This window comes from Corvus moneduloides, chromosome 2 (genome assembly GCF_009650955.1).
Source record: "Corvus moneduloides isolate bCorMon1 chromosome 2, bCorMon1.pri, whole genome shotgun sequence".
Taxonomy (NCBI): Eukaryota; Metazoa; Chordata; class Aves; order Passeriformes; family Corvidae; genus Corvus; species Corvus moneduloides.
In genome coordinates this window covers 85,255,985-85,328,073 of record NC_045477.1, presented here as the reverse complement: position 1 = coordinate 85,328,073, position 72,089 = coordinate 85,255,985, and the positions used below count along the sequence as shown (strand labels likewise).

The 72,089-nt window shown below is 35.3% G+C and overlaps 1 long non-coding RNA gene across 1 annotated transcript; it reads left to right on the top strand.

Moving 5' to 3' along the window:
- Positions 1–24,477: 24,477 nt before the first annotated feature.
- Positions 24,478–52,542, top strand: LOC116439974. Its single transcript, XR_004238355.1, has 3 exons — positions 24,478–24,645; positions 34,996–35,093; positions 48,463–52,542. It is a non-coding gene; the product is annotated as an uncharacterized LOC116439974 (long non-coding RNA).
- Positions 52,543–72,089: the final 19,547 nt, after the last annotated feature.

Genomic DNA, 72,089 nt, shown 5'->3' with positions numbered 1-72,089 from the left:
ACAGCTACTGTGTTAGTTACTCAGAAATGGGTAATTTGGGTCATACAAGACACTCTGTAAGTCACTCCTATAAGTGAATTGTATACCTTTAGTCAAAGGATATAAAGTTATATACACTCCTGTACTCTATTAACAATCAAGAAAAACACAGAGCAACAATATGAATATGCAATAACTTGAGTTCCTTTGATGTCAAGTGAATCAGTACAAGCATCTACAAAACTTCATCTTTAAAACAATTCATTAAAATTACCATTTTCTGACTTAAAAAAAATTAAATCCTTAGTCTGACACAGGAGAAGGTTTTGCAAGGGAGATGCAAGACAGATTTGGCCTGAGGGAGATGTAGGCATGGAATCGTGAGCAACATCTAAGAATATGACAGCTGGACATCGAGCAATATAGAGACCAGTCAGACAAAAAAAAACCTTTTCAAGACAGAAAAAAATTACAGGAAACAGACCGAATATACAAAAGTTGTTCCACCTTTCTTTCCACAAAAACACGCAAAATGTTAAGGTTTTCTCTGGGAAACAAACAATTTAAATTACCAAAGTAGAATCTGTACCGTGGAAAAAAATTCTTTTTGGATTGATGAGAAAGTATTGTCTTCATGCTTGTGATTGCCTGTGATTGCCCATTTTCTTTTATTGAAATTGATGTGGTTATTATTAGTTCTACTTAACATAATCAGATAATTGCTTAGTAAATTCTGCATGGTCTTTTCCCCTCATTGCTTAATGTTATTTATTTTTAATGTCAGTGGTAAATATATTAATATTTCTTTTAATTAGAATGATCAAAATTGCCAAATTTTCTAGTTAATTTAGAATGAGAAAATAATTGCTTAAGGTTTTGGAGTCCTGAGGCTACATAATAATCCCATATATTAAAATACATAAAATCATAGAGAAAAAATTAAAATACATCAATAGCAAAAATTAGCTAAATATAAGTATAGCCCTGCTTTTAATTAATTATTTGTTGGATTTTTGTTCTGAGAATATTGGAGTGCTTAGCTATTTCCCACATTCATTGTTAAAATAACAGTAGTGTTGATTATTTTAGTAAGTTTGTAGGTATAAGAGGACATAGATTAATAAAAAAATTAATAACACAAAATTAAAATAAAAGAATCAAAAATGGGTGTCCAAAAACTTGGCATGCTTTTTTCCAGCTTTCTGAATTGATCTAATAAATTTAGAGTTGTAACACTCTAGAAAGTTTTCCATGTTATGATAGTCTGATTTTATTCCAACTAAGGCTATTTATTATAGGTGGATTATTGTACGCTGTGTCCAGAAGTATGTAGTACACCACTTTCTCACTGAAAGAAACTTCACACTGAGAAATTAGAAAACCTTTAAAGATATGGATAACTCAAAGGAAATTTAAAAGATGACACAAATAATACTTTTATAATTAACTTGTCACAAAAATCAAGTTTTACCTTTCGGCTGTTAGAAGTTAATACTATAGATGAGAACACCATTTGTAATTTTAAATTCTGTGAATGATAACATCACTAAAACTTAATTTTTTAATTCTTGTGATATTAGAAATCTGGAAGTTTCTACTCCCTGAAACTTCAGTCAAATTTAGATGAACTCACAAACAAACCAACATATAAACATTAAACTGGAGTAACAAAAGCAACAAAAGAGATTGAGGGCAGGAGGTAAAGAACTAAAACCTGTATGAGGCAGAACTGATGATGCTTTGGTATCAAATTTCCAGCTATGACCCAATTTATTGTAACTGTTGCCTATGGTTTAAATAAGTTATAGTTATCAGCATAAAAGTCTGCCTATTTAAGTTCCACTTCTGCTGTATTTCTCTGCATTAATTTTATTCATCTGCTGCACATATAATTTTATTTTAATGGTTTAAAAAAAAGGATTTTTAAACCAGTGTTTTCTAACATAGAACTCTAGATATGAAAAATATCTATTTTATCTCCCTTTAGTAATTTCAATATTCTTATACGAATTTGGAAAGCACAATGTTACATAAATATTCATAGGTTATACTTAAATTGGAAACACGTAGGAGGAGGGCATACCTTATTTCAGTAATGACAACCTGTCCTGTATATGCAAACTGAACTTGAAAGAGTTCTAAATGGTCATACATGTGATACCATGAAGATTTTTTGCCTTTTCTTTTATACCCCTGTTATACCTTTTTACAGCTTCTGTATTCTTAGTGCTTTTTGCCTACATTCTTGGACTTGTTTGTCAAGCTGAGAGATTAAACATTTTAGAAGCTTCATAGTTAGGGATCAGTGTGCCCCAGACCCCAAGGTCCTCTCCAGAACACATTCTGTAAACCAAGATAGAACCATGCAGGGGAAGGCTCCTTGGGGAGGGGGGCTCACTCGAGCCTCTCATTGGAGAATTTTTGATAGATATGCAAATTAGTAAAACCTATAATGTTATACCAGGTCTTTTGGGGGTGTGCATTGCAGTGTGCATTTCGGTGCATTTGACCTAGACGTGTGCACCTAAGGATCCTTAAAATAAATACCAAGGTAAAATCCCTTTTCCCCTTCTAACCGTATTTGACTCTTGATTTTAAGACCAGGAAAAGCCATCACATGAATTCAACTCCCCCTTTAGCTCAAACACATCTATGGCACAGACTTCACCTCAGCATGTAAAGAAAGCTGTAGAACCTGTAACAGAATATTTTATCCAATTTCAACTTCTCAGTTCCTTTTTCCAAAAAATCCCTTCCTTTTTGAATGTCACTTTGTATTTAGGTAACACAAAACAAATCTCAGTGCTCTTATTTTAAGATTTATTCTTAATATATTGTCCGTGGTAAGTGCAGCATTCTCACTACTACGTATTACAAGAGTTTCTCCAGTATCAGTAGAGTAAATACACAAATATTTGTACTTGATCAGGCAATTCTCAAAGCCAGTGAAGTAGGCAGATGACCTGGTTTTAGAAGTCATTTTTAGAAATGGTTTTAGGACCACATTTTTAAATTTAGCATAGCTGACATAACACTTAGAGAACTTTTCATTGCTATGAAAAAAAGAAAAAAATCCAATATTGTTTAAGCAGACTGCAGCAGGTACAGATAAGAAACTGAAATTCAAAAGTCCCAGCTATTTACACCAAATCACTTAGCTATACTTGAAATTTCTATCAAATGCTTTATGCTGAGTTATACTGAAAAATGCCACCAAATAAAAAGTGGTAGAGATACGTCTCTATGTCAGTTTATTTCAGTGTTGAGGTTTCTATTATTCTTTATGGCCTGTGCTGATTATAACTGTGATAGATCAACATTCGTCCACTAGAGAATCACCAAGACTAACACATTTGGTTCAGAAATACTGGAGAGTTAAAGAAATGCATTCCCCTGATTATATTTGTGTATATCATACATCAAACATGAAATGGAACATTAAGTTAGAAGTTAAAGAGAAAAAAGATGCTGTGACAGAACAATGAAATACAGCATATTAATACTACTGTGTGTAGTTTTTATGCAAAGTGGGCAGCATGAAATGGCTAGATACCTGATCTGGGGGAAGGTGCCCTGGCCATGGCAGATGATCTTTAAGGTCCCTTCCAATCCAGGCCATTCTATGGTATGAAGCGATACATTTTTAATTTAGCATTTACTACATTTTTAATTTAGGATTTCCTGTGGGTTTGTTTTTTATTGGATGGTTTTATTTTCTTCTAAAGCCAAAATTCACAACAGTCTCATGTTTGATGGTGTGGAATGCTCTATTGGGAGTTGAAAAATTGAAAAATTTAAATTCAAAAAACATGAATTATGAACCTGAATTCCTTGTGCAATGAAGATAGCATTCATTGTGCTTCACCTGTGTGGACCTATCTAAGCATTAACAATCTTGCCTTTCTTCCATAAATGTACTATCAGGGATTTATTTCTCCCACCTTGTGCAGCTATTAGAAGCTGGATTCTACACACAGGTATAAGCACTTATCTCTTACTTTCTTCTATAGGAACGCCTCCATATTTGATCCATAAAAGAGATCACCCATAGCACAAAAGACATATCAGATAGATGACACAATAAGTCCAAAAGAATAGTATTTTTAAAATTCTACCTCTCCCTTGAATTTAGTTGTCTAAGGCTGTTAAGTATCATTTTTTAATAAATATGAATAGTTTTTTTCTTTTATTTTAAAATGACCAGCCTGTAACACTTGTGTTGTTACTCCTGCCTACATTTTGTAATACAGCAAGTTACACACTACTTGTCAACAAATTAGATTTGTTCTCAGTGCCCTCTTCTGCCTGAACAAATTCATACCCCTCTGCTGAGTTATAACTTAGGCTTGTAGCCACTACTTCTGCAAAATCTAGCCCATGGTACAGTTGAGGATACAAAACTCATGAACCTTTGGAAAAGCAATAATAAGGAGCATGACCCTTGCATGCTGATGAGGCTATTTTCCTCAGCTCTCTCCCATCACTCTTGAAAATAAAGTCAGTCTTGAATGAAAAATGCTGAAGCACTCTAGAGCAAGGACATAAACTGGACTTGTTTTCCCCAAACAAACTTCCATGAAGAGTATCTATTGTTATGCTCCATAATCATGCTATTTATGTACATTCCCAGTAAAAAAAAAAAAAAATAATTTCATACATAAAGAAAGAGGATTTGGGTGATTGAGAGCTCACCAGGCAGTGCAAGGTTATTTTATAATGCCATAGAAAACGCTGAGTTCAAACACAAGCTCTTAGTGTGTACGACTGATCTCAGTGTCTAAATTAACCTTGGTAATTAAGAAAATCAGAATTACTAATAATGAGTAACTAGGGTGTACGTATGCATTTTATCATTTTTTTGGTTTCTTGCCTCTAGAGGAAACAGGGCAGAAAAAGATGCATTTTCCCCTTTTTTATCTTTGTAGACTGTGCCAAAGAAAGTCAAAAATCTAATGCTGTTATGAAAGTTTAGTCTTTCTGTTTTCTCCTTCATCTAAAAAAAATAATTGCAGACAGGTATGAGAAAAAATGTAAGTCATATACTGTAAGATGAAATGGATTTATAATAGTTTGAACTTTTTGTCATCATTGTATGTTATGTTTCATACAACGAAGTTCAACACCATTTTCACACAGCAGTTTCATTAGAAGCAATTGTACAGGAGCAAGGAATTTTTTGAGTAAAGCATGTTTAAATATCCTTGAAACAGAGGTAAAATAATGTGGGGTTTTTAGCACAGCATTTCCTCTGTTTCTCTCTATATGACCTAGAGTCATGTCAGGCAGCCTGAGAGACCAGTTACAGGATTATGGTACATAGTTAACATGTCTACATGTGTAATGGAAAAGTCTTTTCCATTGGTGTGTTTGTAATTTATGACTGAGATAACAGTACAATATAAAACAAAATAAAATCTTGAATATCAGAAAAACATTCAGAAATCCTTGTGTCAATCCAAGATCTGTGTTTCCAAGTCTAAAAAAAAATCCACAAGATCACACTATCCTCCATATTTTTGGCTAGACACTTGAAGTAGAAAAACATTCAGCTGAGATTTCAGAACCACTAGGAATGGTGTTAGTGTGACAATCATCACACATGAGGAAAAATATCACCTATTTTCTTCTGCTGAATGTTAGCTAAACTGGTTGAAGTATCCTTAAAAAATGATTGTTATATGTATATTAATATTTAAAAAACAATCAGAATGAAACTGGATGTGATCCAGAGATTTATTTTCTCTTTAAACCAGCTAGTCATAGCTAACTGTACGGTTTCATAGGTTAAAAAAAAGGACATTACTTAGCATGTCATTTGGACCAAAAAAAAAAAAAAAGTCAACAAATGAAGGCTTGCATGCAAAAGTTACACTTAAAGAAAAACATAAAGGCATATTAGTAAAGATCTAAAGCTTTTAAATACCCATTTTTACTATTAGAAATCTTACATGTACAAACTAGGTGAATCAAGTCAAGACACTCAGATACAACAATTTTTAATGCTTTCACTAAGGAACTGATAGATTGGTATTGTTAAATTATGTTAATGCTTTAATACTATGCTGTATTATGCATAATTTATAACTCTAGTGCCAAAATGCATGAGTGAAGTTCTCCTGATTAGATATTTTAAGAGCTGAGAAATCTGCAAACTCTCAGGCTGACTTTATTTTATTTAGCAAATCTGCTAATGGAATGTTGTTTTAACATATTCACAATGAGTAGATTTTAGAAGAATGATGGATGTATCAATAAGTTTTGTCGTAAGGAGTGTATGTGGATAATCCATGACAGCGTTAATTACTTCAATGTAAGATGTTAACAAAAATAAATTAGGAATAGATTATCACAGACTACACCTGATTAAGATGTCTCATACTTATTTCTGTAGAATATGTAAAATTCTCTCTGTTCTATGCATTTAAAGATAACAGCATAACTCTGTTAAAATTAACAGAATAAAGTGCGAAGTGTCACTTGATTCTGAATTTTAATGCTGAAACCATGCTATTTTTTATTCAGTGAAGTCCTTCATAAGCATTTCAAGCAGTGACAATTTTTTAGGAATTCTGAATCTCATTTGCAGGTGAAATAACCTACTTTAATGCTGCAGAAGCAATTGAGGAGGTTTGGCAGTAAAGATGACATCAGAAGACAGTTTAAAAAAACTAGGCTTCTCTAAATTTAGGTCATGCATGAGGCTAGATAGCTCATGTATGACCTAAGAAAACTCTGGCTTATCAAATCCAAATGCTCCCATCAATTACCTCACTATTTATTCCTTTAGGTATAACAATCACAATCCATCTTATATCAATACAGTGGCATTGACTCCTCTGTTACCACCGAAAATCCATGTCAGAGTCTCATGTTTCCAACAACTGGAAACTTATTCACAATTAGTCCATTCCTGTCTGTTCCAAACCACCAGTTTTCTTTATTAGAAGATCTGTCCTCAATTGGTTAATACTCTGGCCATTCTTCTACTTAGAATACTCAAACTATGCTCTTTTCCTGTCCAATTTTTAGTGTCTGTATTCAGTAATACTCACCTTTTACCTTTCTGAATGTGACTCAGAACCATGTAAAATTACAGAAGAAATGAATTACCTTATGAACCAAAGGTAATACTTCCTCTCTTTCCTGAGAAAACTTTCTCTGAAAGACCAAATCTGCCTTTTCATTACCTTGTGATCAATATTAATCACCTTGCCATGACTCTTCTGATACCATCACTTGATGATAATATACAGGATTACAGCAACTGTTTGTCAGTCCATTAATTTCTACACATGGCATGTTGTATTTTGAGCTATCAGGTTATATTCAATTCTTATTAATCCAGGTCAATGTTCTTCTTGCTCTCCTTCTTATTTTATATCATCTGAAATCCATTTTCTTCCCAACAAACAGATAGGAAGGAAAAACCACAGAGCTGTAACTAATGGAAAGCTGCAGAATATCAAGGTGCATTGTAGTCAGACTAACACATGCAGTCTGAATTACACTTGAAAATTTTGCTTTAAATGGTGTATATAACTAAACTGGACCAAATCCTGAATCTAACAATTAATTGTTACAAAAAGGAACATTTAATTATTTTTTTCCCTTAGATAATAGCAGGTTCTTATTGTTTACACCTGTACTCATCTTTTTTTAGTGGTACTCCTCTTGTACACATAATTAATTTTTAAATTATAAAAATTTATTAAACAAGTCAAATTTTCAGCAGTCCTTATATTAAAAATATCAGGTATACTTGACTCTTTATCCAGCTATACAGAACTATTTAAGAACTAGAAAAGGAAGTATTGCTTTAATAAATTTTTCATTGACTTTTGATATGACATCTGTCAGAACATGTAAAGGAACGTGGCTTGAAGAGGCAAGGGAGACATGATGTGATATTTGGTGAGACTTTTGTTGTGAAAAATTTATATCTAAAGAGAAACTCTATTATTCATATGGACATAAAATGTTCTAAGAAACGTAAGTATGTAACTATCTCAAACACATGCTCTTCTATGAGCTACAACATACCTGATAGTTTCAGTTGTCAAGAAAACTGAGAGGTTTTTACATCCTTCCAAGGTTTTCACTTTACTGAGAAAGTCACATTGGATTCATTCTCTCAAGAGCATTCACTATGATGATTTTCTGACTTCTAATCCCTCTAAGGAGAAGTTATCTATAAGTACAGTTGTTGAGACACAGCCAGGCAAGTATTTTTTTAATTGGCTTGTTCTTCACTTAGATTTCTATACAGTTAACATATATGGATGAGTCCACTAATCTCAGTAAAATTATATTTTTCAGTACATTCAAGAATCAAAATAAATTTGTATTTAGTTTGTTCAGTTTGTTTGGAAGACCACTTGTAAGTGAAAAAAGGATACTTATCTCTCTACCCTGCTCTTCAGGAATGAGTCTCTTATCTAAAATTTCAGCAGAATGTTTCAAAACATATGAGTGATCTGAGATAATCAGATTTAAAGGACCAAACCAGAATATACCATCAGCAAGAGTGTTTCTGGAGACCACTTCTTTCACCGAGACAGTGAGGCTACATATGCGCCAATTTGTCATCAAAAGAATAGGAGAGAGGTAATGTATTAATCCATGCTGTTAATTAAAGGAGAAAACATGATTCATTAATTATAATGAAAACTGTATAGAAAAAAACCTGCATAGAAAAAAACCTATATATAAGAGGAACTGATGAACTGTTGGATTCTTGCCCAAAGTTCAGGGAATAAAACGGGCGAATATAGATTTTCCATTTAGATTATTGAGAGGAAGTTATCCTTCTTCAGCATCCTGTTACATAGATGATCCTCTGTCTACAGTGGTAAGGAAAGAGAATCCTCTTCATCTTTTCTACTAATCATCATGGAAAGTATGAAAATCTTCTAGTAAATTATATCTGTTAAGATACTTTTTCTTCCTTTGTGTCTTTTTTATTTCATTTCCCTGTAGTTTGATTTCTTACACACAGGAATTACAGAGAGGAGGTACATAATAAAAAGAATTCTTATTCCTCCTGGATGAAATCACTCTTCTACTGAGGTTGATTTTTAGGAGAAAAGCAAATCAAGAGATATTTTGAACAAGTTATGGTTTTCAATAGCAGCAAGTTGAGGGGGCAAGAAATAAAAACCCATCAAAATAATTTGCTTTTTTGGATTGGGATAAGATTTCCTTCATTTAGTCTTGGAAATAAGTGAAATAGAGGAAAGAAAACATTTTTTTTTTTTTTTACTTATCACTCAGTGATTTCTATTTACATTATTAGCCAAAGGGAAAAAACTGAAAAATGAACAAAAAATATCCAAACTATGTGAATACAGTCATGAGCATACATAGTCATTTCCCCAAATTTGACACACACTGAACAGTGGAAATGAAATATGAATAATATCTTTTTAGACTCATAGCATAGAATCATAGACTATTTCAGGTTAGAAAAGATCTTCAAGATCATCAAATCCGACTATTAACCCAAAAGCTCTATCTACACAGTTTTTCAATACCTTCAGGAAAGGCTATTCCACCACTTGCCTTGACAGCTTGTGCCGATGCCTGAAAACCCTTTTGATGAAGAAATTTTTCCAGATATCCAACCTAAACCTCCCCTGGAGCAACTTGAGGCCATTTCCTTTTTTACTGTCTGTTGTGTTATGATCCAGTTTTAAAGTTCTTAGAAATGCCTCTGCCCAAATTAAGGTGCAAACAAGACCATATGCCAGTGACAATAGGAAGGGTTTTATTTGATGGTAAATATGAAGGGGAGAGAGAGAGAGAGAGAGAGAGAAGGAAAGAAGTAGAAAATAGGTGGGAGAGACAGAAAGAGTGACAGAGTCAAAATAAGGAAAATATCACCACTCTGTGGATCCCAACGGTGTTCGTTGATCCTCTCCAGCTGGTCTCTGGGTGGTGAAGGTCCCCCCGGAAGGCACAGAGTCCCATGGGTGTACATGCTCAGGCTGGGTGGGCATGTCTGGCCATGTCCCCCTGGGGTGGGGTCAGTCTCTCACAGCAGACTCTGGGTCTGCTGCACCACGTGCAGCCCTGTGGGGCCAAGCCTCTCACAGGAAAGTCCCGTGGATGTGCCCTGTGGGGTTGGGGGTTCCACAGCTGGGCCAGTTTGTGTAATCGGAGGATGGGTGTTTATTACCTCTCACCAGAGGCTGCACCATGCACCCAAAACCTCCTCCTCCCCTCTTGGTTGGGGGGAGTCTGTGTAAACCTGGCTTCTGTGAGATGTGCTCTCCACCCCCAACCCCAAACTCCGCTGGAGGCTTTGTCCTTTTGTGGATGCACACCTTTCCCTCAGCCTGAGGTGATTGAACAACGGGTTTCCTTTTATCTAATCAGCAGTTTGACTTACAGTCCAAAGTTCTTCAAGGAGGTTTCTGTGGCTGCAGCTTCTTTAAAACTTCATATCAGTGTTTGAGGCATGATCCATTTCAGTCTCTGACATCTTGTTACATTGGAGAAGAGACTGAAATGCACCTTGTTATAATTTTTCAGGTAGTTGCAGAGAGCAAGGAGGATTTTCTCTGAACCTCTTTTTATCCAGGCCAAAAAACTCCACCTCCCTCAGACACTGCTCATAAGACTTGCGCTCCAGATTCTTTCCCAGTTTTGTTGCCCTTCTCTGGACTCATTCCAGCATCTCAATATCGTTCTTGTAGTGAAAGGCCCAAAACTGAACACAGGATTCGAGGTGTGGCCTCACCAATGCAAAGTACGAGGTAAAATCGCTGCCCTGATCCTTCTCGCCACACCACTGATGAGGCAAGCCAGGATGACATTGGCCTTTTTGGCTTCCTGGGCACACTGATAGCTCATGTTCAGCTGCTGTTGACCAGCAACCCCAGGTCCTTTTCCTCCAGGCAGCCTTCCAACCACTCTGCCCCAACTCTATTATACTGCGTGGGAATGTGGTAACCCAAGTACAGGACTTGGCACTTGGCCTTGTTTAACCTCATGCAATTGGCCTCAGTCCCTCATCAATCCAGCCTGTCCAGATCCCTCCCGCCATCCAGCAGATCAACACTCTTGCCCATCTTGTCATTGTCTGCAAACTGACTGAGGTTGCACTCAATCCCCTCATCCAGATTGCCAATGAAGGCTCTAAACAGGACTGATGCCAAAACTGAGCCTTGAGGAGCAACACCATTGACCAGCCACCAACCGGATGGAACTCCAGTCACCACCACTCTGGGATTGGCCATCCAGCCAGTTTTTACCCAGGGAAGAATGCACATTTCCAAGCCATGAACAGCCAGTTTCTTCAGAAGACTGTGGGAAACAGTGTCAAAGGCTTTACTAAAATCCAAGCAGACAACATCCTCAGCATTTCCCTCATCCATTAAGAGGGTCACCTTGTTATAGCAGATAAGGCTGGTGAAGCAGGACCTCTCTTTCATAAACCTGTGTTGGCTGGGCCTGATCCCTGGTTGTCCTGAACATGCTCATGATGGCACCCAAGATGATCTGGTCCATGACCTTTCCCAGCACCAAGATCAGGCTGACAGGCCTATAGTTCCCTTGATCCTCCTTCTAGTCCTTCTTGTAGATGGGCATCACATTGGCTAACCTCCAATCAACTGGAACCTTCCTGGTTTAGTCAGGATGGATGATAAATGATAGGCAGTGTTCTAATTCTGGTTTTGTGTTCTAGTTTGTATATGTTCAAGACAACAAAGACATGCTACAGAATATAATCTCTCCCAATCTCATTTTGGAATGAAGCACCACATAGAGAGATCAATAGGAATTTCATTGCAATAATTTGTCATCTAATATAGTCAACAGAAAAAAAAGGGACAAACAGACACCAATATTTTCACCTTCCAAAACTTTAGTTTCTGTTACGATTGCTTCTGATGGCAAGCAAACTTGGAAGCAGACAAAATGAGAACAGAGAACTTAAGAAACAAATATTTTAAAATCCCCTAAATATAAGAGACAAAGATTCTATATATTCTATATATTAATACAATAAAAGCTACTGGCTCAGGAAGATAATTTTCATCAGATGGACGTACCTAAAACACTTATTGATGTACTTAAAAAAAACCAACAAAAACACACCAATCCTATGGTTATTTCTTAACATCAGGGCTGGAAATGTTATAGTCAATAATAAGAATTAAACATTAAGGAAAATAAGAAAGAAACATTTTTGAGTAGAAAACTTAAAAACAGGCTAGGGCAATATTTGCCTTTATTTATTCCAGTAATGCATTTTACAGACATATTAGGAAAAGTCCCACAAAAAAAAAAAAGAAAAAGAAGAAATACAAATACCCAAACTCCACAAGTTTCCTATTGAACTATTTGCTTATTTTATTACTTCTTGTAAATTCATTTGGAAAATAAGGTACATGATCTCCCACTGTAACAGATACAGCTGATTTCCTAACAGGAAGTTCAACTGAGAAGTAATAATATTCTGACTTGATAAAGTAATTCAAATAATGGTGAGAGATAGTCCTAATCTTTTCTTCACTCAATTACTTTCTCTATTTAATTAAACTAATTTGGAATATTTTTTAAATACAAAAATTAAAACCCAAGATCAACAAAAATCAAGGAGTGGCCAGTAGTAAAAGATTCATAATTTCAAGGATGTTTGGAATAGGTGAATAAATATAATATGATATTGCATTGTCCAAAATACTAATTAATTTCATTTAGCATTCTAGTCAAAAGCGTTTGTTGTTTAGATACTTACAATACTTTTATATGTGGCTAATGAAGAATATTTTCTCCTTATAGTCATCATGTAGAGTGAAAGGCATGCTTGTAAATATATTAGTGTTAGTTGTCTAAAGAACTACTGAAGTTAATCTACTCAATCTACTCAGAATAAGCCACTCCTTTATTTTGTTGAATAATTAATTATGCATTTTTTTTTAACAGATTATTTTTATCATCAAAAATAATCATTCTGCCTCCAACACTTCGAGATTTGTTAGAGAATGTGCAGAGTAAACTATATATACTGGACAAATTTATAATAATAAAAATATGCAACAATACAGCAGAGAGTGAGATACATGAAATGAATCTTGTCTCAAGTTTCAGCTCACTAAAGAGAGTTGATTTTATATGCTGACCTTTGTTCATCTCCATCTTTCACCAGTTGCATTAACTCTGTGCTTTCACAGAAATTAACTTAAGTTTTTAAACTAAAACCACTTTTGAACTTAACTCTGATAATTTCTTCTAGTATGCTAACTAGATTTGTCTTTTCTTGTCGGTGATCACTTAACAGTCCTCCAGTGCCTCTTTGAAGACTCTATCCCTGTCTCTCAGCTTCCATGAGGAACTTTGCACAGGGTCCTTGTGGCGATAGCTGCTCTCATTCAGCCAGACCAAATTTTAGCCAGGCCCAGAGGAGCTTCTCCAGACCAAATCTTCCATCTTTAAAGGTCTTAAATTATTTAAAATATGATGAACTGAGCCTTTCCCAGGTCTCTATCTACTTTCCTTTAGGAGGCATCTGATTTTCAAAATATGTGTTGACTATGAAGACATGAGAAGAAATTTGGAAGGCAGAAGGCACATCACAAGGAAGGAAGCACTATTGGAAACAATTTAATTTACAGGCAGTAAATCACTAGGCACTGAAAGGTGTTGGCATGGCCCGAGAGTTTCAGTAGATCTTGTTTTATGCCTCCCATTCTTGTTTCTTTGGCAGTTATCATTACTAACAGGCATCTTTCCATTCTTTTAGAGTGACCAATGAATTCACGGGACAAAGATTTTTCTTAGGGTAGTTACAATATTGTGCTTACTATTTGTTGGGCACCAGAGCATTGTCAAAGACATCCATGACTATCCTTGACACTTTTTCTGCAACAGGGCTTTGAGGACATCCATATGCTGTTCAGCAGACATCCAGTGGAATCTGTATCTATGTAAAGATGAACTACCTTTCTTTGTAATGCAAAGCTAGGTCAATTTATTGGACAATAAAAAGGATAGGTTGGATGGGGCTTTCAGCAACCTGGTCTTGTGGAACGTGTCACTGCCCATGGCAGAGGATTTAGAACTAGATCACCTTTAAGGCCCCTTTCAACACAAAGAATTGCATGATCAGGATAGTTTAATATATTTTGTCAATGATGTTGTTTAAAAATTCAGAGCTCTTCAGCCAGGACCAGAACACAGTCCATTGCTTGATTTAGAGAGGAGATTTAGTGACTTTTTTCCCCTCAATTGTTTTTTCTAGTGTTTTTACCCAAGCAACTCTACATTTACCAGCTTTAATGTCAGTTCCTCCAGAACATTAGGAAGAAATGCATTCAGATTGCAGTTAGATTTTTTTTTTTTTCTTAATTATCAACTCCTAAATCCAGGTAGTTATCTCTGTGAGGGTGGCAGGGATTCCTTTCATCAAAGAGGGACAAGCAGAGTAAAAAAATCACATAGGCCTGATTCTGGTTTTAAGAGAAAGGAGAAATTTGCAAGATGACACATACCACCTCCATTTTGAAGCACATGAATATTTCTGTTTCCATATTTTCTGAAATAATTTTGTTTCTCTGTCCCCAGATATCAGCATTCCTCTTCTACAGTTATTATCCTCAGCTTTCTCATTTTTACTGTTTTTTCAGTTGTTGAAATCTCCCTTGACTTCCTTCTCATCTTTTCTATTCAGTCAGACTGAGCTGTCTCATAAATCATCCCCCCAATAAGTGTATTCTCTGGTTTTATGGCTTTCAGAGCTAGAGGCTTCCTAATGTGACATAAGTGGTTAAAAAGCATATCATTTACTCAAAAAAAAATAAGACGTGAATGAAGCCAGGGAAGACAGCTCTTCCTTTGCAGCATGCAAAACGTTTCAGTGATAGATACCATGATTCCATGAACTTCAAGGCACTCTACTAGACACACTGGAATTTATAGTATTTAACTCACTTCATATGCCCTGCTTATCCAAGGTTGAATATAGGTTAATTCAGAGAAAAATTGGGCCAAACTTAATCTTCAAAGAGAAATTTTAATAAAGTAAGTCATTAAAAACTCACTTCAAGCTATGGCCAGTTCTTTCACAATATTAACCGTCACCACATATACAAAGGTGGTCATGTTTAACAATCATATTCCAAATTACTTTTGAGTATGCAATACCAAAGAGCTAATACTCTACACTTAGCACTGATGGAGAAGAGCCTTGGTTGTCCTGAGACACCAAGGTTGAGGTGATGAAGCTTAAGACCTTATTGGCAAGAGAAATTGGAACTGAAGTGATCTTGCCTTTTTTCCTTGCTTTTTCTCCAGAAAGAAATGTGGAGTTTGTCTTGTGTATTTGGGAGAATGTCCTGAATATTTACAGTCTGTTGTGCTTATCTTGGCCTTGGTCTGGCATTTTTTTTTTGCCTGGATGCCTCTTATATCCAGGTGGTTTTGGTTTCAGCTGGGATAGAACTAATTTTCTGCTAGTAACTGCTATAATTGCGTGTTTTGGATTTAGGATGAGAGTAATTCTGATAGCACAGGGATATTTTCATTATTTCTGAAGAGTTCTTGTAGTGTCAAGCTCTTTTCTGCCTCTCACCACACCTCACCACAACTGGGACAAATGACCCCAATGGACCAAAGGGATATTCCATACCATATGGCATCATGCTCAGAATAGAAAGCTGAAGGAAACCTGGACAAGGGGCTGCTGTTCAGGAGCATATTGGGCATCAGTTCGTTGGTGGTGAGCAATTGTTTTTCATTTTCATCACTTGTTTTTTCTTCTCTTTTCTCTCTCTGTTTTTGGTTGGTTTGGGGCTTTTCCTCTTATTTTCCTTTTTTTTTTCCCTCATTATTATTACTATTTTTTTTTGTTAATTATTTTATTTATATTATTAAAGTGTTTTTACCTCAACCCATGAGTTCACTTATCTGTACTCTTCTGATTTTTTTCCCAATCTCACCAGGGGTGAGGTCGTAAGCAGCTGTGTGGGTCTTAGTTGCAAACTGAGGATAAAATACAACATAATTATATCCGTCTTTCTTTGCTTCTGTGAGGATAATATTGTCATGTAATAATATGCACATGTAATGTTGTATCTGACTGTACTTTCAGAATGTTACAAAATACTTAAAATACTCTTGTTAGTTACACAATTTCAGTATGCTTCCAGTTGAGTTCAAGGTAAGCTCATTTTAATGATATATTTTCATATGTACACTTATAATTTTTCCCATGTTATAGTATTGTGGCCGGGTTGGGGTCTGTGGCTCAGACCCAGGAAGCCGTGAGCGACCCAGAGAGAGCGTCCCGCAAGGGACAGTCTTCCAGGGGTCTATGGTGATCCCTCGGCCTCTGGGGATGCCTTCACAGGGGGTGCCTGTCTCAGCAGGCTGTCAGCCCTTTAGTGATTCAGCGGGAGTGATTTCAGCTCTTGTTCTGCGAGGCAGACCCAGGCCAGATGAGGAGAGAGATGAGAGGCTCGTTTGGCAGTTCTGCATGGGGCAGCTTTATTAGCCCGCACCGCACGAAGGGTAGGCTAGGGATGATCTCTCTTCTCTAAGGGGGAATAGGGTAGTTCTTATAGGGATACAAGGGTGGGAATGAGAGGATAGAAGCCAATGGGTTACAAAGAATCTACATAGGGTCTCCCAGAGGATCATGGGTCTGTTTTCTCTCACCCTCACCGAGAAGTGCTGCCATTTCCAAGGGGATCTTGCCGGGAGGTTATGCAATCCCTCCAAGGCAGAGGCTGGGCATACCCCACATTACAGGTCTCTGATGTGGCTAAAAGTAACTGGAAAGATAGCACCCTTCTGATCAGAGAATAAGCACAGCTAGGAAGAGATAAAAGAGCAAGAATGTTATAACACAGCATCTTCTGAATGATAGAAGCAGACAGGAAGATATTATAAGTAACTTTGGAATTAAGTTCTGAATAAGAAAGGGCAGGCTCACAAACTTCTTCAGTCTCCAACAGATTTTTTTTTCATTTGCCTACAGTAGGAAAATAAAATGTAGCTTAAAAATAAAAGCACATTAAAGTGATTGATTGAAGTTACCAGAGAGAATTTGATTTTAAAAGAACTATTCCCACTTTAACTCTCAGGATCAAAAGAGTGAACTATGCCTTGTTACATATTTCAAGCCACACTCTCTTGCTGGTTTAAATCAGTAGAAATAAATTGGTAACCACATTTCCACAATAAAATGTCCAAAACATTTCCAAAATGAACAGCAAATCCTGTCAACCCAGGAAGCAATCACGCTTTGGATTCGGATATTTTAATAGTAAGTTTGTTTGCTGAGGATTTACACTGTACTGTTTAGGACCAGGCAGGGGTCTATGAATGAGATCTAGCCCAGTGTCCTTCACCTGCAGAAAGCACCAGTGAAAGTGCTGTCACTGCTGTATTTTGAACTTTACAAAGATGACTGCCATGGCTTGACCACTAATCTCGCTTTGTTTTCTTCTTTCAAAAGCTCAGTTAGACAAAAAGGAGACATTAAGAACAACTATTAAGCAAGACATGGGACTAAAAAATCTATATTCAGCCACCTAAATAAACAAATATTTCAGTCTTGGAATGTGTTGAGTTCCTGCATATTCAACTGCTGAACCAACAGCATTTTCAAAGAAAAATATTCAGTATTATTCTGAAAGAATGGACCAAATTTCTGCTTTCTAATTTTATTACAATGGGTGTTATATCTCTTTTTAAATACTAACCATTAACATTTTGTATGCTATTTGTGCCAATACATTTCTTGTAGAACCCCTTGCATGATGGTGGTGGTTTAATTTACTATGAAGGAACTCATTGCTCTTTTTTATCTATGAGGAAATAATTACAAAGCAAAAGTAAGCTAAACTAAGACCAAAAAAATCCCAAATCCAAAACCCAAAAGCAAAAAAAATACTGATACGATTTGAATTAATTGATATAATCTTGATTCAAATCAGCTGACTCATGAACTAGGAGCAGTAACTTCTCTAGGGCAATGTAACATTTTAATTAAAAAAGTCAGTTGTGCTAGATAGTTCTTTGTGCTACGAAACATACGTAATTACACTAGATATTTCTCCTTTCAGGAAGTGAACATATTAGTTATGGATATCTAAAATTTACAACGGTCTAGATGCCAGTAAAATATGAAAAACTTAAAATGAGATCTGCAAATCAGTCACTTTCAGATGAACAAAAGAATCCTGATTTCTCCCTTCATGCCAGGAAAAAAAATAAGCGAAAAGGAAAAAACCAACCACATATAAAATGCTTCCCACTTCTGTCACCTAACCCTGCACAAAAAAACAATGGAAAGAAAAGATGATTAAGATCTATAGATACCAATAATTTCCTGCTGATACCATATAGACTTCTGGTTAGTGCACCGATCTGAGAGTGCAAAGCAGTAATAGCACTGATCTTGGACAGAACATAAGTGCATAAACACTTTAGTTACAGAATTCTCATACAAGTAGTGGCAAACTTCACTGCCATACTTAAACTAAATGAAAATGTGTACTTCCACCTGGTAGTAATCTGTCCTTTAAAGGGTGATTGTCCTCAAGAGAGAAATTCAGACTCTGAATACCAAAGAAAAGGAAAAACATCAGTTCCTCAGTATCAGTGGTCTGAATTATGGAGTGTATTTAATGCTTTTGTATCAGTTAGTTTGGGGAAGTTCCCTAATCACTGTTAGGGTTGACTAAACTTCCCTTTGAGTTTTTCATGAATTGCAGAGGCTGCCAAGCAGCAATGAATTTCAGAATTGGATAAAGTGAATCTTGTGGCAAAGTTTGTGAAGTACTCTGAGATTCTATGAAGAAAAGGTAGTGCAAAAGTCTAAAACTATCTCAGTTCTCCATCACTAGGTGTACTATGAATGCGATTAATACTGTTGGAGCCATCATTGTTGTTAAAATAACTTTCTTACCTGAATTATCACCAATTTTGCGTGACTGGCATATATCAGCTGAAAAAACCCTAAAACCAAACAACCCCCAAACTCTTCCTTGAAGACGTTTTAATCAGTACCCTAAGTGAAGAAGAAAAATAATGCTAAGGGATTTTTTTTTGTCACTCAGATAATATAATAGATGGTGGGTTTCATTTTTTTAAACATAGCTGTAGGTATGATTTTATTAATTTTGGGAGACAAATGTTGAGTTTATTTAAAAATGTCACTTTTTAATTAAATTCTAATGTTGTAAAAACATTCTTTCTTATTAGCTTTGCTAATTTAGTGCACACAAGACCGAAGTAATAAGTTTTGGAATTATTTGTCTTATAATTTTTATTAGCTCGTGAATCTCAGTTATCCTACTCTTGGTGTATCGGTTATTTTAGCAATACCAAAACCCTCTTTTTTTCTGGCTATGCTGTTGTTGTAAGAAAATCTTAATCAACTTTAGAATACTTTCTTATGGTAAAAAGTGAAAAACTGCAGTTCACCAAAACTATGTATCAGAATTCTGAAACCAATTTTATATTCCAAAGAAGATGCTTTGCCAAATCAACGTTTTTTTCCTGTAGCATGCTGCTTCTTTTTGTCTTGCAAGGGCACTCTTTCACTTTCCAGAAATGCAAAAACAAGTTAATATTCAAGGTAGAACTGAAATTATCAAAAGTATTGAAGTGTAAAACCAGCTGGCCAAACTACCCAGAAAATGCATAGAAATGTTTCCACCATGGAAATTAAATATTCTGTCCATACAAAATGCTTTTTAAAGAGTCTGGAATTTCAACCATGCATGGAACACCAGTAAAGGCAAATGAAGGACATCATAAAATCATGGAATCATAGAGTGATTTGGGTTGAAAGGGACCTTAAAGATCATCTAATTCCAACCCCATCTGTGGGCTTCTGAATTATTTTTCTCAATTCACAAAAACATAATCTCTCACCAAGCAGAGTTATACTGTGCTTAAAAAACTGTTGATTAAAATATTATTTCATTTGTTTCTCTTTCCCATAATACAATCCATTATAATTTATCTTAATCCATGAGACAGTCATTCAGGAATTATCTTTAATGTTAAATGTGGCTAGGATCATAAACTGCTGGGAGCACTGTTGTTATTCCTGATATGTCAGGGGAATATCAAATCCATAATATTTAATTACAGTTTCTCAAAGAACATCTCAGTTTCCATTTCCATTGAACTGGACTTCAAATCAGTTAACCCAGAAAACATCTCTATTATTCTCTGAAAGTTAATGCATTTTTCAGTACATTATTGGGAGATACGAAGGTATTTAAGATGGTGTATCAAGTGGAAAAACAGGAGAAACTATGGGAAGGTTACAAGAAGATTTATAGCCAGAATAGGTTTTAATTTCTTCACTTTTCTGCAATAACCTGTTTTATTTGCTTCAGAAATGCTGCTGGTTTTAAAGTGAGTGGACAAAATCAAAGCACAGTCAGAAATGCAATAGAGTGAAAATAATTTTTCTCTCTAGGAACTTAAAACTAGAGTTTCATACTTCATTTGTTCAGAGCATGAAATGGCTCACTCAAACATTGGAAATGCATATATGTGAACACTTTCTTACTAGTCCCTAATTCTCTTATTGCACATGAATAAAAATTCAATCTTGACTTCTTTTCAATGTAACATTTTTCTTGGGCATATACACAAGTTTTTGTGGAGTAATTTTTTGTCCTTGTATGTACCAATGAGTCAATCTGTTAATTAATCTTGAGAAATGAGTGACATTTTTCACCCTATCATTTATTAGCCCTTACCTCCAAACTTCTTTTCTCCAAAAAATTAGTAAATTCAAGAAATGTACCACGTAGGAAACTCGTATCAAGGTGGCTCAAATTCTGTGTATTTTACTGAAAATACTTCATTGCAGGTATATTTTAAGAATTATGTCAAATTTTGTATGCTTTGAAAAAGACGAAAACGAATCAAGAATGTATATCATTCTACATGAAGAGGTGTTTATGTTAAGTAACTTGTGCAGTATTTCATATTTACAGTCACAGAATCAAGTCAGCGACAAAAAAATCTTTCTGTTCTCATTTTCATACTTTCAATTGCATGCCAAGGCCTAAGACTTAGAAAAGTTCCTTTTATAAATCATTACTGTAATTCCAGTGGTTTAGCAGGGGTGCTGAAGACATAATTATCTGTGACCTCAAGGCTGGTGATAATCTAGGGAATTAAAAAAGGAATATGTTGCATCTGTTTCTGGAAGTTTTAATGATTTGAAAAACATCATTCATAAGATAACCGCAGTTTCCTAATTTTTTTGTATAGATTTAAATTTCTACTAGCTTTATCTGCATGTCAGAATAAGTCACACCTTAAAATAGCAAAATTATAGAAAACTTTTTGAAAGCTACATCCTTTCAAAGCTGGCATATGTGTTAACAATACCAGCTCACCATGCAGACACAGAAAATAAAAAATGGATATCTTTACCACTGGGAGCATTACTTCCTTCTCACTTTTAAATGTTTTTAAAAATATGTTAGAATTTATTTGCAGCTGGAAGGAAAACAAGATACATTAAGTTACCTCAAAAGGCATCAGGCAATCAACTTTAGGAAGTTAACCACCACTCTTTTAATACAAAATTATGTCATTACTGATTTATTTATTGGAAAAACAATACAGACAAAACAAACAACAACAACTAAAAAGAGACACTGAATGTAAGATTGTGCCTTAGCTTAGCTCAGGAAAAGTTAAAAAGGATTTTTCCCCTATTTATATTGAAATTGCTACTTCATTGTCTTTACTTCCTCAGGTATCAAAAATTCACACATACAGGTAAACAAATGCACATACACACTCTATAAAATCCATCCTGGTGAAAAAGGCTTTGAAAAGAAATGATTCTCCCATTTTTCAAAATAAGTATTAAACCTCTAATTTAAACACAGATAACTTGTATACTTCAGATAGAGAGGAAGTGCACATACTGCTGGTTAATAAATTACACTTAGTCCTGGATTTAGAATTTTTGTGTATTATTTTTCTCATACTCACTTCTAGACTCATGCTTCCATATTTAAATACAAAGTTGGCTTTGACATTTATCAAGGAGAAAAAGTGAAAGAAAATAAAAAGTAGGACAGGATTATAGGCTCTCATAAATGAAGAACGCATCTGTGGGAATGGGTGCTGCACACTGAGTCATAACACAGCTCATTACTGAAATAGAGTGCATTACAGTGGGAAAAAAATGTTTGAAATTACATCTTTCAGAGAAGCTTTCATAAAAATTTTCAGAAAAATGGCTAATGAAGGTGTTGGACAAGCACTTAGGACTGCTAAAGAGGAAATCAAGAGGTATATTTTCCTCTGAGATCTAAAGTGAGAGTCTTTGAAGGGAAGCAGGTCAAATAGTGCTTAATGTGCAAGTACCCCACATGATTCCATGAAAAAATGGGGTACCTTGTCAAAAGAAAAAGGAAAGACTAACAGATAAACCTTCAGAAACATCAGATGGCAGGTGGTGAATCTCTAACTGGGACCAATAATGGATGAAGTGCTGGGAAGTGGTATGAGAGACAAGAAGCTTCTAATTATTTTATGATTGGCTTTAATTTAAATCATACTTTAATTTGTTGTCACAACAGATTAACAGTGGCTGCACAAACAAACGTAATGAATTCAGGGTGCTTCAGAGCCAAAGGCTAAACCTGGATTTATTGTTGGCATGTGCTTTCTTCATCTCTCTGGCATGGGTAGGACTTGTTTCTTTTTTCTTTTCCTTTTTTTCTTTCCCAGAGAAGTCAGTGATTTAAAGCAAACTAATTAGAAATAAATAAAATGAAGCAAGCTTCAACTTAACTTGGGGATTTGTATTTGTGTGGGTATTTCAAAGTAATGCCGTAAGCAGCTGTGCCTTATTCCATTTATTTATTTATTTCTGATTGAGCAAAGAGAAAAACTGTTCTTCACCATAGCACTGATTTGGACCTAATCTGGAATAGCCTTTTTATTAATATTGTACTAAACCTCAGGAAATGATGCCATAGGCCACATATTAGTGCCAAAATACATATGAAGTCAGTTGATTCTACTTATTAAGACCATACAAGGCCTTTGACCTCCTTACAGTGCACAAACATTAGGCCAGCTGGCTTACAGACATTCTTTTATACTAAATCTGCACACTCATATCTGTTAGCAACTTTTCATTTCAACAAGTCATAAGGAGTACCAGAACTGTAGCTGTGGTTTGTATGGTTATATTTAGACTGCATGACTGGCCAGTAGAAGTACATACTGTGTCATTTTCATGCGTTCGTTAGTGGTGGCTGATAACAGCTATAACGCTTCTTTCAGGCAGATAAATCATATTGAACTGAGAACCTGGAAATGATCAGATTAGGAATTAAGTCTGAACACCCATCTCACTATAAAGCACAGAAATATTTAATTTGGCAGGAATTTATCACTGAAAAAAATGTCATCTGAGTGCAAAAGCATTTATGAATGTAGTTTCAAAAGCTTGAATAGGCACAAATACCTTTCTGAGGTGCAAGTATAGGCTAGAGGTGTTACAGATTTTCAAAGAGATTACTTGAATCTGTAATGAAAAGGAGCAAAGTGACTTTGTTTAGTAGACATAACCCACATTTTCTAAGCCCATCAGGTTCTGCAAACTGCAAACAAATGCAATCTGTTTATTTCATGAATAGCCTGTCTGTTCACAACCTCAAGGTCTCAACAGAGACCAAATTCGAAACATTTTCTCACCATTCATATTCCTTCACTACTTCTCCAAGCCTATGTGGGAAGGTATCATATTCCATTCTGGTGCTGAGTATGTAGTGCATCACTATAATTAGGTTTTGTCTTATATTGGGCATAAATGGCAGACTTTTGGTAGTAGGGTGAACTCTGGAAGAAGGCAGTGAACGGCCCTATGCCAGTCCCAGATGGTTCCATAAGGCTGTGAAACAGGCCAAAAAAGATCACTGAACATCAGAAATTCAACCAGGCACTAACGCAACCGGGGGCTTGTCAGCACAAGCCCCGGCGTGCCCTCGGGCAGAGGGGACGCAGCGTTGGCCTCCACAGCGTCCTCGCTGGACAGCTCAGTGGAATCAGCGTGGGATGGGTGCGTGCGCTGGCTCCTCCTCAGAGGAAACACGTCGGGCAGCCGATGGAATGGCTCACGTTAGCCCGGAGGCAAAGAAGGCGGGAGGGGCTTCTGGTGTGAGTTCCAACAGGTTTATTTGCAGGAGGGACCAGGGACCAGCAAAAAGCCTCGAGGAGACACAGGCTAGCCCCCTTTATGGGGGGGGTGGAGCAAGGCAGGGAGAGCGAAAACAATCAATGGGGTACAAACAGAGGGGAGGATACAATTTTTCAGAACAAATGGGGAAAACAGGGAAGCAGGAGTCATAACAGGGAACCAATCAATAACTAAAAAAGGGAGAACTTTCTGGAACAGGGGGAGGTAATTTAGGATTGGGAGCCACCCAGGGGGAGGTAACCTAGATCTCAGTGATCTCTTCTGGTGACTGACATTTGATGGTTTCAGCCCGAGAGCAGGCTGACCCACCCCAACAAGGCACAGGAGTTTATTATGCCTCTACTCAAAAATGTTTAGAAAGTGCAGTGGATATGAGGCATAGGAGACACAGCTGGAGCCCACACCTTGGAAAGAGTTTCTCAACGGTGGAGGAGACACCTCTGAGGCAAATGTTGCCATGGGTAATGTACACCAAAGCAGGGACACCATTAAGGGACCACAGCTTGTAGAGGACCCTTTTTGGGATAGTGACACCACCAGGAGGACAACAGCAGGTGAACCATACCAGGGTAGGGGAGCATTTTAAGGAAAAGAAACCATTAAGTGCAAATCCCAACCTCCTATTCTGCCTGTTTTATGAAAGGAATTGAAAGGGACTGAGTGTGACATATAGACCATAGTATTCCTACAGTCAGAGTTATTAGGCATTCCGGTGAATTGATAAAAAGATCAACAAACAATTCTTTTGAAACGGTTTCCTTGCTTTTATAGAATGGAAGTAAAAATAAGAGGCAGTGAACAGAAATAAAAACTGGATCATAATAACTGGATGATAATAGGATGCTAAATCTCTATGCTATGACAAACCTTCGTCATGTAGAGCACTGAGTTCGCTGTTTCACAGAGATGAGGGGATTAGATGACATTTTTTGTTGTTTACACATTTTAAGATTCTGGGATCCCTAAAGGAATTCACAAACTCCATTTAAGTCTTCTTTAAATCTTTGCCACTGTGACCTACTTTAAATTCTTCTTGTAAAGGGAATGTTAAAACAGGGAACATCAAGGCGATTTGCAACTTCAGTGTAGAAAAAGGGGGCACTCAGCAGTTTTCAAAAACAGGTAGAATACAGCTCTTGTTCCTAACAATGCCAGATTAAATTTTAAATGTGTGTTCTGAATAACTAGTTTACATAAGCCAGCACACATTCAGAACTTCAAGTTTTGCTTTAAGATTGGCTGTTTTCTTAATGATAAAATGGACCACTGCTGCTAGGAAGTCTTACCCTTGCAATTAAACAATTTAAATCTTATTTTTACCTCCTCCTTGTTAATGCTGTTCAACATGGGGGAATGAAAAAATGCCTTATTCTTATGATGACTTCATAGGATTTAAATTACTCTATGCTAATGGAAATCCATGGAAATCAGTGCAGTCACTTTTGATTTACAGAAGTAGAAAAGGAAGAGAATTGAGCCTTTGGTTAACAGTGTCCTAGCTCTGACCAAGACTCTCTGCTCCAGAGTTATCTCCAGGAGTTTTCTTAAGGTGCACTGTTAGCAATGAGAATTTCTGCAGTGTCAAAACCAGCTAGTTAAGTAATAGGAATCACTAAAAAGATTCAAGATTCAATGGTGGAAAATGTTTCCACTTCCACTGCTAAATATCAGCAACTCTAAGCTAAGTGTGTTGGTCATTGTTTAAATTAAACTCCCAACAGAACCAAGACTTTGATTTTAAACTAGTGTTGTCTTCCTCCACTACCCTTATACAATGCCAGAAGAAAAATCAAAGATTGAGACCTTTGCATCCTGTAGGGAAAATAGTCATGCCTGAATATTCAAAGTATTAAAAGCTTTGCAGGTCGACCTTGAAACACAATATAGTATAATGTCTTTATGAGATAGAATTTTCTGTTCATTGACAAAATATTTCAATGAATAGCTGAAAATGTGGACATTAAAAAAAAATGGTTTATACTTGAAATTCCAAATAATAATTATGTAATAATAGTTAAAAACTACTATTTATACTTTAAGGTGTAGAAAGCTCCTTAACATCTGCATGAGCTGTGATTCAGGAGTTATGATGTGCTGCATTCAATCTGTGGACCTTTAAATTCCCAGATTAGTGAGAATTCTGTTTTCTGCACTGTAGAGGTGCATACCCTCAAAGAAATGTTTGATTTATAGTTTGCAGAATAAATTCGAGCAGCTTTCCTATCTTGTCTCCCTCTGCTTTTCTAACCTTCCTAAAAGATTTAGGAATCCTAAAGGATTTAGGAAGGAGGGGAAATTTTTAACTGTGAGGGTGGTGAGACACTGGAATAAGTTGCCAAGGGAGGCTGTGAGTACCCCAACTCTGGCAGTGCTCAAAGGCAGGCTGGATAAGGCCTCTCCTAGTGGGAGATGTCCCTGTCTGTGGTAAGGGGGTTGGGACTAGATGATATTTAAGGTCCATTCCAACCCCTTAACATTCTGTGATTCAGTGATCCTGTGGTGCTATAATTCTATGATTTGATGGGAGATTTGAAAGTCCAACATACAAAATTGTAAGGAGAAAGCCATAAGTAATGGTAAGCAGAAAGTAATAACAGCCTACAAATGCACTTTTAATGGCGAAGCAGAGGACTCCTGTCCACTTTTCATCTCTCACATATTATTGTACATCCAGCTCAATTCTGATGTGATACCACTGTGCAGTTTCCACTTCTGTTTTCCAACACAGACATATCCTAGACTAACAGAAATCAGTGCAAATGAGATCTCAGGTTTTATACATATAGATAACCTTAGACATATGCATTCTTTTAAACCTTTTGATGAATTATTGTCAGTAAAGGTTCTATTTACACTGTTGGACTGCTTTTGTATCATGTAAAATTAATGCAACATGAATTGTAGATCTTTCCTGAGAGCTATGAGAAAAAACAAACACTTTCTGAGATACTTCAGAGCTCAGCAGCTACATTTTTCTGGAATTTCCTGCTGCCTTTAGACAACATTAAATTTATCGCTAATAGTAGAAGTGTTCATTTGTGCTTTAAGTATAAGGAGTGAGGGAGCATGTCCATTTCCCACCTTAATATCATTCCCTTGAGCCCTACCCAGCAATCAAAGGTGTGTACAGTCTCATAAGAGAAACAAATAGAAATCCATTCCTTAAATTCTACCTTTTGAAAAATTTCCAGTGAAGATATGAACTGCATTTTAGAACATCAAGGAACAGTGTAGGAGAAAAAAAGAAAATCAAATAAAACTTTAAAGAAGGCTGTTCAGTAAATCTGAGAGCACCATTTTGATATTTTCTCTACCTTATTATAAATTTATCTGCATTGAATGATGCCTTAGATGTCTTCTCTACTGGGTATTCATATCATATCTCACCCTTTGCTTATTTATGGCTATTACATCTTTATATTCTTTTTGTGAGGAAATGCATGTGAGAGAAATGGCTTCCTGAATAAATTTATTTCAAGATAAAATATTACATATATATATGTATATATGTACTTCCGTTCACATTAATGAATATTTCAGATTTACTCTCTACTGCATGAATTAATTTGTTGTTGCTTTTGTTATGAAGACTTTAAAAAAATCTGTAAGTTGGTAAATATTCCAAGAGTTCTCTGTTGTATGAGGTTGAAAACTTAGTCTAAACTTGCCATTTTCATTACTATTTATTTTGGCAGAGAGAAAAAAACATAGCATTCATACTCTAATGTTAAAAAAATTTGAGAAATTTCTTTCAACAGTGAATGATGAGTTCATTAAAATAAGAAAAATGGTACTGCCCTACAATTGTTCTTTGTATGTAGAAGTATGAAAGAAGTTAACAGTTTTTTTGTACATGCTTCTTTCCACAGAGATAGAGAAGCTCTGAACAGAATTTCATGTGATGTAAATCCTGTTGTAAGATAAGACACGTGGTGCAAAAAAGCCCTCTAAAACTTCAGTTGCTCTCTTTATTAGAGTGACTTTTTAAACTGACAAGTGAAATGGGTAATTAACAGCCTGCAATGTTAAATAAATGAAGAGGTTCAGAACTGAAATGTGCGCTGGAAAAAAGGACAGGAATCCCTTCTGCTCATTATTCCTATGAAGAGTATGTGGTGACACACACCTAAGTATAAGCATTTCATAAGTATAATATATAATATATAAGTTCATTTCTCCCGATTAGACTCATTCTTTCCACATATGATTAGGCTCCTAACTTTCAGGCATTTGAAGCCTGGTAAGAGTAATCCAGGCTCAAGTCAATGAAATTAACTTATTTTATCTTTAATGCAGATTAGCACTTGTGAGGACACGGTGCAGAAGTGCCAACAGCTTTTTCTGGGACCCTTTGTCTGTGTTTTCACTAAGCTATCAGACTAAGCCTGTTCTTGTGAGAGCAGGTAACCTTACTGAGATGAAAACACTAAAAAAACCTCTTGCTTTTATTGTTCCTGAATATTTAGATAGTAGTATTTATTGTTTATATTGCTATCCATGGTTTTTTAGAGTTTACACTAAGCTTCTGTGTTGCCTAGCAATTTTATTAAAAACTCTGAATAATGCATGAGTGTTTGTATACAACTTACAACCTCAGTAGGTTGTATTATATTAATATATGCACTGTAAATCTTTCCAGTTCAAGAAGTATTTGATTATCAAATCATGAAGCTGGTGAATACACGTGTAATCAGATTGAGTAACAGTCCTCTACATATAAAATAATGATAATATTTTGCACTTTGAGAGTAACTACTGTCTGTGGACCTCAAACATTTCATACCTATTAACAATCAAACCTTCACACCTCTGTACTGCAAACAATCTATGCCATTTTTTCTGTTGCCATACACAACCACACCTTGAGTACTGTTTGCAGTTTGGGGCACCACAATATAATAAAGATAATAAATTATTAAAGAGCATTGAAAGGAGGGTAATGATCATAGTGAATGAAGGGCCTTGAGGGGAATCCGTATGAGGAGTTGCTGAGGTCACTTGGACTGTTCAGCCTGCAGAGGAGGAGACTGAGGGGAGAACTCATTGTAGTCTGCAACTTCCTTGCAAGGGGAAGAGGAAGGGCAGACACTGATCTCTGCGGTGACCAGTGACAGGACCTGAGGTAATGGCATGAAGTTGTGTCAGGGAAGGTGTAGGCTGGATATCAGGAAAAGGTACTTCACCCTGAAGTTATTTGAGTACTGAAACAGGCTCCCCAGAGAAATGGTCACAGCACCAGCCTGACAGAGTTCAAGAAGCTTTTGGACAGCACTCTCAGGCACATGGTGTGACTCTTGGAGCTGTCCTGTGCAGGGACAGGTGTTGAGCTTTGATGATCCTTGTGGGTCCCTTCCAATTCAGGATATTCTATGATTCTACGATATGTATACAAAATGCAGTACATTAGCAACTCAGTGGCTCTTACATGTAGAGCACAGCTGGACCATGTTATCATAACTGGGATGATTTGGTGACATCTCATCAACAGATAATATTGCCACAATCATTTTGTTTATCAAATAATTTCAGCATAAGACAGTCTCATTCATGACTAGTCCTAAGGATTTGTTACCTCATGTCACCTCAGGACTAAATATTGTTACTAAACAACAGTGAAACAGAGCTTATGTGTTCCTTCAATTATTAGAGTGTTAATCATGGGGCTTATAGAAATGGAATTAGAGCTTTGGAGAAAATAATGTAACATAACCTGACATGGTAGAGCTCTTTTCCAAACAGGGATATATATTTTTTTATCTTTTTCTTTTTTTTTCTTTCTTTGGTAAATATTAACTATTTACTGAACAACATATTTAGCTTATTTTCTAGATATCTAGAAAAAATCAACCTTTTCTAAAAAAAAAATCATGTTATAATCACAGCTGTGTAACATATAAAAATGGGAATTGTACACATTTAACATCTGAAATTACTCCAGTGGATATAAATAAATGCATAGTCCAGGGGCATCAACAGGACTAGAACTTTATAAGAACTGCTTTGTTGACAGAAGCAATATAAACAAGTTTAAGTGTGATGATGCACAACTGTATGCAGAGGGACCAGTTTAAATAGATTGTAAATCAATCTCATAATGCATTAAGTAAACCAGGAATAATTTGGGATGGTGATGTAGGAGAACAGTTTTCACAGGCTCATTGTTTGGCAGGGGAAATGAACATTCAATGAATCACAGGAAAAAAGGGTTGCTGTAATTTTGAGATATTTTAGCTTGTTTCCATGTCCAGCAAAGCACATGCTACAGCACCAGTATATTAGTCACCTCAGAAACAAAAGCTGTAAAAAAATTCCCATTATTTCACAATGTGCCAATAACTAAACAGGAAATGTGAACAGAAGACTGCTATGAATGCTCATTTGGATTTTATACTATTCACACATTTTTAAACATTATACTATTAATTAACTATAAATCAAATTTTTGAGAAAAAAATGAACACAGGAAACTTTTTATCACAAAAACTTACTTCCAGTATTACTTTAATCATTATCAATATATTTTTCATTACTTGTTTATAGCAACTTTGCTGCTGAGGAAAATTTTATATATAAAAAACTTAAAAAAACAATAAAAAAATCCATTAGAACTAAACAGCATAAGAAAAATCATAGATTACTGGGCCAAATATCTACTAGTTATTTGAAATAAAAACTATTAGAACACCTACATAGTTATTGAAGAAAATAAAATGCATTGTGTAGATCATACAAATGAGTGTTTAATTCCACTTCATCCATCACACATTTGCTTCTGTATCTGCCATAGTGTGGTGAAAGGAATGCTGAGTGATGCCACAGACCTCTCAGTTTGTGACTGTGCATATCTTAAATTCATTAAACCTAATTTGTTTATGCTGTGTAACAGTAACACTGATGAACCTTAGCGCATACACATACTGCTTATACTTTTGTCAGTGGTTGGCCCCTCTAACATACACTTAAAATACATAAAGAAAAAGTTCAGCTTTGGCTTCCTCAGTCTTCTGTGCCCAGTAACAATAATTTTAAATAAAATTTCACAGTGAACCACTCAGCAGAATTCTTAAAGACCTCCTGAAGAGACAAGTTTGAAAATTAGACTAAATTTGTCCTTATTATGAGATGACAAAGCATTTAGTTGAAAACTGAAAGTTCAGCAAATGTGTTTGCCAGAGATTTCAGCTGTGCTAAAAAGCTGTCAGCCTCTTACTCTCTATACTCTACACTGTTGGCAAAATTCACCTGGGAGAGCAGTGAAGTTACAACACTAAAAGGCTCTACAAATTCTCAGCTTTTGTTCTGTACCCATAGGTTCGGCTGACATCTATGCACTCTTTAGAAGATTTTCACATGAAGTATTTCGGTGCTCTCTAGGTGAGAGTGAGAAGTGAAATGATACTTTGCAGAGAATTAAAAGGAGACTGAGAAGAATCTCTGTCTACCATTAGACTGTATAAATCAAACCCAGTATTTAGAAGTGAAAATGTCAGTGTTTTTAAGCTCAAGAAGAGAGGACAGATGGCTACCAGTTTTATAGGCTCAACTTTGCTAGTGCCAAAATTTCAATTATTAGTAGTCAGATCACCGAATAAAACCATTTGCACTCAGAGGAGGGCTTTTCTTTAAGATTTCTTTGACTAGACAGATTTTTTTCTTTTTTTTCTATTATGTCTCAATTAAACTTCTTCAAAAAACTTGTACCAGCACACTGGAGTACTGAAGTAAGCTTTCTGAATGTATAAAAGATTTCTTCAACAGCTTTGATGTGATTTGTAAGCTTTCAAAGGTAATAGTTGCCTTATTATAATCTTCTTCAAGGCAAAATGACACTAGAGTCACCTTGTTCATGTAAAGTTGTAGGGTATTATGGTAACAGATATGAGCATAAGACACAAAGCAGAAAAATAATCAGAAGTATTTTTAAAAACTAGCACCAAAAAAAAATATAAAACAGAAATAAAATTAATAGACATAAACAGTGGAAATAAAATATTTACTCCAAGTTAAAAGGTACTAAAACTAATTGTATTGCATAGATTTTCTGTAAGATATTACATAATAAAAAATGTTATTTTTGATACTTCTTCTATAATCTTAAGCATGTTTCCATATTAATAAAACTGGGGATTCTTTAGTATAGACACCAACACATATGGAATTACAGAATCATATAACCGTAGCATTGTTTGGATTGGAAAGACTTTCCGAAGTTCCCTGAATCCAACCTCTCAGCCACATGAAGTGGCATCTTTCGCTAGATCAGGGTGTTCAAAGGTAAATCTTGAATACTCGCAATGACTGGGCATCCACAACAACACTTCCAGTTATGGGTCTCTGGGCAACCTGTTCCAGTGCCTCATGGCTCACATAATAAAAAAACTTCTTCTTTATGTCCAGTCTAAATCTACCCTCAGTTTAAAAACAGTGCACCTTTATCCTGTCACTACAGCCTCCAGTAAAAAGTCTCTCTCTGTCTTTCTCAAAAGACCCGTTTATATACTGATAGGCCATGATAAGGCTTCCGTGGTGCTTCTCTTCTTCAGTCTGAACAGGCCCAACTCTCTCAGCCTTTCCTCACAGGAAAGGTGTTCAGGCCCTCCTCTGGAGCAACTCCAACAGGTCCAGGTCTTTTTGTGCTGGGGATCCCAGAGCTGGACACAGCTGGAACACCTGCCAGGTAGGATGTTACGAGACTAGTGGAGGAGAAAAATCACCTTGCTTGACCTGCTGCCCATGGGGGTTTTTTTTGCAGCTTAAAATGGGATTGGATCTCTGGGTTGCAAGTGAGCACTGCTGGCTCATATTTAACTTTTCATTTATTGATATCCCCAAGTCTCCACAGGTCTGCTCTCAATGAATTCACCACTCAGTCTGTATTGATATTGAAGATTGCCCAACCCAGGTGCAGGACTTAGCCTTGCTGAGCTTCTTGAAGTTTATATTGTCTTCTTCTTCAAGCCTGTGAAGGCCCCTCTGGATGGCCTGTCCTCCATCTAGGGTATCAGCTGCACCACTCAACTTGGTGTCATGTGCAAACTTGCTGAGGGTGCACTCAGTCCCACTGTCTATGTGATTAATAAAGATATTGAACAGAACTAGTCCCGACAAGGACTGCCAAGGGACACCAGTTGTGACTGATCTCCATTTGGATATTGAGCTGTGGACTGCCATTCTTTTCATGCAGCCACTACAATTACAGAGAATTGATATTACCTTCTGAACAAAACTGAAAGAAATCCTGCTAAATCATAAAGCTGAGCTTAGAAACAGTCTGTCACAATATCAAGGACAGGCAATACTTATATTCTTTCAATGTAATTCTGATTACCTATCCATATCTCTCAATAGAGAGAAGGGTGGTACTAATAGAGAGCATGCATTTACCAAGGAAAATGGAATTTTGATCATATAAATTATAAAAATTCATAAAAATCAATCAATTGAAATGTTTGAAATGTAATGTCCAGTTTCTTCATTATTTTGTTTAAGCAATAGACTCCTCCTTTTTGGTTTGTTCTTTGTGTATTTTTCACCTTATTACAAGAAGATACAAAAAAGAAACAGGCTGAAAACTGTGCAGAAACCTTAGAATTATTTCTATTTTTCCCCAAATTTTTTAAATATGACGATTAAATCCTTAATTTTTTTCTAGTTTTGCTCAGAAAGTTTGCAGTTAAGATGTTATATATAAAAACAAACATTTCTTTTTTCTTTTTTTTTTTCCCAAGTTTTTCACCAGATTCCTCTTAACCACTCTCCTTCAGAAACTTTGACCCAAGTAGCACTTCAGGATTTTAATTTGCAGGCTGTTAGTCACTGAAGAAGAAAAAATTGTTTTTGCAAATATTTACACACATATTTCTTTACAGATATATATATATATGTATATATGTTATCTATATATACACACATACAAACATCTATCAGAGAAATGTTATGCTAATATCACTGAAATGTATGGTAGTGCCAGCCTCAGATAAGCTATAAACTTGAAAGGGCTTTCAAAACTGTTTGCTTGCCAACTGTCTGATGTACTAAGTTATTTTAATTTATTGCTGACCTTGGTTAGCAGGTGTGAAATGCATCAGGGGAGATGTAGTGAATCATGATGATTTTGTTTTCAATTATTGTGTTTGCTGTCTGCAGCTGAAATATGAATGAAACATATTCCATGTAGCTTTTTTCAATGATAGCCAAAGCAAATACATACAAGGCAAAACATTTTACCATGCTTCCTTTGTATTTTTAAAATTTCTGCTATGAAATAATTCCTATCAAAGTGTTTAGACATGTAGTATGCCCAGGTTATATGTACTTTTCCTGTGGTTAAGGAAAAGAAGCACTGGTAAAGTTTCTGTGGTGACAGCACTCATTACCTGCCTCATATCACACTCATTTCTCAAAACTTGCCAGAGGCTCAGATCAAAAGTAGAATACTGTTAGATGTAAACTTGAAAATTGCTCCAAACCATATAGATCATTGCAGCTTCTTTGGTACCTCCAAACACAGTAAGATATATCCTGACTTAAGTAACAAGAACTAGAAGTATTCCCTCCTACAAGGTATGAAGACAACATTGTAGCTTTGCTATTAGATGATGGTCTAGAAAAAGTGGATTCTGGTTCTGGCACAACAGACCAAAGTTTTGTTGGGTTATGCAGAATTCTGTGATATCCCTTTACTAGTAATCTCTTCCCTTTCACGAAATCTAATGAGACTTACTCAGCAACACAAGTATGGAAAATTAAGCTGAACTCTTAATTTCAGCTAATTTCCACAATTCAACTCCTCACTGTCTCACTTCTTTCAGGCTCAGGATAGCAGCTGCACAAAGCATCCAGCCACCTATCCCTTCTTTCAATGCCTACCACCTGGATACTACTAGTGCTGCACATAATACTAAATTAGGTAAGTGCACAGTCACAGAATATTTTCAAGAAGCTGGAGAGTCTTCTACACGTAGACAATTTGCTGCAGCTGTTCACGTGTTAATATTCTGGTTCAAAGTAAATAATATAATTTGAAAATAGCTGCTTGTTGAAGTGATTTCTTTTAAAGAAAGATCTAAGAATTTGGTGTTGCACTAGTTTACCTTGCACAGACACAGCATCTTTGGTAATTTTCTCTTAAATCAGGCTAATGTTGTCTTTGCAAATTTATGCACGAATATTAGTTATTGCACATATTTTTAGATTATGCTCTTCAAAAATTTTTGTTGCTGTAGCTTCAAAATATAAGTCCATTCTACATTTTTGCTTTGATCTGTGTACAGATGTAGAAGAGTTTGGATATAGAAACCAAAAACGCAACGCACATATATGTCCACATATGTATATCTACATAGTTATTTCATACAAGAAAGAATAAAGATCGTCTTTGAATAGCTAGTTGAAGACTTATGGGAATGATAGACTTAATCTGAAATTTTACATGTAAATTTATTTTCTTATATTGTCAAAATATATATGACACTTTGGGAGAGTTAAACATATTGACTAGGGGAAGAAAATAAAGTGTAATTTGTTGAGTTATTGTTGAATTGTTAAAATCTTAATATTTGGAATATTGTAGCCTTTCACCTTAGTGCAATCAGATAAGTACCAATGCTTTAGCTGGTATTTCAAGGCAGAACTTCTGGTTTTTACAACTTAATACATATGCAGTTAAAATTAATTTCATTCTACTGTTAACTCCAAAACCACAAACTTCAAAAGGTTTAAAAAGAAGTAATCTGCTTCTGTAGTAAGAGTATGGCATAGTAGACATATATCTGCTGTATGTAGGGACTTGTAACTAATTTGCTTGCTTTCTTATTTTCATTCTTTCTTTTCTACCTTTTTTTTTTCTTTTTTTGCATTCTGTGTATAATTCCTTGAATTCAAACTCATAAAAAAAACCCCTGTTGATGAGATTCAGCTTCAGAGGAACAGTTTTTGACTCATAATATTTCAAAAAACACATTTCTGGAAACTTTACCATATTAAATCTTATTAATATAGGGGTCTGGCACAGTCATTATTGAGTTGTCATCATAGTCTACAGGATATAAATCTAAAAAAAAATGCCTCCTGTATAAAGAGAATTCTTTATTAAAACCACCTTTCTTTAAAACTATATTACATCAATATGTGATTTTTTTGTGAGCAGAAGTTCCTTTTATGTCACCATGGTTGGTCAACTCCCTGCTTGTGTTGCATCAGTAGCAGAGCTATTAGGAAATGTGGAAAACAGCTTGAGCAGGTGACCTTTTAAAGAAAAGCTTGTTAAACCACTGATCTCAGTGAGATCTTCATTAAATTGAATGGAGTATCTGCCTATTTTTGTTTTTTAAACTTTAGATTTGAAATATCCTAGGGTGATTTAGTTTACTTGTATTTGATAGCTCCTTATTTTATAGTCCAAGTCTGATTCTGTATGTATTCTATGCAGATAATGTTAAGAAGCACTAGCAAGTTTTTTCTTCCATGTCTGGTCATAATCTCACTGACATTATTTCAGCAAAAATCCTCTACAATATATGAAGTTCTGCTGCAGATAGTTGGAAAGAGCATAATGATGGAGACAGCAGTTTTATCAGGGCTCTGTTCTTAATAGACATGAATATACAGAATATTCCTGTAAGCAAATATAATTGAAATTAGTCATCAGTAATCAATACATATTTCAGATCATATTGTTAAAAATATAAATACCAGCAGGTTAAAGATGACTTGTAGAGATACCCAAGGTGTATAACAAGTTATACTTCCACAGATATCTATCAAGAATACAGAGCACGCTAGTATTCCACATTTAACAGACATCTGGATTCAAAATAGTGTCTATCTTATGTGCCAAGTCCCTCTAGGCTGTCAGTTGAACACAGCTTGTTTTACAGTTTCCCTAGATTTCACAGACTGCCTAGTAGATTCTTGAGAATCTACTCAAGAATTTTGAATGCATGAGAAAATGTATGAGGAATTTTTTACCCTTTCTTCAGCTACAGGAAGTCACCATCTGCTTCAGTCAAGCAAGAGAAGAGTTCAGCTAACAGCAGCTGACATGTGAATTCCAGAGCTCTTGTGCCAACACTTCCAAAGCCATGGCTATGTCAGTAATTGTCCAGCTAGAAATAATCATTAGGTGCCACGATTCTAACTAGCAACAACTTGATGGTCATTGTTTTTTCCCCTTTAAATGGCAGAAGGTGCAGGGCTCCATCCTCTTTCAGAACAAATACATTAAAAAAAATGCATTTAATTAAAAAAAATAAAAATCGTCCATCACTACTGCTAAAAATACAATACAACATGAGGATAGATTGTATAGCTCCTAGTATTGAAATACAGAGATTTGTCTTTAAACACTTGATATCCTGAAGCAGTATGAGAAATTTCCTCAAGCTGTATATAGTTCATGGCTGCTTTACACTTCTTACTCTAACAGGCAAGTGAAGTGATCTTTTCCAACTCTCAAGAACACACTTTTGCATGGGAATAAATGCTGTGCCTGTTTTCTTCACTGTGTCTATCTGTGACCATTTGTGCTGCGAATAAAAGTGCAGGGAAGATCTTGTTGCTAAGCTGCCAGAAATTGCATCACAGTTAGATAAAAGACCTGGTTATAAAAAAAGGGTTAGTGGTGGGAGAAAAGTAAACATTTTCACAGGTGACTTGGCTAGAGATTTAGTCCATCAAAGACCTTTTTTTTTTTTCTTTGAAAGAAACAGGAAAAAAAGGAAAAGAGACAGAGGGGTTTTTAAAAATTATGTGGAAAAGATCAGAGAGAGCAAGTAGGAAAGTTTTCTAGAAACATATGAAGCAATTATGTTAGAATGGAAATTAAATAAAAGCAGATAGGAGTAAAAATAGCCATAATTATAATCAACAATAGAAGACCTATGCTAAAAATGGCATAGTAGTTTCCTGAATCAGGGCTCTAAGAACTCTTACAGCATATTTGAAGAGCAAAATGAAGCTCCCCTTGTCACTTACTGTGATTTTTGTTTTAAGCTCACAATAAAACAGAGTCTTTATAAAGACTATCAATAAGAAAATTCTTATATTATTATTTTTAATATTGTAGTTATAGTTCAAGCTCATAAAATAAACTATAACTTCAGTTAAAGACCTGTCTTTACTCTGAAGAACCCTTTTGATCACTCATATCTTTCTTTCAATTTAATTGCCAGAATTAATGTTTGGACAGGTGGGAAGCCACCTGAACATGGCTTTTTAATATAACCCTCTAAAGAAATAAATTTTCTGAGATAATGTTGGTCATCCTTCTTCCACTCCTTCCTTTCACCAAAGCCGTTGAGTGAAATGGTGCCGAGTTAAACTTAATTATTTAAAGAAAGAGTTTCTACAATTTTTTCTTTGAGCCATAAAAAAATAATTTAATTTCTTAATAATTTAATTTTTAATTCAATTTCATAAAAATGCAGATTGCATTTTTGAGCTTTTTAGATGGATAATTATTTTCATTCTGTTTTTAATGAAGAATTAGCCTAGAAATATTGAAGTATGAAGTATTGATTTCAATATGAGCATTGAAATCCCATTTATGTAGTTAGTCATTGGAAACACTGAGATAATAATCTTTAGATTATTTTATATATTAACAGTTACAAAGAACTTTTTAGTTATCGTTCATTTCATCCTAATACATGTTTAAAGTTGATCAGATGAGTTCCTATTGTTCTTGACTCATTATAGAGTATTAAGGACACAGCAGAATATATTCACAGATTTATTGCAGAATACTTCATTTGCAATAAAAACCCCATAAAAATTATTAAAGATTTTTTTTTTTTAGTTTCATTTGCAATGCTAAAAAACAAAGACAACTTTTAAGTCCATGAACTTCCTGTGTCTTTAAAACTATACTGTAGATCCATCATGAGGTAACAATAAGTCTTTTCCTATTCTTTCCCACCATTTGATGTTAAAACCTCTCCTGAATTACCAGTTTCAAATTTTCCTTAGATGTATGGAAAAAGTTTAGATATCACCTTATATTTTGTCCTTTTCTTGTATTCTTGTAACACAACTAAGAAATCGCTTGCAGATTTTGCAAATTATATGTCTCTACTTAAAATCATTTTTATTACAGCACTAATATTGATAATTTTATAAGGAATAATTGTCACTTTACATTATGTAATTCTTCTTTTATTAATCCTACTGTAAATGGTGCAGAACTCAGAACTAGTCACACCTTTTCCAAATCTCCATAGCTTTTCCAATTATTTCTTACAAAATTTGAAGTATTGTGAAGAGTTCTACATTTTTAGTAACAAGGAAAGGTATAATTGTCTAATTAAAAAATATTTTGTGTTCTTGCTTCGTATTTGCTGCCTAAACATGGAAGTCTAGACTTGAGTTGAGAAAAAGGCACAGTTATGTCAAAAATTTCCAAATATGAACTATACTTCTTTTTTCTTTTGCTTTTTTCAATTTTTCTAATGGTTACTTGAACATAATGAGACCACAGAATGTGAACAAAAAAAGTGTGAGTAGTGAATAAATAGTAAATAATTGATAATTAAAAATTGAATAGAGATACTCAGATTTTTATCTTTTTCCTAAAAGGCATTTTGAATGGAGGTTCCTTGGAACCACATTTCACTATGGAGTTGATGTTCCTTGAAGAGACGTAATTCTTGATCTACCTGTCAGGTTTTCAAAGACAGTAAGGCTGAATCCCAGTTTAGGTATATATAGATAAGCCTGTTGACTTTGCAGATCTTTCTGGGGAACTAACAAAAATATTATATGAATGCAGTATAGCATAAGCCAAGGTAATCAACGCAGGCAAATATTCTATCTATCTCTGCCAAAATTTTCGAAGGCAAAGCTATTACCATCAGAGATACTACCATCAACTTTACTAATAATTTCAAGTAATAAGGTTCAAGAATTTATATTTAGATTGAATGTATGGATTAAATTTATATGAAGTACATCTTTGCATTATATTCCTTTTTACTTAGAGTGCTCTTGACATTAAGACCTTGGAAAGGGTTTCATAAAGCATTTTGAGGAGGTACATGGAATGTTTATGAATGCAACAATCCCCTGGTTTTTGTGGCCAGTCTTTGAAAATTTCTGTGGCCAGTGTAGTAGGAATGAATGCTATGTTTGTGTGGTTTATGGGATAGTAAATACAGAGAAAGTTGACGGTGCATATAATTTTTAACTTTCAGATCTGCTTCAGACAGATAGCAGAAGAGAAGATAGTTCTCTTAACTGTAAAGTTAAAAACAGGTAGATGAAAAAAAAAAAAAGAAAAAAAGAAAAGATGTAGAGTGCTTTACCCTTGGAATTGATTCCACCAGACAGGAACTCAATCTCACTAACACAAAACTTCGGGTATGTAAAACAGATTTTGGAGTCTGATCAGCGTTTTGTGCTTATGTGGACACAAGTGAAAGCTTAGTCATTATTTTGAAATTTTAATTTAAAATACCCCAAAACCCAGCGTTGTACATAAATTTGTATGTGAATGTCTTTTGGGATGTACCACTTCAAAAGACCTACTTAACAAGTAAATGAGATTTTGGTCTCAGTCTTTACATCAAGTTATCTAATTTGTCTCAGTTATACGTAATCACCTACACAGCAAGCAAAGTCCTCTTTTAAATACCACAAACTGGCTGCACTACGGATGATCTCAATATTTTTAAAGATCTTCCTGTAAAGTTTAAAGTTCATCCTGTTTTTTTTTAATTGTGCCTTCTTAAATCTGAATAGGTTTCCTGGTCTTCTGCCTATACAAATTTTGAATTGTCGTGACTCTTGGGCTTTTGTCCTTGGCATTTACTTGCTGCTTGCAAGAGAAACTTTACTACCCTTCTCCCAGTACTGCAATGGAAGGCTAGAAAAATTTTTCATCAGGATTGAGAGCAGAATCCAGGAAAATGAGAAAGGATGACCATCATTTCATATTTATGGGGTTTTAGAAACTAGAAAAGTTCTCTGGTCCTCTTTTGCATAGCTACTGGACTAAATCCCCTGTCAGCAGAACTATTATGAAAAACAGCCTATCATTAGTTCACTCCTTTCTCTTAGCTGCCAAGCTGTAGCTGCAGAAAGAAATCTACAAACTTTAGTGCTTTTTGAAGGCATATTAACTTTGAACAAACTTCTGCATTAGCGTCCTCAGGATCAGCCACAGGTGACCATGGTGTGGAAAGCCACATCACGTCAATTTCAATGGTAACCCATATCTCCACCCAAAAATTTTAACAGCATCCTTAAGATACTGAGCTGCAACAGAGAGCTTTCCAAATGGTCCCGCTAAGTAAAAGATTTTGTACTTCTCTCTCTATTTATGCTTATGTGGATTTTCCACATCGGGTCCTCCAAAAAATGGTTGGAAAATTTCAGCTCAAGAACATCACTCCATCTTTATATCATTGCTAATATGTTGAGATATTTCTCAACATATTGTTTCCCCTTATCCCCTAAAAGTATGCTTTAGAGATCTGACAACAAAAGGCTGCATAGCAAAAGCAACCTCAGTTCTGCCAGTTAGAAAATGTTCGGACTTCCATGAAGCCCTTTCTTTTTTTATGGCTCTCTGCATTCTGACTACGAAGTAAAACAGGATTCTTTCAAAGTCCTGGGCATTTTGCCACCACTTTGGGCCATGGGGCCAATAAAAATCATTAGCAATACATAAATTTTATCCAGTGGGCTTTCCTGAACATGTGCAAATGTTCATAAGGTTAGAGAACAGAAATCCATATGTTGTATCTTACATGCTTGGAATGCATTGAGTTTAACTAGTTTAGAATAAGTTCATATGAATACCCTGATATTTTTATATCAAATTAGGACACATGTGGTTCAAGTACCACAATAAGAGTCCTGATTAAATAAACAGATTGCTATTATATTCCAAGAGATAAAAGCAGTCACTGCAAAAAGCAGTGCTTTTTCATCTTTACTGTATTATATTAACACTAAGCTACAATATTTGTGAAATATCCACATTCTCTTAGGTGGAAATTTGCCCTTTTAAAATAGAGAGTTTCCACTTAACATTTCCTGTGGTGAAGCAACACTCTTGAGTTATTTGGGTGTGGGGGGCTGTGAAATCTAGTATTCAGTAAAACATTTTCATGGGATATTTTGGAATATTTTGGACCAATTTTAACTCATATATAACTAACTTTACTAATATGACTGACTTTTTCAATAAGAAGCACATACTATTTTTTAATTGTAAGTTTGGTACACCTGGAAAAAAATACCCTATTTCTGACTTGTTCTTGTGCTCTTTTGAATAAACAAGACAGATAATATTTTGGGAATTTGGTTTGTTTTGGGTTTTTTTTTTCAAATGTGCTTTTTTTTTCTAGGCTAGTGTCAGGTAGTAGCATCATTTTAATGTGAAAGCAAAAACAGCAGAAGAAACCTTAAAACTTTTAATAATATCAATACCTCAGCAGCACCCAAACTTTTAACGCATAACCATATTGGGTCTGATAAATATGACATTTAACAGACTCCTGCACATGTTGCTCTGTAATGATATTATTTTACTGAAAATTGTGCCATAACAGAATTGAGCATTTTAACATCCTACAACACATTTTGGGAGTACACTTGAAAACAATTTCCCAGGGCTTTTTTTTTGGAGTTAAATGGAACTGGAGTTGAGGTGTTCTATAACTGCACTTTATTTTGGCTCTGGCTATACACCTATACACCCACACTAAAATTATTCCTTTCTTTGGGCTATTAGATTTTGAAAAGTGAGGAACATTGTACATGGAAGCATTGAGGCAGAGGTCTTCTGAAACAGAGATGAAGACCACTAAAATTATTTTGCCTAAGAGTTTAAATTACTAGGATGATCCTAAAATGATTATCAGTGTAAACATATCTTAGAACTCCCAAAATAAATCAATTCCTCCAAGAACCCATCAGAAGTAATAGTTAAAACCACCGTTGCTGAGATGCCAAAACCTCAGCAAGAGTAGGAAAATATTTTTAAAAATTTACTATTTTAAGACATTTAATTTGGCCTGAGGAGATTCTTAATTTTTATATGTTATGATCTCAAGTTATTGATGTCACAAAAATTTTGGATCCTTAGACTGATTCCAAGTGACTGTAGAGGAAATGTACCGCACTTATGTTCCTCTCGTGTTAAGTCATGATGATCTCAATTTTCTGAGCTGTGCCCTGGTTGTGAGAACAAAGTGTCCTTATAAAATGTGAGCATTTTTCTTGCATGGAGTTACAATATTTAATCTGGATAGGTTGTCAAAATAATTTGTCTATATATCCTGTTTCTTTTACTTGTTACTAACACCTTTCTTAATTTATTGCATAATTTTCTGCTATGTAAGAGTGATTAAATAGCACATATACTTTAGTTTTGCCAACATGTACAGCATACTAGGCACTTCAATAAAAATAAGAAAAAGCAAATGTGAGATAACTGGACCATTGACTGGATCAAATTAGAAATACAACTCTAATAAAATATATTATTACTTTAATTTGTATTGATTTTTTAATGAAGAACTATTTAATCTGTTATTTTCAGATAATTCTGTATCTGAGTAGCAATATTGCAAACTAACCATGTAAACACAAGAAGCATGGAACATAGTTATAAACAAATTTGAATTATCATAACTGGGGAAAGTGACACTAATTGCAGTGGGAAACTTAAAAATTTAACGTATTAATGTACATACATTGCTAAGCTTGGAAATTTTAGGGTTTTTTCATTATTTGATATAAGTTTTTTATTTAAAATAACATTCAACCCCATTGTTTTCAAAAGCTTTTCATTTCAAATTTTTACCTGATTATTCAGTTCATGTCCATTGTTTAAGACTAAGATAATAGTCATTCAAGGTTAATTCAAATTAAATTAGATGACCTGAGTTGAGTCTCAAAGGAACAATGCAAAAAATCATTGATCCATTTGAAATATCAATGGGATTATCAAGTAAGTAGTATATATATATATACACACACATATACATATATCTATATCTATAGCTATATCTAACATCTTAATCTTTAAAAAATATTTCTACCATTTCATGATATGGCAGTTTCCAAAAGAAAGATACATTTTTATTAGATGTGTATATCATCATTGAGATTCTCTATCATTCTTCTATAGAACAACATATGGAACATTTTTCAAGACAAATCAGACAGAAGGTGTATATATTTAACAACGTGTACATACACACACATATATTTTTTAATTTTTTCTCTGCTTTCTCCCATTTTCCTCCATCCAGTAATTAAATATACCAGTGTTTCCCACTGACAGACGATGTGTTGGACTAACCATTACATGCCTTGCAGCAGCACTTGCTCACACTGCAGCCTGACTCATTTATGAGGTTACTTATGTAAGTCTTCAGCAAAAATAATACGTGTAGTGAGCTAAAAAGTGTTGTTAAGCACCAAAATAGAGTCGAAAGGATGTTCTGAATTGTCACTTAACCATCCCTTACATGTAAATATTCCTTATGACATTAGCAGAGTAATTCAATTGCTGTGGATGTTAGTGCCTGTAATCACATAAACTGTAGATCAATGCGAACTTTCACTTCTGCTCCAGACTTTGAAAATAGAGTGGCTGAAATACACAAGCACATTTTGCAAACTAAAGCATGAGCAGATGAGTGTTGCAAATAGAGGGTAATGCTAAGACCTGAAATCACCTGGTAGAAGGAAACCAGCCCTAGGCAAGCAGCTATATGATAGACATGCACCAGCTCAGGGGTCCTGTCAGAAAGATCCCTCACAGAATTCTCTGCTGTGTGTCTGTCACGTGCATCACTGAAATAATTTCATTACACTCCACTGCATTAAGTAAAAGGAGAGTATCAGTAGTTATTGAACATTCGCAACTCTTCAACATGTATTTTTTCTTACAATAAAATGCACCTGGTTTATCTGGTTTGTGGAATTTTTTTAAACTTCGTTTTTCACTGGATAATATTGTGATGCCACAAAAAACTATAGTCTTGGGTGCATTGGTTTTACCTAACCAAATATTTAACAGTAGCTAATTAACTTTCAGCTATTCATATGAAAAATCAAGTTCTTGCCTTAGAACTTTTTTTGTGATGCATTCTCTACAAAAGTAAAACACAAATTGCTAAGAATTTTATCTTTTTAACATTTTTTATTCATTTCAGTTCTATTTAGTTTTAAAGTGAGAGGTCTGGATTTGGTTTTTTTCAACTAGAAAGAAATTTTTAAAAAAGGTGAGGTCTTGTATTCAGATACAATAATGATTATGATTATGTCTTTTTCAAGGACTAGAATTCATTTTAAAAGTATTATATTTAATTTTAAATCTAAACTGATATAAAAATAATCATTATATTTCAATTTATTTCAGTGATCTTTGTAGGTTTTGTATTCCTTTTATTGCTGCAAAGAAGACTTTGGTTTTTTGGGTTTTTTTTCACTTCTCACAGTTCAGATGAGGAGAAGTGTATGAAAAATCAGGGTAGACGTTCAGAAGAATATAATAGTTAGTCTAGGACAGCTATAACAAGGAAGTACTTTTACAACCAGTACCACACAGTCTCTGCTATTTGTATTCCTACACATACCTGGCATGAGTTACTCTCTCACATTGTTTCATTTTCAAAAGGAAAGTGCTCAGCCCTAATCTAACAGGCATTGTCATCACTGAATGCTGCTTTTTTTTCCCTACAGAACTGCCATCTTTGCTAGCGTTTACAAACTTTCTGTCAACGGAGCCTTCTAATGGAAGTGTTTTGTAAAATCTGGAACATCATTTGAGCTTGAATTTCCCTTAACTAAAACCAAACAGAGTCTTAGGTACCTGCTTGGAAGAAACATTTGGAAAAAATTAATATGGAGAAGCACTGGTGATTATAAACATCTGTCCTTCAGCACTGTTTTAGGCCCACAGACCATTTTGAAATCACTCTGACTCATTTATTTTAAGTGATTAATACAGCAGCATTTAAGAAAAGTATCTATGTGATTTACTGTATGGAACAGTTATTGTAAAGAGAGTAATAGATTTGCTACCTTATGAAGGATAAGTTTGTCTTTTGCCTTCCTTCACTGGTGATAAGTTTTTTGTAGTGCAATTTTATGAGAACAACTTACTGACAAAACTGTTTAAATTCTATATATAAATATATATCTCTATGTCTCGTGAACACCACTGAACATCAAAAGGCACCTCTATGTCCTCTACCTTTTACCTTTTTCTTTTTAGTGCTGGAACACAGAGCTGCAACATTGTTCTGTATAAATAACATAAATTACATAGCCATGATCTTTTGGGAAAATAAACCACATCTCATCTCCCGAATAAAATACCTTTTTCACTTTCAAAGCTATGCAGAACTGTCATATTTTATATATTAGAGAATGTTTATACAAGAATGCTTTAAAAAAATATCTGGATGAACAGACTTTATCGCGTGTCAAAAAGCATCTGTTGATAAATGGCTTTGTATGTGTTCTGAGTTAGCATTAATCAAAAAAGGAAAGTATTCCTTCTTAATCCAACCTCCTAGAATAACCATACATTTAAGCAGAATATAAATTAACTGGAATACCGTTGCGAGGCAGGTATTTTATTGCAGAAATAAAGCTGGAACAAGTAGGATTATAACTACAAAGATGACAAATATTTAGCTTATTCTTAAAAGCTACCATATTGTCCTAATTTCAGCTATTCTATTCATTGGATTAATGCTAATTTTATGTTGTAAATGGAATCTTTTCTCTCTGCCAAAGCGAAACAACTGTGTAATACATTAGGTATTATTGTTCATAAATAATAATAGCAGGGTCTTGCTCTGTCTTACAGTTATGTGCAGCTCTGCTATGCACCTCTTAAAGGTGGTATTTGTTAAGCAGTAGAAGCATTATTTAGTCATAAAACAGAGCAAAGAGGAAAACAGCAAAACAACTCTAAGGAATAATGCAACATTAATGACTGGATGATGTGTACTTCTATGTTAATGAGTTCATAAATTCTTTAAACATAACATTTTGAGATGTGTTAGAGTCATGGAAAGTGAGACTGAAAAACTTCTTAAACACTTCAGTGTAGGTTACGTGCAGGTCGGACGGGACGGAGACGGAGACGAATGGAGAGATCTCTATAGGCAGGTCTTGGGACACAGTCGGTTTATTGTAAAGGCGTGGGTATTGGGGCACTGCTCAGAGCTGCCTGACTCAGCTCTGAGCAGGCCCAAGAGAGTAAGCAGGTGAGAGAGAGAGAGAGGGTGTAAGAGCAAGAATGGAAGTAAGAGTAGAAGTGGAAGAGAGGAATAGAGAATGAATAGAAGTCCTGGTTACAATACAATAAATCATCTTCTGTACTGAATATTCTAATTGTCACTAACCAATCTAATACAAGATACAAATCCTATAGCATTTACATACAGCCTATAAGAGTTCTTATATTACCATAAAGTGTTACATCTTAACTTCTAAAAACTACTCTTTGGACCCCTTCTGCTGAGCTAGTAGGGTCTGCTCTGACCCTTGGACCTGTTTGCAAGCAGAGGGTATTGTTCCATCAAGAGGGGATTACTTCAGTGGCCATACCATTGTTTTCTAGTTGTTCAGTAACTAAGACCTGGTATTTCAAAAGTGGCTTTCATTTCGATGTTGCCTGTAGTTTTCATATTCCCAAAATCTTTTGTCAGGCAATCATATTTCCAAGGTTTTCCTGTTTCATCTTCCCCAACACTTCAGGAATCCATCTATGGATATTCCCTCCTGAAGAGAGGGTCACTATATCTAAACTTTTACTGACAGATGTTTATCTAAACCGTTCTTAAAAGCATCTAAAGATAGAGATTTCACATCCTGCTATAGCAATCAGTTACCTTGCTTAAACAGCCTCAAGGCTGGAAAGTTTTTCTGAGTGTCTAAGTTAGATCTCCTTCAGTGCAATTTAACCTATTTCTTTTTTCCTCTCCCCTTGGAGACAGTCCGTTTATTCTTTTCTGCCATAATCTTCCATAGATTTGAAGGCTGTTATTTTGTCTCCCTTTAGTTTTCAGTCCTGTAGATGAAACTAGCTGAATTCCTCACTTTCCTCACAGGCAGTGGTTTTCTAGATTTCTGGCCACAGTAACTGTCTTCCAGACTCTGTCACACTGGTTCAAAACTTTTTATAAATGTGAGGTCCAAAACCAGGCCAAAACTCAGTTGAGATCTCACTCATGTTGGACAGACAGGAAGGATTTGCTGAAATGTCTAATTTATGCTAATCTTCATACTCTCTCTTATGTTCTTCCAAGAGCAAGACAGGTACAACTCCTGTATTGGGAGTGGCAATCAGTCACCTAGGACCCGTGCAACCAGGAGATGGACCCTAAGGACAAGATTCATCAGCCTTTAAATTTAGATGCTTTGCTATTAGGACTACCTCTGAAGGTTGAGGAGAAAACAGCCAGTCCAAAGGTGGCACTTCTGTAAATGAGGTCAGAAACAGCCTATGTGAGAGGGCGGAAATATTTCCTGTTCAACTCTAAAAAAGGTCTGCTTTTGGTCGAAGAACTTAATCCTGGCTCTTTGTATTCCCGCTTGACCCAGGGAAATCTCTCACCTTTAGGAGAGAGAGGGATCTGCTTTAGGATGCTGTGTGTGATCAGTGTGAATAGTGTGTAAGGATGGGAGTGACTCTGCTGCATCTCGTCAACCAGCTGCCAGGACCCATCTCTGCCTTTTGTTGCTCCAAGTTCCTCTGTCAGTGGATTCACTACAGTTCCTTCATATGCACATTTAGTAGCTGTGCCCCAGATTTTATCTCAGTAAGGAGTGTAAAAAATATATTAGCATTGTGGCAGTTGAATCATCTATCTGCTTCTTAAACAATTAACAGATAGTTAATCTGGTTTGTATATAGAAAACACTTTTTCATTCTAAAACAGAGACTATTCATTCTCTGTGAGAAGTGCATGCTCCCTGTTTGCCTTTACTAAAATAATAAAATCCAAAGACTGTTTATAAAGTAAGATTAAATCAATTTTCTATTTCACAGAAACACAGAGACTTTGTGAACCAAATCCCTTCCTGGTGTACTTCAATGTGGTATATCCCTGGTCTCTTGGCTTAAGCAGAGTTTTTCTTTTTTTTTTTTTTTTTTATTTTTTTTGCTTGACTTGAGATTCTTTGAGATGGTGCTGATTTTATTATATTTTACTCTATCTTTCTAATGCAGAATCCTAACCAAATTATCTGTTTGTTTCCCTCACAGGACCTCATCTGATCTTTAATCTCCCTCAGAAGTAGCTCTTGTTGCCTCAAAACAAACAGATCTGACATTTTTCAAATACATTGTCCTAATCCACTAGTTCCCTAACTAATATCAGTTGTTAAGCAGAGTTGATTAGCAGCTCTGTGTGGAGCCTCTGCCTGTTTGCAGAGCTGTCAGCTCCTGCCTACACTACTGTATAGCAGAAATGGACTTAAACAGTGTTGCCACACTGAAGATAGGGAAACATGTCTAGAACAATTTAACTTGCAAGCAATTTTTTAAAGGATTTTGTAATGTCAAACTGTTTATTTTCAGTGACAAATTACAAAAAAAAGCAGGGGGGAAAATCAGTTCTAATCTTAGTCTTAATGTAGTGGCACAGAAAAAAAACCTTAGAAAGGTCTGACAATTCTGACATCCCTGGAAAATGCTTAAATTTAAAATGATGTTATAACAGAGAAGGAAATAATATGAGCCTAGATTAATGATATAGCACAAGATCATTATTTAAAGCCTATCAAATACTCATAGATTCTTCTTTATTATGTTAAGCTATATTTTTTAGACCAATTGAAATGAAGATTGATATATGTTCTGTGATTTACTTCTACCAGTTCAACCCCCTTTTTCATTCACTTCAGAAAAGATAGCTCACATATATATTCACAGGTGTGTGCATGTGTTTGCTCATGTATATACCTGCTGGTTTTTGATAACAGAATAATTTAAGGCCAGTTATGTAAATTTTAAAAAAAAAAAAGTCAGACACCATAGGTTCGAGAAAAACATCAGTCTGGGAGCTAGGACATATCAATGATTTACAGTTCCAGCATCACACTGTGATATGCTGCTTTGTTTTGTAGTAATTTATAGCATTTAATGTCGTAAATAGATTCTCTTATGGTGATGTATTATACCATAAAGTGCAGTAAAAATAAATGCAAAAAATATTTGATTTATATAAAACTTTGAATTCAGAGATTCATGTAGAATGGGAAGTCAAGCATGAAAATAGCTCTTTGGGTTTGGGAAAAAGAATTGTTTACAGAAATAATACTTTACACACACTTCATTGGCTTACAGTAGTACTGCATAGTGTATGCCATCACTAAGTTTTCTTTATGGCAATTCTTCTTTGGAAGTTGCATAAACTGAATCCAATGAATTACAGCAAATTTAATAACCCCTTGTTCTTGTAGTAGTTTCTGAGACATGAAACCTTTCTGCTACTGAATGGTTTTTTGTGTTTCCTGGCGTTTTCCAGGACGATAGCAAACAGCCATTTTCAAGTTTTTCTGGAAAAGTTCATTAAACTAGTGACAAGGCAGAAATATCAAAGTTGCTGCATACCAAGTGGAAAAACAGTAATTTGCAAACCATCATAAAAGGCTGCATAGTGCATAGTAACTGTCAATGGTCTAGAAAGCAACAATTGTGTACAATTTGCAGGTGAAAAATGATCTTAAGATGTGCAATATGATTTGTGGTACAACTTGTTCTTATTCTAAAGGAAATGAATTATCAAGCTTTATCGCAGGATATTTTATAGTGTCTTTCTGTTTCTGTTAAAAATATTCAAAAATTTTTAAGAAATACTTATGCCTGCAAAATGTTCCTATCTTTAAATACATAAATATATACACCACACACATTTGTATTCCTTCACATATTTCTTTCTATTATATTCTGAATTTAAAAATACTTCTAATAATAGTACAAACCCTGCTGTTCTCATTCTCTAGAAGCAATAGTTCAATGTCAAAATTTGCAACAGGATATTTGATAACTTCTGTCAAAGTGCTTGCATATGACCCAGCTGTTCTGGGTTTGCATGGCCAGGTTTTGGTAGGGGGGGCTACAGGGGTGGCTTCTGTGAGAAGCTGTCAGAAATTTCCTCCATGCCTGGCAGAGTCAATGCCAGCTGGCTCCAGGATGATCCCACCGCTGGCCAAGACCAAGCCAATCAGGAATGATAGTAATGCCCCTGTCATGGCATATTTAAGAAGGGAAAAAAGTTATTGAAAAAATTTAGTTGCTCTCAGAAAAGAGAGGAGTGGGAATATGTGAGAGAAACAGCTCTGAAGACACCAAGGTCAGTGGAGAAGGAGGGAGAGGAGGTGCCAAAGCTGAGCTCGAAGTGCAGACCACGGTGAGGCAGCTGTGTCCCTACACCCCATAGAGGTCAATGGGAGTGCAGAGATCCACCTGCAGCCCATGGAGAAACCCACGTTGGAGCAGGTGAATGCCTGAGAGGAGCCTGTGAACGAATGAGAAGCCTGTGCTGGTGCAGGCTCCTGTCTGAGACCTGCAGACCCGTGGAGAGAGGAAGCCACGTGGAAGCAGGTTTCCTTGTGACCCTGTGAGGTAACCGCGCTGGAGCAGGCTGTGCCTGAAGGACTGTATCCCATGGGAAGGGACCCACATTGGAACAGATTGTGAAGAGCTGTTGCCCGTGGGATGGACTAATAGTGGAGATCACAGAGAACTGTATCCCACGGGAGGGACCCCTCACTGGAGCAGGGGAAGGACTCCTCCCCCTGGGCAGTGACAGGAACAACGTGTGATGAAATGATCATAACCCCCTTTCCCCATCTCCCTGCACTGCTGCAGGAGAGGAGGTAGAGCCTGGGAGGGAGGGAGGCATAGGGGGGAAGGTGGTTTTAAGGTTTGTTTTATTCTCATTATCCTGCTCTGATTTTGTTAGTAATAAATTCAATTAACATCCCCAAGCTGAGCCTGTTTTGCCTGTGATGGTGATCAGTGAGTGATCTCTCCCTGTCCTTATTTCAACCCATGAATCCTTTGTTATATTTTCTGCCCCTTGTCAAGTTGTGAAGGGGCGTGATAGAGTGGCTTTGGGGGGACATCTGGCATCCAGCCAGGGTCAACCCACTACACCAGAAAAGAAAGGAGTTTACATCTTCACCAGTGAAAAATATCTCACTTGGTGAAATTAATTGGAAAATTTCAGCAGATAGGTACTACTCAATATGAGTAAGATCCTCACAATTAAGGCTAAAAGAATTAGAAATAGCATTTACTAAATACTTCTTTGTATACATCACTTCTTATATCTAGAATGCTACACAACAGCAATATTTCCAATTTATTTTTTTCAATTCCTCTACCAATTTTAGTTTGAAAAATATTTCAGATTTGAATTGTTTTGGTTTATTTTCTATTAGTAGTTTTATCTCACTTGTTCACTGTGTCTGACTTTTTTGTGTTTTGATAATCACAGTATAAAACTCTTTATACCATAGGGATGACTCAGAGCCATGGTACAGGTAAGTGTGAAATGAAAACCCTTTGTTATCCTTTGCAGAAAATCTGTAGACTTTAGAAAATGACTTTTCTGTGAAAGATGTCTGTTGCATCTGGAAAAGTTACTTGATCTGCTTATTAACTAAACTGATGGGTAGAAATCTCTCTAGCATGCTCCAGATAGGGCCAGCTTAAGGATTCTCAGCCATGTACCAAATTAATTTTGTCACACTCTGAGCCTGGCTCAGAGGGAAAAGTTTAGGGAAAATAAGACAGAAATATGATGGCTTGCTTAGTCTGTTGTCTTCAGGGAAAAAAGTAGCTGGTTGGCCTCTATGGGCCATGACAATTATCTTCCCTTAACACTACAAACACCACTATGAAAACCCAATGCCTCACTCACTGAAATGAAGATAATGTTGTATGTAGCATGTTTAACCTACAATATTTTCAATATCTGCACTGTTTTTATTAGGAATAGAACTCCTAGATTTCTAGGTTTTGAACTCAGTTTTCCAGGTTCATTTCATTTTTTCTACATGCTGTGGATGGGTCACGAAATTAAAGGATTTGGGATAATTTGCTTTTATTATTAAATATATTCATAAAATTGAACTCCATGATGATTCACTTTAGCAATATTATCAGGTTTGTTGGCTACTACAAAGTGAAGTATGAATGAACAAATTCAAATTGATCTCTTACTAATTAGCATCTTTCTATAAAATCACAGCAAGATGTAAGACCATGAATATGGAAAATTGGTCTGAGAAAATATAGACTCTGTTAAAAATGGCAACATTCTAATAGATACTAAAACTAATTACGCTGGGATCTTCAAGGCAATTTACTTACCTTCCTGTCCACTTATGAAAAGCAATCTGGCATAAATTCTGTCAGTTGTGGAAACCCTCATTTGAATAACAGGCCATAAAAAAAATTAGTGTCTGAAAGTAAATGATATAAAATCACAGAATCATAGAATGTTAGGGTGTTGGAATGGACCTTAAAAATCATCCAGTCCAAACCACCTCCCCCTGCTTCCACTGGACCAGGTTGCTCAAGGCCTTGTTCAACCTGATCTGGAACACTGCCCTTGAACACAACCTCCCTGGGTAACCAGTATCTCATCACCCTGTAGGTACTTTCAGGACACTTCTGGACTTAACATAGACTTTGGGAAGGCCACGATCCCCTCATTAATGAAACCAAAGTCCTCAGCTAAGTTTAATCCTGACTGGAAAGAAAAGTACACTTGTAAGAAAAGATTCAGCTGTTTTCTATTCATATTACATAGGTCTTTCTATCAGCACCTAGAAAACATAATGTTACCAGATTAGAAGATAAGTCTATTATTTGGCTTTCTCAATACCATCTGTTAAATTTGTTCAGTTTTCTCTTATAACACTAGTAGAATTTCTACTGACATAATGACTACATTTGACCACTCAGAATTACATCTTTTCAGAAAGCTTTTCCATCACTAAAATAAAATTTAAAATCTCCCACTATTAATCGTAACTACATCTTCCATAGAGTTTAAACAAACTCCTCTTTAAATATAAACACCATGACAGGAAGCAAATAAAATGCTTATCTCATAAATATCCAGAAATATTACACATTAATGTAAACTTAAAACATCTAATATAGCAGTTTGGCTTTTGGGCCACATGTGTTTTGAAAGAGAAAATGTATATACTGTCAAATGAAAGTTAAAAGACACTAATACAAACTTTGTTCATTAACTCTGGAGAGTTTTCCTTTTTCACTTTCTGGTTGGCTACTACCTCTGACTTCTCCCATCAGACTCTCCAAAGACAATTGAGCAATTACCCTTGTCTGTGAGGTTAATTACCAACAATACCCAGCTGGCCACTAAAGGCCTACATAATCAGTATTTGGGCGGACAGCAGACAGAAAATGTAAAAGTAAAAGTAGAAAATTTTGGACAAGGCAAACTTCCACACTTTAGGTGTATTGTGTACATTCACATAGCCATAAAATATGTAGAATTCCACTAGTTATTAATTCAGACACAGCTAACCTTTATTTGTTTGTAGCATTCTGAGGGTGCTCCTAATAATTTCTTTCTGATGCTGTCCCTGGGGAAGGGGGAAAATAGGCATTCAGATTGATTGATATAGCTTTTCATTGAAAAAAAATTAACCCTCTTCATACTGTGACATCAAAGAGCTCTTGAAACTGAAAGTGAAATTTTCAATATCAAGCACTTGCAGAGGAAGAAAGAAGAAAATAACTAGAGTGAAATAAAAATGACAGTAATTTTTATTATTTTAAAGCATTTACCCATGACACATAATGTTAAAAAGTTTGAATCCTGTGTGAATGAGCACTGAACCAAAAGCTTGCTGTTGTACTTTGTATAAAAAATTAAGCACCCACAATAGAAGGGGTTCGAACCATGAGGTATATAATCTCTTGCCCAAGGCTGCAACTTTGTGACCACTTAGATCAAAGCACACATAACCAAGTTAGTTGTAACTCTAATCAGTTTATCAATCAGCTCACCCTACAGCCAGGTGGATCCCCCAAAAAATGGAAGGGGTTGAGAGCTGAACAGTCAGCTGAGTCAGGAGGAAAGGTTAAGCCTTGAACCCCAGCACAGTTGCCCTGACCACACAAGGAAGAGTTCAATAAACAAAATTGATTGCAAAGATATCTAACAAGGTACTTAAGAGCATTTCAGAATCTAAGTACCTCAGATATATCTAGAGCCCATATCAGAGTACAAGTAAGACAGGAAAATTTTCTGCCCCTTTCTTTCTGCCACCCATGTCTTGCTTTCTCAGTAAATGAAATTCCAGGTGTGCTTTAGAAGAGACATAAAACTAAGTGGTTTTCAAAAGAGAGGTATGAGGCATTTCTGTCCAATGCCTGATCCAGATGCTGGGAAGGCTGGGATGTATGGCATCTCAGTATAAATGCATCTCAGTATAAATGAAGCTGAAATTTATCACAGAAAATGCTGTATTCTCGCATAAAGAACATTCCAGGAGAGATGGAAAACTTCAGAAGAGATTATACTCTTTGGTTTGTCATTCTTCAGAGGAATTATATCCAGTACGTTCCCGAATAGAGAGTAGTTCTTATGGTGTCTTATTTTGTTTGGATTAATTCTTACCATTTGCAAATTCCAAAATCCTTTCCCTGACAAATTGACAAAAAATCAAAGTCAATATAATATTTTTGTGATTTAAAATTATAAATACTTCACTCTTAATAGTTGTTTGGATTAATCCCTTGATTACAGAAAGATATATGCAATCTAAAAATGGCTTTATTCGTTGGCTTCAGTACCTGTTTATATTCCCAGACAATGCATCTGGCTTATTTGTTCCTCAGTCCTGTGTCAGTATTAATTCACTTCTAGCTTCCCTTTGATGTGAACCAACCAGCTTGTGCAAAGCAAAGCCTATATGTGGTTCTCCAGATTATTCTTCCTGTGGAGTTTTACTTGAAGGCTTAAAGAAAAAAAATGAATGTAATTTGTATATTTGCTATCCTGTGACTTTTCCAACATTTTGCCAGAAGAACCTGCATTCCCAAATGCTTCAATAAGATCTTCACTCTGATGTTTATGCAACCATCTGGTCTGCACAGACTTTGTCTACTATCAGACAATTTGAATTGAAAAAAATAACATATATAGACTGTGAGGGTCATAGAAACATAATAAGTGCTGAAAAAATCTCAGTCCTCCATGTTATCTGTTGTAGAAAAAAATTAATCCCCTCTGGAGAAGTGAACTGTTCTGGACCATTTAGCATTTGTGCCTGCATGCAGCTGTGAAGTGCCAAAGAGTAAATTCTCAGTGTGGCCTAGTATTTCTTCATTATGTAGTTCCATCACATTATTTATACATGTTGTACCTTGGTTTATGCACCTGAGTAAAGAGAGTTTTTGTTACTTTGATGAAGAATGATGTAGAGAACATTTCTTCTATTTTGATTTACTTTTTTGGGTTTTTCATTCTGACATAATTGAAAAATTTTTCTTTCTATCGCTGTTTTTAAAATACTACTATTCCTATTCCCATCTCCTTTCTTTTTTGTCTTGTTATTTCTACACATTGCTTGTTACAGTTGATATATCTTTGTATTGATTTTTATTGTGTCAAGAATATCAATTTCTTTGTACTTTAATACTTTGCTCTACCAGCTTTCAGTAATTTTTTTGCTTGCTCCTGCTTCCCTTTTGGTAGATAACTAACTTTTCCAGATGTATTGTTTTGGCACATATATACTTCATTAAAAGTTATGAGAAAAGAGATCTGTTTTTCAGCCTGTGATTAGGAGATTACTGTCAGTATCTTTCAGTTTCTGTTTACTTAAACCAGGGAATTTTATACAGAAGAATAGTAGTACCCTGTTTCAAAGTGATGTTGAATGAGTAAATGAATTAATATGAAGTGGCTTTATGTACTGTCATGGGAAAATACATATCATTATGGTAGGATAAGAGACTTATTTGTTATTATGACAGTAGCTTAAGAACTTATCATGCATGTAAATGAGATAAATAGCTTGTAACAAATGCTGTAAGAAAGAAAAGGTTTATTTGTTTTTTTTTTAATAAAGTTGTGTGATGCCACTTATTCTGGATTTTATAGCATTTTAATACAACTTGGATGCAATCAAAGTTGCTGAGAAAATCCAATTTGTTTTAAAAGTGGGCTTTGAGTAGACATACAATTAGCTGACCATGGGCTTTCAGAATTGTCTTGTGTTTCAGAATCCCTTAACTGACAAGATGGTTAATGCGCCTGTATCTTATTTTTCTCCTTTCTCTTTTCATTATGTATATTTCAGTTTTCCTTCCAAAACTCAGGACAAAATTTCTTCTTGATGCAGGACCAAGTACGGTCTAGTGTACAAAGGTAAATCAGAAGTCAGGGACCAAAGGGGAAATAATGTCTGTGAATATACACACATGAAAAACCCCTTTTGTCTTGTTAGGATCTACCATGGTTGTATTTTGCACAGAGGCAAAAACAGATGTGGTATCTAAGTAGACAAGAAGTGTTAAAAAAACAAGGCTAAAATCAAGAAATGGTGGCAGACAGTAGGCTGTATACTGCTTCAGATCTGAACAGTGTTGGCTGATACAGGCTGTAGATAATCAATGTGTCCATTTTGTTGACATTTCTGGGAAAGGAGGGGGGTGGAATTCTTCTGAGCCCTTTTTTTTGCAGCAGCACAGATGACAGCTAGAAATAAACAGTGTTTTCATGGCTGAAATGTCTGCCAGGCATGATCATAAGCAGGCTCTGCTTGACGTAGCAAAATACTGAGCAAAAGGTTGGGGATGTAAAACAACTTGATGAGAGGTATCAGTAGCCCCACATTCTCTTTGCACATTCAACCCGCATCGCTAACGCATGGGGGTCATGAGCACTGCTACAAGTACAGCTCGTATTGAACCTTAACTCTTGATCTGCCCCTTCCTAAGACCTTTCCCCCTTATCCTTTTGTCAATGTTTGTAATGTTTATGTGAAATCAATAAAAAAATATGTTTTTTAAGAAAAACCCTGAAGTCCCGACCTTACTACAGAGCTGAGAATTCAACATTCAGCTGAGGATGATATCACCCACTGTGCAGAGCAACTGGCCAGCTGGTGAGAAATTCCGGCTGTCATCGCAGTGCAGGGAGTTAACATATTTATCAGATACTTGAGATGAAAAAGTGGTAGTTCATGGGGACTTTTTTCCCTAAGCCATCTGGTCCTGAGGTGCCTATTACATCTATTATTGAATCATTAAAGTCAATGAGGTGAATAACACGATTAAACTTGTTTACTTGTCATGTAACAGTCGGTTAACAGTGAAATGTAACTTCTACTTTCTGGTTTACTCTGCATTTAAAATACATATCAGTTCCCCTAAGTGATACCTAAAATTAATGCCAGATTAATATCTTTTAATTTGGAGTCTGATTTAAAAGTACATTAATTCTTTTAATTCTGCTCCACCTAGGAATATTGTATTGCAGTCACTGCAAAGACTGCTCCTTATAATTAAAACAATAAAACATAAATGGTTGGCAATAAGTACAGATATGTATACTCATCATTTCACTCTACTAATCAGGTATGTGCACATTTATGGAGATTCTGCACAAAATGCAGTTTGTTCATACAATTGTAGGAAAGGCAAAAAGCAGTAAATCTGATCAATATATAAAAGTCCTTTTTGCATAAAAAGGTTTAAAGCATTTCATTAGATACACTCATAAAAGTGTGAATAAGCAGTTATTGTATTACCATAAATGGATTATACTTCTTTGTACTAAACTGAGATTTAAATAATATGGATTATACTGTTTGAATTAATTTTTAAAGCCAGGAAATCTTACTGTAGTGACAGTGAAACTTAGTGTAAAGGTTTCAACAGCTATAATTAATGTTACCCTAGCAATTACGAACTAACGATGCCCTTTTATATTTATGTTAAGACCTCCTTTAGAGATCTGCAAATTTTTAAAAGTGCAAATATTCTTAGGCTTAATGTGAAATATTTCCAGTCAAGGGAATCATGTTCTTAGACTTCAGTATGCTTTAAATCAGAGAATTAATGAATAATATTATATAGCAATATAGACAATTATTCATATCAAGAAAAATAGGATTAATAAAAGAAATTTAAAAAAAATTAAAAAACGTATGTATAATCACTGAATTTGCTAGAGCCATGTCTACATGCTCAGCTTTAACTGGTCTCAATGTTAATCAGCAACCTCACACTCCATGCATCTAACCATCACACATTACACTATGTATTAAGAAAGAAGTATAGTTTAAAATATTATGCTTAAAAGATCTTCCTCTGATATCTTGTCCCGGTAGCTTGACTTCCAGCTACTAGTTTATCAAGCAGTTAAAGTTGTGATACCTGGAAAAACTGTATTTCATTTTCCAAAAAACTGAAATAAACTAAGTAACATTATTGAGGGTTGTTTAAATGAACTTATTTAACTATAGCCAGAAGTATACTGGGAATGCTCACAAGACCATCGAATCATAGAAACATCATGGAATGTGCTGAATTGGAAGGCACCCATCAGGATCATTGAGCCCAACTCCTGGCCCCACACAGGACACCAAAAGAGAGACATCCCACATACTCTCTGAGAAGTTGGTGTTGAAATGCAGTCCTCTTTACTTTGCAGGGATTTTAAACCAACATTAATATGGTCCAAAGATATATGGTCAACTATTTAAGTGCTCTGCTAAATGAAACTATTGTGGATCACAACAAAAATCACTTATCCATAATACCCGGATCATTAACTCCAAGGTTTATTTCCAATACTATTCTATTGTGATGTAGTCTTCAGAAAAGAAAGTTTATTAATATTTTGGTCTTTTTATCCAGTCAGAATATACTTCATTATTAACATTGTTATTGCTTTACCATTCAAACTTGTTTCCATGCTGAACACTTTGTTTTGTGTGATGATGGTGGAGGTTTAGGTTGGGGTTTTTCGTTTTGGGGTTTTTTTAATTTTCTTTTCTGACTATATTATAAAGAAGGATTACAGGTGAGAAAGTGTGTACCTCAGTAGGCACAACAAGATTTAATAAGAGGCCATTATCCTAGACTCAGAGGAATAGAATAGACTCACTGCATAGAATTTCATTATTATATTTAGGACATTAAATGTAATATTATTATTAAATGTATTATAATCTCAGTTATTCTTGCTTTTACTGTCTATTTCAGTTCTCCATCTAGGGACCAGAGAATGGATTTTTAAATTTATTATTACATTGCATTGTTTAATCTCATCTTGTGTTTTATTTTACTTATTTTCTTGATATTGTTTGAACAAATGTATAATTTTTTTAAATTTTAAACTACAGTGAAATATTAAATTAAGGGTATAATTAGCATATTACATTCCATTTATCTCGGTGCTCTAGATCTTTTACTTTGTTGATTATGCAGAAAAAATTACATGGCAGTTAATTTTTTTTTTTTTTTTGAAGACAAAACTACAACATTAGTAGAACCAATACAGAAGTTTAACACAGCTGTAGATAAGTGGTGCAGGGAGTTAACTGGAATTCCAAAGGGACTGATAGTTTTTATGCATATCTCCCTGAAATATCTACCAGTCTTTGCTCAGATTTTGGAATGATTGGAACATTGCACAAATAAAGCAAGCACAGATGTACATCTATGACAAACTTTTCCATTTTGAAGACCAGATAGGAAAGTAATATAAATGAGCTACAACTGATGTATTTGTAATTTAATGACTCAGAATTAGATGGAGGCAGGAGATACACCAGAATTAGTCCATTCATAATTTTAAAAGCACTAAAAGAAAATCCCAAACAAAAATGATTTCATTGTCAGAAACAATAATATGTGTTCCCTTACCACAGCAGGAAGTTTGCTAGATTTGAATTTTTCCGTGTACATTTCCTGAAAGGAAAATAAGGTGTTCAGCATCTATTTATTTATTTTTAAAATAAGAAATTTCCATTTAAATTTTAGAGTTCCTTCAGTTAAAAAAATACAGTAAGAAACAGTTGACACGATTTGGCTTATAGTCTTCTAACACCCACATTTTCTCCATCTCTTCCACCTGGCAGCTTGGGAAAGCTGCCCAGGTTATACCAGAATGCTTTGGAACAAAACCAGTGCTTTAGCATACTAGGTGTTGACAGGCCAACCTGGTTAACACATGGTTTTGCCAAGGAAAAAAAAAAAAAATTGCTCTCTGGATAAACTGAATCATATTAGCTTTTAACATGTCAGATGATCACTTGGAAAATGTAGTTACAATCATAACGTGATCCTATCCATACTGTAGAAAAAATCTGAGCAACTGAAAAAAATAGCAGTCATCACTTTGTCTTCAGGTTCTTAAGGCTTTAGGGGGAAGAACTAATGAAGTCAGGTCAGAGTAATAGTATTTTATGTATTATCTATACTTTTACCTCCCTGTTAACCCTAGCAGGTAAAGGCATCACACCCCGAAACAGCTTATTTATTTTGTATTAATTATGAAGGGAGCCTAGAATGGAAAGCTTTGGGGTAGCAGTCTGCACTGCTGATTTCTACAACTGATCAGACAAGGCTTATCCTTGCACACACACTCATGACAAATTGTAGAATAATATATTGTTCTACCTAGCTAACATCCAAACTGGTCTGAGTTCAAATTATGAAGGAAAATATAATGCCACAATATTCATCTAATGATTTGTGAATATCAGAAATTATTCAAATGTTTCTTTGGGGTTAAGGCTGGGGGTTTTCCCCATTATTATCATTATTATTGTTATTGAAGTAGCATCTTGTGATTTTATTCTCAATTGTCTGGAAGGATGCAGACTGGATAATTTCTAATTTTTCAAGCTGCTCTTTAGAGGTTTAGTAAAAACTCCAGTTTTTCAGTAAGAAAGTTTATCTTACTAATGAGATTAAGAAGCTCTATCTCCTTATTTGTCTATTTCTGAGATTTTTGCAGGTAAACAGTGTCTTTAGCACAGACATAGGAAACACCATTTTTATGCTTTGGTTGGTCAAAACCATATTCAAGTATCTATCAGTGTTGGTACTGTTTAAAATGCACAAAGAATAATCCCTTTTGCAGGTGCATAGGGCACAATGACTTTTTGGCAGGAAGGACAGTGTGATGGACTGTGCTGTGTCTCTCTGCTTAGATGTTCTGTATGATCAGAATATCTTTAGATAACAGAACTGGATCATTTTGGTGCCGTTTATGGAAAATTATGATATTGCTGCTGTTCACAGAGAATGATTTAGTCTTCTGACTTCTCTAAAACATAATTGATTTATATTTCACTTACTTTTGTCAAAAGAATGACTTTGGTGAAGAGTTGTACAAAGCTTCCAAATGTAGACCTGAGATAAAATTTTCCCAATTTGTTCTGCTTTTCGTTCACATTGGTATAGAGATGTATTCTAAAAGGATGTAAAAGACATGTAAAATGTGTCCTTGGATGCATTCACAAGCTGTATAAAGTATGCTAAGAAAATTCAACAATTTATGTACCTGAGGAAATATAAAGATGCTGTAGTGTATCAGACCAGCATGCTGCATCTGTTTTATAGTTCTTCAGAAAAAGGACTAAACTGTTAAAGACAATCAGCACCATCAACAGCAAAATTTTTATAATCATTTTAATTATTTCTAAGTGGATGTCTCTACCTTTTAAGAAATAATCCAAATGTTTGTTTCTTTTTCAAATGCTCCCTTTAGTAAACAAATGAAGCACCAAAATTGGAAAGAAGGACAAATCCTCAAGACATTAATTTGTTTTTATTTCCAAAAGGACTTAAAGAAACAAAAACAGATGCAAGGACCACCCTGTTCTTTGCTGTGTTAACTAAACAAATATCATGCTTTATTTGGCTAGAAGCAAGATCAGAGGTTGAAAATTGTAATATCATAGCCACAGTTCACTTCTCCCTGCAAGGAAAAACTATGTTACTGTTTACTTGGGACTAAAACTTTCCAAGAACTTGCAACATCTGATACCAAAGAAATTTCTTAGGCAATTTATTTGATCTACTTTTATGCAAGATCTCCAGCAGCTCTCTAGCAGCTACCATCAAAAGCTGATCATGTTTTAGAATTTTTGGTTTATTCTTTGGGTGTTGCCACTGTGAGGCAAGGTGAGCATTCCAGCAAAGCTCTTTTTCATGATTTTTGTAAAAATGGGAGAGATGGCACACATTTGCAGAAGCTATTGTATTTATGCAACATCCTAACTGGTGGTTAGGAGAAGGTAGAAAAGCCTAGAAAATTATAAAGCAGCTCACACTAATACCATGTCATTTACTTAACTGCTTAGATATAAATTAATGAATCCATGTTTAGGGACATCTTTAGGAAATTAGTGATTGTGATAGTGTTTTGTTTTGTTTTGTTTTGTTTTGTTTTGTTTTGTCTTGGTGGGCTTTGTATGTGTTTGCTTTGGGTTTTGGTTTGTTCTGGTAGGTTACTTTACTATGTTAACACCATGTATAGATCATATATAGTTTTTTTAAAGCCTTGCTCTATTTGCTAAGGAACTTCTCCCAAAAGAAGAGCAAAGAGATAGCTGCTGTGAAACATGTTCCAGAAAATGTAATTTCTGAGGAAAGAAAACAGAAGTCCTCTGAGAGCAGAGAAGCGTATGTCACTGTATACTTTTTTATTTTAAGGGATACTTATTTAAAGGAAGAGAGTGAGCTTCACTCGTGGAGTGAAATGGAAGTGTGACTTTTTACCTTGGGATTGTTAGGAGTTCTGTAAAACTGTGAACCACTTCAGCTTTCTTTTAAGAATGTGCGTACTCTTGAACACCAGACCTCATAAAGGCCTAGGTAGAAAGCAGCAGCTTCTGTAAACTCCTTCCAGCAAGGACACCCTCAGCACAGAAAGAAAGCCTTGCTGGGGCATATACCAGAATAGTCATAAGCACAGCAGCCCATCCTTGACTTTCTGTTCCTAAAGAAAACAGCACATGATCATCCAGCCACCTGGATGCAGCAAAGGGCAGCGTAAAATTTGTGTTGCTGTGCTGTGGCTCCTTTCTTGTTGCCTAAAATCTACGCAGCCCTGGGACAATGGAACCAGATTCATTTCCCCAGACTTGACTTGAGTTAGAAGCCAAATTGACTTGAGCTCCTTCTGTAGAAAATTGATAAGTTTTAACCTCGCAGAGGCTGAGCTGAATGAACCCTTGCAGATGATTCTTACCTACAAAGAAATTAGAATGTCTCCACTCCTCAGACAGGTGTTTCAGTTAAGACCCCACAGAAAGGTGACAGAAAGAGGCCATAGGAGGTGATAAAAAAAAGCAGTCACATCTATCAAAGGAGACTTTGACTAAGCTCTCTTCAAGGATAGAAATAAACTTCTCAGTTGGGACACAAACATTTGTGGAAAAATACTATCAAAAATAAGAAGTTCCACTGGTAAGCAACTGTGATAACTGACAGATGTCAGTGAAATAAGAAGTGGTTTAAAAGGTACTTGTGAGTCCTCTGCACATGCTTCAATTACTGTGGGAACAAGGTAAATTAAAGCTTGTGCCTTGTCCACACAAGAAAAATGCTTTCATTAGGCTAAATTGGTTTAGGAGTAGATCTAGTGATACTGGGGAAAAAAAAAACTGTGATTGAAGATGGCCCCGTGTAGTTTTCACTTCTCATTTCTTCTTTTACAAAAAAAGCTGCAACCTAAAAGTTCCCAGATGCTATTATTTCCTGATGCTGCTCTACTTTTTTTCATAAATAATTTTCACAACATTTTTTTTTGACATTTCTTGTATAATTTGCCACCTTTCTTGATGTAGGGTGGAGATCACAGAATCACAGAATCAATTAGGTTGGAAAAGACCTCTGAGATCATCAAGGTCATGACTGAGCATCACCATATCAACTAGACCAGAGCACTAAGTGCTACGTCCAGACTTTCCTTAATCACCTCCAGAGATGGTGTCTCCACCATGTTCCTTGGCAGCCCATTCAGATATCTAATCACCCTTTCTGTGAAGAAATTCTTCCTGATGTCCAACCTAAATCTCCCCATGAGCAGCTTAAGACTATGTCCTATAAAAATGTCTAGATTCCTGCCACAAATTATGCATATAAATAGTTACATTTTCCAGTTCCAGACTTCCCAAATCCAAATTTTCAAGACCAAATATGTTGGAACAAATTTTTTTACATTTTAAAAAGCATGACTCTTTGTAAGAAATTCAAGTGGTGTGGGTGGTTGTGATGGAGGCTGATGTTAATAAGTTTGTGAGTGCTTTCCAAATATTTTCTCCATTCTATTAGTATTTTTAAATAGTTAGGCTAAATACAATGGTTTTCAACATAAAAATAATTAATTATTCTCAATTATAAAAACACTTCTGAAGCTATTTCTGTCAGTTTGTTAAGAGTTTTAGAAAAAAATGTTGAATAACAATAGAATGTAGAATAGCAATAGAAAAGAACTTTCCTTTTCTGACCCTCTTCTTGTAATTTATGTATTAAATTAACAGTGTTCATTTACCTACACTTAAAGCATTGGTTTCATAAACTCTTGACACTTTTTCTAGAATGCCTAACACCTATTGCACTGAAATAGTATTCCAAAATGTTTGGATACTTTTATGTCTGTATTATGTAGATAACTAATTTAATTGATTTGATTATAGCTGTGATGTATATATCCTCTTCTGTGCATACAAAAAGTTAATTTATCTTCTCCTACTCCACTCCATCTGTATTTTACTGCTTTCTTTTACTATTCCATTTTTTCCTCCTGTTTATTTTTCCCAGTGTTATCATCAGGATTCAGCCCTTTGTCATTTCTCTTCTTTCTGATTCTCTTACAACCCTCTTTTTCTTTCATTCCTGTTGTATCTAGTGACTTTCCCACTCCTCATAATTTCCACATCACAAAATATTCTACCAATTTTTCACATAGGTACTGTTCCTCTCATTCCTGTCCATGTGTGAAGAATGTCAGTTTTCCATTATCTTATTTCCAAATCAGTATTCCAATGCTATTCTCTTCAATTATCCATCTGAACTCATCAGTCATGAACTCACAGCTTCTCACAAACACTCAACTTCCAACAGCTTCCACTAATGACTGCTGGACACCTAGTTTGATCACCACTTTCTCCTGACTTACCTGAATTTTCTGTAAAGAATTATTACAGCAGTAGCAAGACAGAATGATGTGACCCTATAGTAGTTTTCAGAGTCTCATTTCTAATATACTGCACACTTTTATTGCACATTTTTCCCTCTGTAGACCTCTCCTCTTCAAAGATTGTATACAAAGCTACGTGTTTCAAATAAAAATAAAACTCTTCTGGCTGCACTTATTGCAATATACACTCTTTGTTTAAGGCAAAGTCTGCAGTTTGAGTCCCTACAGGAATTCTTCTCCTCTAAAATATTTGTTCAGTCAACAGCCATTCTCTCACAGCTATCTCAAAGGCATTCAGTCAAATACTTCAAGTTCCAGAAGGAAAGGACTCCTCCTTTCTAATGCTGGATGAATCATTAATGGGAACAGTCTCAGATTTTCTTGCAATAACAAGCAGCAGATAAAACCATAAGCTGAATGCATTTCCAAAGTCCTCGTTTGTCTATAACTAGAAAACAGGATAAATCTTTTCTTTCAGGGACGCATAGCTAATTGCAAGTCAGAGAAATGTTAAATTTTGTATTGATTAAGCACTATTGTAACAGATTGGAAGAATTTAATCCCTTTTTAAATCTGTAATATAGCATTCCAATACATTAAAGAAGGAAAAATGATCCAGCACACTTCATTTACATTAAGTGGCTTTGAAAACTAATTCAATTTTTACTGAAAGGAAGTCTGAAAAAGTTACAAATTATTTTGGATGAAGTGCAAGTCCTCAGTCTGAAAGAAAATTATTGCTCAGAGATTACAGACTTTCTTTAGGCAAAATAAACCCCTCACACTTCATCCCAAGCTTCAAGGCAAAGAAAAATCTCTAGAAAATATTTAGTATTTTATTTATATAGTAATAACAATATTTCAGTCTGAAATGTCTTTTCAAGAGTAACACTTCTCTTCAGACCAGTCATTTGGTGTTGAAAAATACAAGGATACATATTGTCATAGTTCTGCATTATAAAATACTACGGTGTCTCCTGACAAAATTTTTTTAATAATTTATATAAAACTTTTTTTTTTCTGATAACTTTGCACAAATGTATGACAATTGGGTAGCCTAATCTGCTATAAACTGCTGGTATAGAAAGCTTTCTAAAAATCAAGGATTCCCTCTCAAGGTTTTTTGCTTTTGTTTGAGTTTTGGGTTTTTTTCCCCAGACTTGATTTGCAACAAAAATGAGAAAAAATAATTAGTTTATCTATTTTCTTAGAGTGTCTCATTGTAAGAAAAGAAATAATTTATACTTGTGTTTCTTTTCTGAGCTACATATATTTTTTGCCAACTGACCAGCATTTGAAGATCTTTTTTTAAGGCATGTAATTCTCCCTCAATGATTATGAAGTCTGAATGGCAAACAGGAATGTTTAATACTTAAAAAAGAAAAATCATTGTAGTGACTTTAGGGGAATATATATACATATATTTTAGCTGTTTCTATGTAGTAAAAAGAATCTTATGTACCCCATCCACAGTACTAAAGCTTAAATAGGAAATCTTTCTATAGTTTTCTAAGTTTGGTGGTTATCATCTGTATAAAACTGGGAAGACTTGTAGCAGAAAAGTCTTTAATTTTGGTTGAAAGGTATATACTACCCACTTACTGGTTTACTTACATCATGTGAATACAACTTGATTTTAAATTCTTTTTCTGTTTTCTTGGCTGGGGGGGGAGGGGGACTTGTTTATTATTCTTGGGTTTGGTTTTTTGGGTTTTTTTTACGTTCTATCAGTGTGCTTTGCTTTCCTACATTTCACATACAGAAGGAGGTAAGTCTAGCTAGTTTTGTAACAGTGTCCTGCTTCAAGAAATTCTTAAGAGAGGTGGTGGTCAATTATGCAGAGAAAGAACACTGCAGCATAGCTTGCCAGCAGGACGTGGGGAATGTGTTACTTTCTAAATAAAACCAAAGGGTTTGTGGATATGGAGCACTCAGTAGCCTGGATATGCACCATCTGCCTACCACATCTCTGTGCCCCGATTTTCACTAGGGAGCAATGAAGGCATACAGACAGCAATGAACTCCTGTAGATCTCCTGGGATGGGTGACTGCAGGGCTCCAAACTTCACCTAGAAGCAGACATAGCCCTTGTTTATACACAGGAAGTTGGTCTCCAGATAGATATTTGGCTGTGCCTGTGAAGTGAAATTAGGAGACCATGGACCATGAAATACACAAGTAAGAAATATTAACACTTCAAAGTGATCCTTTTCTCTTCTTGCTTGTTGGCAGTGTTCTGAAAATGTTCGTTTTTATAAAAGAATGACTCGGATGCTATTGGTTCTTGACTGTTCAAAACTAGTAAAAAACTTACAAGTATGGATCACAGCTGAGTGCTGTCTGAGTAGTAAAAACATAGTGCTTTGTCTTCTAATCATCTTCGAAATATTGACTTAGTGGCTGTGAATACTGATCATCAGTACAGAATAAACCAGAAAGACTATCTTAGTAAAGTTTGATCAGCAACAGTGGATGTGCATGTTCAAAGAGCCTAGCCTAATATGAGAGTCAATATGTTTAGGCTTACTGCCAGCACATTTCTCAGACTAAAGGAAACAACTGTTCTGTCTCATGCTTTTGTTAAGTATTTTCAGGAGTTCGCTCCCTGACAATTACTTAATACATTTAATTATATATTAGGAAAAATGATTGAATATTGAGGAATTTGAGCAAAATTGTTCAGAAGGAAAGTGAGGTGCATTAGACTTAGCTGCTGTGAAAGGTAAGCACATGTCATCATTCTCTTAATTAAAACTTTTGTAGGTCTCACAGGATAAATAGAGTAAAAACATTGGGACATCAAAATAAATGTGTAAAATCTCACCTCTCCCTCTGTTCTTCCATAGTACAATATTACTTATGTTACATACGTTTGCCCACTTTGCCCAAAAAAGTTGATTTATAAAGGTCACTGCAATTCCTGATCCTTTTCTAATAGCTATCTGTCCTGTGTGCTATTGATAATAACTTTTGAACTCAGTTGCCTACATTTCCCTCCAGCTTCTCCTTGAAAGGGAAAAAAATTGCAGCTGTTTAATCAAGTTAGACAGCAAGTAATTTTAAGCTTCATCCTAATTAGTTCAATGAAGGTTAAACCATATGACAATATAGACAAGGTTTGATAATTACATACTCCATTTAGGGAAAAAAGTGCTCATAGTGGTGAAATTACTTTTATATTCTTCTTCCTTGATATTATCCTTATTTCACTCAAACTGAATATATCACCAGCTGGAGAAATGTGGAAAAATAGCTACCATAGGCTAATATAATTAGCTATCTAGGGCCATGCAGAATGCTCATAGGAATAAAAATCACCAGCCCCCAAGCACCAGGAAAAGGTCACACAACAATATCTACCAAAGCAACAACTATATTCACACATAAAACCAGACCAAACTGAATGAAGCCAAACACTTCTTGAAAGATTTTATGTCAGTTAGATAAATCTGGTAGAAATCACTTAACTTCTGTAGAAATGTTTCTGATTTAGGAAGGTACAAATGAATCAAGATTAAGACCCTAGAAGCAGCATTTCACTATGGTCAGTTGCAAAGTGTCTTTAAACCATCTCGTTCTTATGGTTCTGGAGATGCAGTAAAATAGAATAAGGAGCACGAGTAATTTGTTTTCTTTTTATGTCATTTCAGTAAAGGCCAAATTCCAATTACCTGTAATAATTAAGTAGCTTCAGTGCTAAGGGGTTCTAACCTTCAGCAAGGGAATCTTTCTGTGACTTCCAGCAAAGGTCAACTTTCTATCGATCAGTTATTGATTAGGTTTTCTGTGTTCTTACAATGTGAGATTGCTAACAGTGCAGTGATTTATGGGATTTTTGAATACATCTTGGTATATGTTCAGGAATAAAAAACAGCAATGAAAATACATTTTTATCTCCTCATATTAGAAGGATTTTATCTACTAATTAAGATATCATTTTTCTAAGTCCTGATATAAATTTAATTGGTTTGAAAGCCATTCCTGAAACTTTTTCTCTTTTTAAACAAATCTTACTTTTGTTTCAGCTAAAAATAATGGCATTCAGATATATTCAAAACACATGAGAAACATTAATTTTAGCATGTAAGTGTAGGAGTGGACCAAAACAAAGTGATTACCTCCACTTACAAAAAACAAACAAACACACAAAAAACCCCAAAGAAACAGAAGTTCTCAAGCTTTGTTAAAGAAATGGGAAAATCCGTGGTCATGGACAAACAATTTTTATACAAAATTATAAAAGCCTAATATTCTTAAACCATTTTCACTGATATTGGAAACTGATTTTATTTTGTAATACAGTAATATTATAATATATTAACTATACCCTCTTACGTCACTTCCTTTCTCTCTCTTTTTAAAATTTACAAAAAGAAAAATCTTTTAAAGATCCTTAATGCTCCTCAGCAGTTGCTAAGAGTGCTTAATTTGACCATGCCCTTATGGAGACATAATACTTTACACTGCATAAAATACTCTGATTTTTTTACCTTCTTATTCTATGTCTGTCAATAGGTTGAAAATAATTCCTGAAAATAATTCCTTCTTCTCAAATAGGCATCTGACACAATGAAATAATCACTGTAATGTGGGATTAGTTTCAGTATTAATACCTAATATGTGCTGCTATAAAATTACTCCCTTTATAGACATTTGTGGGAACCTAGAATGCAGAGAATATTTCTCTGCCTGTTTTGAAAGGTTTTACACCCCTGGACAGTACTGTTTTTGACCTTTGTGCATGGGAAAATTTGCCTAGCCTCTGGGAAGAATTTGAATCTACAATGGTGTGAATTAGGTGATAGAATACTATGTGAGATTATCACAGGGTGAAAAATTTAGAGTTTTTAGGTCTATTTGCATAGCAAATAGATAGAAGTAGAAAACCTCAAAATGGAGGATAAGTTGTAGTTAAAAGCCTCTTTCTCCTTCTTCACTAACTCCATATTTTGCAGCAATGGTGGTTTGGGATGATTGGATAAAGAATTCCGCAGTTCCTGTCTACGTGATTCAGGAACTTGTTGGACATTGGTAAAAAAGTGAAAATATCTTGTGTTTTAAGCTTTCATTGGGTAATTTACCTTTAAAAGGGCTGTGAAATCTTGATAAGTTGTCTTCTTGCTGCGTTCTCAGCTCTGTGCTATGTCTAAGCCATACCAGTGGCTTGTACTCCTTAGATAAGAATTAATAAACACCTATCTGGAGACTGAGAAGCATGAAGTCCCATTTGCCTCCTTTTTCTCCTGGCAAAAATCTGAACGTTTCCCCCATCAGGGAAGACAACAATTAATGACGCGGACAGCGTTAGACATTCACTTCTATAATCAGCAGGTGATATTCAGTTCTGAGCCTAATATACTACAACTGTCACCAAAAGGCACTTTTAATCATTAGATGAATGAACTTTTAATCAGGTAGCTGCATATAATCACCTTTTGAATACACACACACAACTTTATAGAGTACAAGATGATTTTGAAGAAGCAGGTAGCAGCATTAAATGAGTTCAGAAACCTAACCTCTCAGCTCAATTAATTTTTATCTGGCACAAGTATAGATTCTATTAGCCTTACGTGTGATAAATAGTATCTTCCCTCTGTGAAAACACATTTAGTGAGAAAAGCATTAAATGGTATTTGAATAACAAAACTTAATCCATAGTAAATAATTGGAAACAGCTCATTTGAGTTCTTGCTCTGCTTAAAAAA